At 36.1% G+C, this 72,089-nt stretch overlaps 2 protein-coding genes and 1 long non-coding RNA gene across 13 annotated transcripts; 2 read left to right on the forward strand and 1 right to left on the reverse strand.

The window, feature by feature from the left end:
• Positions 1–712: 712 nt before the first annotated feature.
• Positions 713–1,336, forward strand: LOC120073641 (uncharacterized). Its single transcript, XM_090312010.1, has one exon. It carries the CDS (start codon positions 713–715, stop codon positions 1,334–1,336), a length of 624 nt encoding a protein of 207 aa, XP_090168136.1.
• Positions 1,337–8,153: 6,817 nt separating this feature from the next.
• On the forward strand, positions 8,154–30,426 carry LOC120073356 (uncharacterized). Of its 11 annotated transcripts, none has more exons than XR_016528384.1 (9): positions 8,161–8,326; positions 9,385–9,514; positions 12,550–12,655; positions 23,564–23,746; positions 25,669–26,133; positions 26,367–26,453; positions 26,537–26,601; positions 28,846–29,168; positions 29,893–30,426. XR_016528384.1 is itself a non-coding variant. In XM_039026153.2 (8 exons), exons 2-7 carry the CDS (start codon positions 9,467–9,469, stop codon positions 26,596–26,598), a joined length of 951 nt encoding a protein of 316 aa, XP_038882081.1. In that variant the 5' UTR covers positions 8,154–8,326; positions 9,385–9,466; the 3' UTR covers positions 26,599–26,601; positions 29,893–30,426. The 11 variants fall into 11 exon arrangements, 3 of the variants coding, with proteins under 3 accessions (XP_038882081.1, XP_038882082.1, XP_090167860.1); XR_005480741.2 differs by having other exon boundaries at positions 28,846–28,898; XR_016528386.1 differs by having other exon boundaries at positions 8,167–8,326; positions 9,388–9,514.
• A 7,812-nt stretch (positions 30,427–38,238) lies between these two features.
• Positions 38,239–39,727, reverse strand: LOC150037454 (uncharacterized). Its single transcript, XR_016528651.1, has 2 exons — positions 39,457–39,727; positions 38,239–38,541 (listed from the first exon to the last, which is right to left on the reverse strand). It is a non-coding gene; the product is annotated as an uncharacterized LOC150037454 (long non-coding RNA).
• Between the last annotated feature and the right edge of the window lie 32,362 nt (positions 39,728–72,089).

The raw sequence follows: 72,089 nt of genomic DNA on the forward strand, positions 1-72,089 counted from the left end.
AATGTGGATACGTTGTTCATTTTTTTCCTCGAGCGGTTGTCGCATGTGGTGACCTATTTTCCTGCAAAACAAAGACTTGGACATTCCATTTTGCCATCGCAACGGGGTTAACGGGTGTGCTTACGACACTTTACAACTTTCGCGTTTCTAAGCCAATTTCTATACGGTCGATGCAACTTTTCCTTCTTTTTGCCACATAATCTAAATAAAACTTTATAAATAACTTGTATTTCTACAAGTTATCAACTATGGTCCTTCAGAGGTGTATAGACCTGTAGTGGTTGTTACTGAGAGATCAGCAGGATTGAATTCCATGTCTTCATGTCGTAGAGGGGAATTGATTATGCCTGGCACCTCTTCATCCGAGACAGAAGTTGAAGTTGGTCAATTTTTTTTTAGTAAGAGTGATTGAAAAATGAGATTGTCTATTCTGTGCATAAACAATAATTTTGAATATAAGGTAAGGAAGTCAACTAAGTCTTTGTTTACTGTTAAATGTATAGAGGATAATTGTAAATGGAGCTTTCGTGCAGTTAAAATTCCTGGGTGTGACATATTTAAGATCACGAAGTATATGCAATCCCACACATGTTCTATTGGAATTTTAAATCATGACCATAGACAAGAAACGACTACGGTAGTTGATGAACTAATCAAAGACAAGTTTACAAGCATAGGACGTGTTTATAAACCTTGTCACATCATCGAGGATATGAGAAAAGAGTACGGCGTAAACATAAGTTACGATAAGGCGTGGCGTGCAAGGGAAACCACTTATGCTCTCGTCAGGGGTACTCTGGAAGAGTCGTACGCTGTTTTACATGCATATGGTGAAGCGTTAAAGATGGAGAATCCAGCTACAAGGTTTGAAATCGAACTTGAAAATGATGTCCATTTCAAGTACATGCTTATGGCATTAGGACCTTGTATTAGAGGTTTTTCAAGTTGTCGACCTGTGATAATTGTTAATGGATCGCATTTGAAAGGAAAATACAAAGGGACCATGTTGGTCGGCGTCTCCATGGATGGCAACAACCAAGTTTACCCACTAGCATATGACATAGGGGACAATGAAACTGATCGAGCTTGGAAGTGGTTTATGTCAAACTTGAAGTGTGTCATTGGAGAACCCCCTAACTTGGTGTTTGTGCCCGATCGAGCGGTATCTATTGGCAATGCCATTCATGCAGTTTTTTCCATAGCATTTCATGGATTGTGCATCTACCGCCTAAAAAATAATATTCTTTCCAACTTTAAGGACAGTACGATTGTTGGAATGTTCAAGGATGCAGCCAGGGCATTTTGCATGTCAGAGTTCCAAGCACACTGGGACTAACTACGTACTTTTTGAAATGGTGCAATATCGAAATATTTGAAGGATATTGGTCTTGAAAGGTGGGCGCATGTTTACCAAACAAAATGAAGATACGATAACATGACGTCCAATAGTGCAGAGTGTTTCAATTCATTGACTAAAGAATATCGACAGCTACCCATAATGTGCTTGTTGGAACACGTTCGAGGCCTCATCCAGTCATGGTTTTATGAATAGAGAAATTATTGGGCATCTCGAACGAAATCACACTCGGACTATTGTGAAAACCGATTAGCAACTGAGTGTGACAAAAGTAGACGATATCGAGTTGAGCCGATTGATTGTTATAGGATCCATGTGCAGGACAATCGATTAGATGGTATTGTGAACCTCCATACAAAGGAATGCACATGCAAGGAATTTGACTCACTCGGTATCCTATGTTCGCATGCGATTGTGGCTGCGTGAGAATGAAACATCCCCATCCATGGTTTGTGCAGTCCATTCTATAGCATTGACTCCCTCATGGCTGCTTATGCAGAGCCTGTAAATCCATTTGATCACATATCTGAATGGAAGAGACCTTCGGGATATGTGGAAAAGCATATTGCACCTTCTAGAAGAGTGGTACAGGTCAGGCGACGAAGAGTACAAAGAATACCATCAAGAGGAGAACAACGCAGACAAATAAAATATGGTAGGTGTGGGAACTACGGGCATAATCGACAAAACTGCAGTGAACTACTGATGTTTGGGCGACCTATTGATTCTAATACAAATGATTCAAATGTCGGTCCATTGTAATTGTCTATGGGCCACTTGTCTATTCACGAATCCTCATTACTGTAACTATGTGCCACTTTAATCCTCAAAACTGTAATTTTCTATGTGCCACTTGTCTATTCACAAATCTCTTCAAATATTAATTAAATTGTTGGCTATTCGTGAACCATTCGGGAAACGTCTCGCTCTCGCGAATCTCGCTCTCACTAATCTCGTCATCGCTAATCTCACCATCGCTAATCTCGCTATCACTTGTAATCCCTTTTAAAATGTCTCGCTTATAAGTTTGATTACTAGAGTTTGTCTATTCATGAATCTCTTCAGATATCTCGTTCTCCCTTTTATAAGTGTAATTAAATTGTTGGCTATTCGTGAACCATTCTAGAAACGTCTCGCTCTCGCGAATCTCACTCTCGCCCATCTCGCTCTCGCTAATCTCACTCTCGCTAATCTCACTCTCGCCCATCTCGTTCTCACTAATCTCGCTCTCGCTCACCTCGCTCTCCCTTTTATAAGTGTAATTAATGATTATCGTTTACTTCTTCTAAGCGATCGTGTTGCGGAGCCCTGTGATCGTGTAGTAGTTGGTAAGCGATCATGTTGTAATCTGTAAGCGACCGTGTAATAAATTATAAGCGATCGTGTAGGGGTTTGTAAGCAATCGCAGAATATTTTGTAAGCCCATCTCGTGTATCTCGCTCTCCCTTTTATAAGTGTAATTAATGATTATCGTTTACTTCTTTTAAGTGATCATGTAGCGGAGCCCTGTGATCGTGTAGTAGTTGGTAAGCAATCGTGTTGTAATCTGTAAGCGATCGTGTAATAAAGTATAAGGGATCGTGTAGGAGTTTGTAAGCGATCGCAGAGTATTTTGTAAGCCCATCTCATGTATCTCACTCTCCATTTTATAAGTGTAATTAATGATTATCGTTTACTTCTTCTAAGCGATCGTGTAGCAGAGCCCTGTGATTGTGTGGTAGTTGGTAAGCGATCGTGTTGTAATCTGTAAGTGATCGTGTAATAAATTATAAGCGATCGTGTAGGGGTTTGTAAGCGATCGCGGAGTATTTTGTAAACCCATCTCGCATATCTCGCTCTCCCTTTTATAAGTGTAATTAATGATTATCGTTTACTACTTCTAAGCAATCATGTAACAAAGGCTTGTGATCGTGTAGTAGTTGGTAAGTGATCATGTTGTAATCTGTAAGCGATCGTGTAATAAAGTATAAGTGATCATGTAGAAGTTTGTAAGCGATCGCGGAGTATTTTTTAAGCCCATCTCACGTATCTCGCTCTCGCGTATCTCACTCTCCCTTTTATAAGTGTAATTAATGATTATTGTTTACTTCTTTTAAGCGATCGTGTAGTAGAGACCTGTGATCGTGCAGTAGTTGGTAAGCAATTGTGTTGTAATATGTAAACGATCGCGGGGTGTTTGTGGGCGATCGTCTAGTGTTACTAAGTGAACGTGTAGAGGCTATAAACGATCGTCTAGTTTGTCTATTCATGAATCCTTTCAGATTTCGCTTATCTCGCTCTTCCTTTTATAAGTTTAATTTAACTTGTTGGCTATTCATGAATGAATCTTCTATATTCATGGTAGTTCTACACTAACAATTTAAATAACATGTTAGTAAAATTACATCAATAATATACATAATATACATAATATACATGTACGTTAATAATATAGAGTGTTCGTCCACAATTGACATGCCAATTGCATCCTAAAGTCAGTCATCGTATCCTGAGTTATTACAAATGGGGCACTACCAGTCACTAAATGTTCTAAGAATTTTACAACAAATATTCTACAATCTAATGACCCGTGTTGTGTATTCATAAAGGTAGGTCGGGATATCCTCCAATAAGACGTTTCGATGTCCAGCTTCCAACATTTCAAGTCACAGTAGTGAAGAAGCGATGGTAGGGTGTAAGTCAACGGTTCAAGGAAAGACTTTAGCTTCTTCTTTGATGTCATGGACGATAGTGAATCAAATACGAACAATCGGCCTCTATTTAGATCGAATGCTATCAACATCCAATGCTGATAAATGTTTGTTGTCATGTATACGAAGTCCACATCTAACCACTTGACATGAAATTTACCCATGACATAATCCGGTAACGTCTCATCTGCCCATGCTATGGCAGCATCCAAGGTCGACTTATTCTTAATATGTTTGTAGACCCCATCTCGAGAATTTAGGTGACTCTACACGAAGAAAAGAAATATTAAAACACATAATAGTCAACCAACGTATTCCTATTCAAAAGTACAGTAAATGGTTACCGTTATTCCAATTGGCAGGATGGTGAAGCAAGCCATACACATGTCTGGTCGCCTATAGAATTTATCTTTCATGAACTCAAATAGGATATTTAGGGTCTGCATCTAGAACAAGATATACGTTAGGAGAGGGTTTATAACTGTATGTACTTGGTAAAAAGGACAAGGATCGTAAACTTACGTCACACTCAGCCCATGAACTTGGTTCAGTCAACTCCTAGAAAAAGGTTTTGGATAATGGCCAAACTGCATTTTCTCGAACCTCGTTGTCCGTATTCTTATTGACAATCCAGTTCACCATTTCTTTCAATATAGCAGCTGGAACCTCATGCTCCAAGGAGTATTGGATCGTTGCTTTAAACTGTATCGTAGGTACCCCAAGGAGAGGGTACTTAATATTTGGACGATCCAAAGGATGTTGAACCTTAATTTCCTTCTCTTTTGTTATTTTCTTTTTTTGGTTCAACGGAAGGTGTGTACTTATCAATGACCTTCCTCTTACGTGTTGTTTTTCTACTCTCGACCATAACCTACAGAAATATAACAAAATGCTGAACATGTTGAATAACAAATATGAAGAAAGAAATTTTCGAATCACATAATGATCATACATGTGAATCGAGATGTAGGGTGTTAGAAGAGGTCGTGATATCAAGTTGTACAGATGAATTGAGAGGTGAAGGTGGGATCGGTGACTTAGGTGGAGGTGGGGTAGGTGACTTAGGTGGAGGTGGTGTAGGTGACTTAGGTGGAGGTGGGCTAGGTGACCTACGTACAGTCGGGATGAGGGACATAGTGGCATCATGGCCTGTCTGTAGAGTAGGAGACCTCGTCGCCTCAAACACCATGGAACCCTTCACAGACTGTAATAGAGACAAAATAGTTGACAATTGTGGTTTCATGTCTCTCATGTCCATCTCTAGGTTCGATATACAGGCATCCAAGCTCGATATTGAGCTGTCAATGCTTCGCAGGTACGCATATACACCAGGATCAACATTACCTCCCTTCTTATGGCCCGAAACCTCCGGGACAGAACACTCTTCCTCAGACTCAGGACGTACGTTACCCACCAGCACATCATGAAACATATCCTCGCTAAAGGTGTAAGTAGGCTGGTGGATGTTTTGGTCCTCATCAGATTCGTCATCCTTCACTCCACCTTCTGAATTACCCTGTTGTTCACCTTCCCCACCTTCTAAACTACTGCCACTATTTGAACTACTAGAGCTCCTTGAACTCTCGATGTCGGAGTGTGCTTGTCTTACGACCCATCTATCAATTGGGGTGTCCCAAAACTTCTTCTTAGCATCGGACATGACAAGACCCTATTTGACTTTTGTCTGCATTAAGGAACCCAATAAGATGGTTAGTGTACATTTAACTACCGAATAAACATACTGTGGCTACATAGATTACACTTACATTTTCAGACTAAAAAATGTCTTTCTCGAGTGCTTTAAATGACACCGAGTGGGAGCATGACCACCGTAATATACGAGGAATGGCTACCTTGCTCTTTCGAGTGGCAACGTTCCCTGATATTGACGAAAGGATCTCATACGTCCACACCTAAATCCAAACAACTCAAATTTATAACTATGTTAATGTTAAACCAAAGATAAAGTTAAGTTAAGGAACATCTACCTGGAATGCTTGGGGAAATCCATGGAGTGAGTACTTCACAATATAATTTTTATTTCTCCCCACCTTCTCCTTGTATAAACCAACCTTGTCGTTAAGTGTGGTCTTCAAGGCGTCGAGTGTCCTCTGCCAAATAATTGTATTCCAATCAAGATTGTTGTAGTAGTCTATGTCTTCAACATCGTCAAATAGAGTATGATCTACAACATTCTTTTGCTTGTTTTTACCCATCATTGCAACCTCTGTGTTACTAGGGTAATTTTCACAGCATCATCGTCATTTTCAAATACCAATTTTTTGTATTCTTCTTCAAACAAATTCAAGTGGAATGCGTCTGAGGTCGACTGACTACCAAAGTACCTCGTAAAAGTTCTTGTGAGGACTCCTCACTCCGTCCAACTCACGTAGGAGACTGCCATAAACCATTGATCAATAAAAAGTCATCCTTCAAAAATGTGACGACCTTTCCTCTGACAAAGAAACTAATTGAGTCAATTCCTCACTTCTTCACTTCCCTCAATAATATATGGTGGATTAGTGGGCTATTGAATACAAGTTCAATGTTTAAAATGCGACCAAAAACTTTTTTCTTGAACTTTTCTAACTGCCTTCCGGTAAGCTTCTGCTTTACAATCTTGTTGGGATTGGCAACATGGGCCAAACAAGTTACTTACCCGGGAAACCTATCAACTTCACGAATTTTAAAAGATTTTGACATCTTAAATTACTCCTGCATTGTATGAACATTCAATTTATCAGTTAACAGGTTCGTACTAAAAAATCACTAACAAAACATACTGTTAAAGTCTCGCTAATCTCGCTAATCTCGCTCTCGCCCATCTCACTTTCGCTCATCTTGATCTAGCCCATCTCGCTTTCACTCGTCTCGCTCTAGCCCATCTCGTTTTCGCTCGAATCGCTCTATCCCATCTCGCTCTCACAAAACTCGTCCACTATCATGTCTGACTCTAACTACATCTTCTTCATCCTCAACCAATGCAGAACACATCGAAACCCAAAATAAAAAACAGACGAGACCGATTAAACCCCAAAACCAGTTATGAACGTGACGACCGATCAAACGAAACCAACCTAAATAGACACAACACAACATGGAAGACAAAAATTAAATTCACTAACCCAGTAGAGAACTTCGATTACGGCAGTAGATGGACGATAGTTTTGTAGAGCGAGATTGAACGACACTTGCACGATAATTTTGAGCGGAGTGGGATGACCATTGAGTTTGAGCACACTCGTATAGACTAGATGGGCATTTTTGTAATCTCATCCCGTGATGAGGTGAGTAGAGGGTCAATTGACATTATTTTTTAAAAATGGGTCATTTGACATTTTGGACCCAAAAATTAGGTCATCCGTACAAATTTCCCAAAAGGCTTGTATCTTCAAGTAATGTTCAATTTCAAGAGTTAGGGAGTCTTCTGATTGTTGGAAGAATTCTCTTTAACCTCTTTGGAGTCTAAACTTTTTGAATCCTTCAAATGAAGGAGAACTCTCATGTGGGCTTTATGGACTTAGGCTTGGTTGGTCCATTGACTTGGTCCTTGGGCTCAAATTATTGGATTTAGGCATGGTTGGTCTTTGGGCCAAATTAAGCCTAATTTTAGGTTAAATTGGACCTAAGCTGAAATATTAGCACTTAATTTGACCAAAATAATTAATTTGATCCAACGATCAAGATGAAAATACGTGGCATCATGAGGATCTATCCGTTTTTGTCTTCAATTTCAATTCGGGATATATTTTGACTTTTAGTTAGTCTTAAATCTAATAATTTGTGTTTTTGTAATTATGTGACAATTTATGATTGATCCAAAATTTTTCATTCAACATATGTTGCATTTCTTTGTATAAAAATTATTTATTTAATCAATTTAAGTAAAACTCAACTTTGAGGGACTAGAGTCAAGATTTTTTGAAAGTATGGAGATTAAAATTGGCCATGAAAATATATAGACTAAAGTTAAACAAACTTTAAAATATAAGGACCGTAATGATATTTTAACCCGATAAAAAGGAAACAAACAAATAAACAAAAAATAAATAAAATACAGTTTAACGAAATTACAAAATTACCACTGGTATAAGTACTATGAAGCCGGAAAAAATTCTTGCACAGTTGTTGGTCGGACGATGTTCTCTCTCTTTCCCATTCCACGATGTAAAGCGAAAATTCCTGCTTTCACCTCCCTCTCTCTCTCTCTAGACTGATAAAATTTCCCATTTTGTCGCAGTGAAGATCTCCACTTCTCTTGGAATCGGCTTAGTAGGTGGTAAGATCCATGAATTTTGCTTCTATTCTCTCTACTTTCCCTTTTCCCGGTTTGGTGTTTCGATTCTTTGAATTTTGATTCTCTTCACTTCATATATGCTTTTGAGATTGGTGAGAGAGAAGAAACAGAAAGCTTGCTAGTGGTGGGTTTTTAATTGTTTTTCATTTTGTTCCGAAGATCGTCTTGTTTGTTTGGGAATTGAGATTGAATGAATTTGACTCCTTGTCGCACGATCTTTCCGTTGGTGTTCCTTAGTTTGTAATGTGTTATTGTTCGGTGTGATTGATTTTGAATTGTTAGCTGGATTGGTGTTGAGGGCTGATTGTTACTTTAAATGTTAAAATTAGGTTATAATTTTTAATGTTTATGTGGTTTGTTTGAGCTGTTGTTCTGACCTGACCTAGTTTCCGTCGCTTTCTTGCTACTTGTTTTGTTTTAAGTTGCATATCTATTTGGGATTGGGATCTTTATTTGTAAAAATAAAAGTCTGCTTTCATTTTCACCTTAGGATACTGATTATGATTTGAGTAGGATGCAGCTTTGGTACAATTTATTTCAATTCACTTCTTTGACTTAAGTGTTTTACCCGCAGATCAGTCTTTTTTTGTACTTGAGGATGTTTTTTACTACTAAATCAATAGCTATCATTGTGATTTAAAGGGGTCTTCTAAATTCACATGGTATCTCCATTTAAAGTATAAATGGTGTTGGTGAGTAATTCGAACTGCGTGCAAGTTGCCACAATCTTTTTCTGGTGCCGAATTGCTTTAATTGTGATTTTCAATCGTGTGCTCAGTGCTCTAGTCAATTTTCTTGCATTTGGTATATGGAATACAAGTAGTTTTATGTTTTCTAATAAAAACTAAAAGAGAGGGCTTAAAATTGGAATGGTGGTTTTTCCTCCCTCATTGGGAAACAAGACTTCCATAAAAAGGGTCGAAACAGAAAAGTTCCTACAAATAAAGCTTTCTTGGCTGACTTCCTTATGATGTATATATTGTTCTATTTCTTATTTGTTTGCCGTTAGATTCATAGTTTTTTTTTTTTTGGTTGTTCAGTAGATGCTGGGGTGGAATAATCAAGGCGGTTAAGCTTTGCCAGTTGATTGTAATTCAATTCGTATGCTTTGGACTTGGAAATATGTCAACTGGAACTGTGAGAAGGATCTCACGTCAAGATATTCAACTGGTAAGCTGGTTTCTAAATTGCTCATTATTCTGCATTTTTTCCTTGCAACCCAATAGATCCTAGAGAACTGGATATGAGTTGTAGGAATGGATGCTAACAAAGTTTTAGACCTTCATAAATAGTTTAGCCGTTACCCAGAGGAACTTACTTGTGAGATCGGATGACATAGCAGTTAAAGAAAAAAAAAGAGATCGAATGGCATGAATTTATAGGCCAATGAAACAAATTCCTTAATTTACTTTTTGGATTAAGGAGTTTGGATTTTTGGAACCTTGTCTTGGTTAAAGTTCAAAAGAGATCGTCTTCTTGGAAAAGAGTCTCTCTCTCTCTCTCTCTATCTATCTATATATCTAAAGGAGGAAAACTTACACATCCATTTCGTGTTGGGAGAGGGATTCCTGACTACTACTTGTTGATTTCTAGGATTCTGGTCATGGTAACTTCATCGAGGAAGTGTCGAGGAATTTCTTCTTGGGAGGTTTTGTTTATTTATTTATTTATTTTTATATATATTGAAACGATGACTTTCATTGAGAAAAAAAATGAAAGAATACAAGGGCATACAAAAAACCAAGCCCACAAGAACCCCACTAAAGAAAGGGTTTCCACGGAGAAAATGCCTAGAGAGTAATTACAAAAGGACTTTGAAATTGAAGTCCAAAGAGAAACATGAAATCTCACCAAAGACCAAACTTCAGTATGGCCCCTCTCCACTTTCCTGAACACTTTATTGTTCCTTTCCCCTCAAAGATCCCACAATAAAGCACACACCCCAACAGACCAAAGAAATCAACCTTTCTCACGGAAAGGCGGATGGAGAAGGAACTCCCCAATCGTCAATCGAACATCACTCTGACGAGCAATCGAGATATCAAACTCCTACAAAAGACGATTCTAGATGGATCTCGCGAATTGACACTCCCAAAGAAGGTGATCCAGACTTTTCTTCACCTTTCGACATATAATGCAACAGAAAGGACTCATTAACGAAGACTTCTTTCTCGAAATTCTATCCAAAGTTTACACGACCAAGCAGAACCTGCCAGGCAACGAACTTAACCTTCTTTGGAATCTTAATCCTCCACAAGACGTCAAAGGTCGACTCAACAGAGGGGGAAGGATCCAACAAAATCCTGAAAAACGACTTACAAGAGAAACCGACAAGCGAGTCAGGACTCCACACAATACATCCCTCCTCCCGATCTTGAAATAAAAACCCTCAATCAATGAAAGAAGAGAAGCCACCTCAGTCGTTTCTCTATTAGTCAAAGACTACGAAACCCAAAGGAGAAAGAGATAGAATTTTCTGACCAAACCAAGAAGTCTGAAACAAAGCAATTTTTAAAAGAAGACAAATGATACAACCTAGGAAACGCAGCTGAGAGGGGTCTATCCCCCATCCAGTGGTCCTCCCAAAAATACGTCTCCTTACCATCTCCCACGACATAGAAGATAAGATGAGATTGAGAGGGAATAGAGAAATGTCTTTCTAGGGATTTTTGTGTGTGCCTTTGACAAAAGGCCTTCGATATCGAAATCCAGAGGAAACCTTCCTGTGTTATGCTTTCACGTTTATTTATGTTTTGAACAAAAGGTTACATTCCATGGCCTTGGTTTTGTCGACCCCCGATCCTTCCTTTTGGGTCTTCTATCCATTGTGTGAGACTTCTAGGTGTGTCCAGGTAGAAGGGATGTTTGGTTGTCGTCTACTGATCCTTCTAAAGGGTTCTCGTGGCCCCTTCTCCCTCACTCGAAGCCTCTATTTTCTCCTCACTGGTAGGTTAAAATTTCAAAGAAGATTAAGATTTTTGCAGCAGGCAGGTTTTGCACAGGAGAGTGAATACCTTGGAGCATGTCCGAAGGTATTCTTCCTTTGTTTTGTTTATGCAGTGATGCATTCTTTGCAGGAGGCATGAGGAGGACCTCAATCATTTGTTGTGGGATTGCAGTTTGCTCAGTTTCTTTGGGATTGTTGGAGAACCTCACTTGGCTTGTGTGGTGCTCAGGGTAGGGTTTGTTGTTAGTTTTCGGAGGAGGTGCTTTTGGCCACTCCCTAAGGGAAAAATCTTATGGCAAGGTAGCTTTCTTGCTATGTTGTTGGATATTTGATTGGAAAAGGAATAATAGAATACTTGAAGAGTTTGAGAGATCGGGTGAGGTAGTTTGTGAGATGTCTAGGTTTAATGGCTCCCTTTGGGCCTTGGTCAGCAGGTCTTTTTGTTACTATGATATTAGTCTTGTCTTTTGGATTGGAGTCATTTCCTATAACTGTTTTGGAGTCCTTTTGTTAAGACTGTTTTTTCTTTGTTTTTTAGCATGCTCTTGTATTATTTCATTTTTCTTCAGGAAAGCTTGGTTTGTGTACGAGATATACACACACACACGCAGATATACATATACATACATACATATATATATATATATATATATATATATATATATATCGGATTGAGTTGTGGGTGTTTCATATGAGATATTTTTGTTTCTGTACATTCCAGTATGGCTACTCAGCGAAACATTTTGTCAGCCATGTATGTAATGAAGCTTGAATAATTCTTTTATTAGGCAAGTTGTTCGTGTCTGTGAGTTATGATATTGACATTCCAAAGCTCTCATATTTTTTTGGAAAACTTGAGGATTAGATCTTTAGTTTATCTAAAAGAATATTGGTTCATGGACATGCCAAAATAATATTAGAGAAATGGAAAAACTTAGAAAGAAAAATATCATGATTGTTCATAAAGCCTATTGCAGACATTTTGATTTTGGAATCTCCTCACCATAAAGGATATGGAATTATTTGGTTTTAATGTATCACACCATTAGCGTAATGTAATGTCCTTTTTGATTTCTCATATGTTAGTAATTTTATCTTTTTAATTTACTCTACTTGTTTAAAATGCAAAAGTCTTGGTGCAAAAACTTTGGATTTATGTAGAGCATTAACTTTTATCACTCTAATGAATGGTGTGCCTTCGAATGTGCATTACTTTCAGGTGACTAATCTCATCCAGTTATTTATGTTTATATTTTAGGTGCGAAGTCTTATAGAGCGATGCCTTCAGCTTGATATGAGCCGAAAAGAAGTTGTGGAAGCACTTTTGAATCATGAAAAAATTGACCCCAGCTTCACAGAACATGGTAATCATGTGTTTAATGTTTTTATTTTCTGATATATTAATGTTTACTTGGCTTCCCCCCCCCCCCCCCCAAAAAAAAGAGACTATTTGTTTGCTGGTTTGCTTTATTGCTGATAGATGTATGATCTCTATCATAGGTTTTGTTTTTTTATTTTTATTTACTTAGTAGAATAATATGCCAGTTTGTTTTTCTCCCTCTCAAAAATCTCTCTTAAGCCAAAACACATTGATCTGACATTCTGACTGCAATAAGGACCCGTGGTATAAAAATTAAAATCCTACGCTCATGTGTACATTTCATTTGCATGATCGTATAAGGAGTTTTGAATAAGTATTATGTTTGCTTGTTGCTAAATCACTTTTGCATCCAAATGCATAAGCTAATGGGTTATAGTAAATTTAATATTTTATCAATATTTAACATTCCTTTTCATTTGTAGGCTTGAAAATTTAGACAAGGCCCATCAAATGGTTATTATTATTAAATGTAAAGAAAATAAAATGAGTTTGAACATAGGATCTCCTGATATTGACCTTGACCATTTTTGGGCCTAAGCCCTCTTGTTTTTAGTTTTTTGCATTTAGTTCAACATCATGTGATGTTGGAGGAAATTTAAACCTTTGACTTTTTAGTCAATGATATAATGCCTTAACCAATTGAGCTATGCTCAGGTTTGGCTTTCATCGCTTCGGTTTTGGTTTCACCTAAAATACCTCTAATTTTGAGATGGTTGTTCTTACTTGTACTCATATCTTCTCCATGTCTAAATAATGTGGGAATTTGGTCACTCTTAACAATTCTCGCTTCAAACAAAATATCATCTAGTCTTTCTTTAAATAAGCTTCTATTTGTGTAACTTTACTACAGTGAGAATTTGCTCTTATCTAGACCAATTTCTCTTCTCTAGAGCATGGCACCTATCCAATTCAACTCAACTACGGATCATTATGTCAATGTCTTTGAGGCTCACCATTTCTATGTTGGTACTCGAGGAATCGATTGACATGGTTGAGTTTGGGAAAGGACTTGAATAACATGTTAAAACTACCTTTGAATCCAAAAATTTAAGATGATGGGTTATGATACATTTAATAATTTATCAATGCTTTAACCATAGTCATCCATATTTAATAATAGGGAAGAGCATAACTGATGCTAGTCGAAAGGAGGGTGTCGAATCCTTCTTCGACCCTTCAAATAAAATTTATAAATACCGATCAAGAACTTCTACTACTAGGTAGTATTAGTAGCAAGACCGGGTCGAACCACTGGGAGCCTAGATATAATCTCCCCTAGGGGTGTTCAAGAAACCCGATGACCCGAAAAAACCGATCAACCCAACCCAACCCGTTTGGTTTGGGTTGGGTTCAAATAAATGAAAATTTTATGGGTTGGGTTGGTTCATGGGTCACCTAAAATAACCCAAACCAACTCGAACTTATTATTAACTTTGAAATATATTTTTTTTGTTTATGTACAATTAGATATACATATATTTATTTTAGTTTTATTTAATTTTATCAATTTTGGATAATTTATTCTTCAACAACTCTTAGAAATATTTTTTTTTGTACTTTGAAAAAAGGTTATACATTATATAAATTGAAATTGAGTTGTTAATCTTAAAAATAGTTATTGAAATAGAAGAGAAAGAAAAGGACACAAGGAGTTTACGTGGAAAATCTTAATTCGGGGAAGAAAAACCACGATAGAAAATGACTTATTATTTTAATGTCATACATACAATAGACCCCAACCTCAGATATAAATAGAATGAGGTGAAACCCTAATTTAGCAAATATAGTATAAATTACAAAAATGCCCTTAGGGCTAATTCAACGTATTTCAACACTCCCCCTCAAGTTGGGGCGTAGATATCGGCAAGACCCAACTTGCTAATACAAGTTTCAAACGTCTGTCTCGATAACCCTTTCGTAAGAACATCTGCAACCTGTTGGACTGAAGGTACATAGGGAATACAGATAGCTCCGCGGTCTAACTTTTCTTTAATAAAGTGCCTGTCAATTTCCACATGTTTGGTTCTATCATGTTACACGGGATTATTAGCAATACTGATGGCAGCCTTATTATCACAATACAACTTCATGGGCCCCAGACTACTCTCGTGAAGATCTGATAAAACTTTCTGCAACTAGGTTTCTTCACACACTCCCAGACTCATAGCTCTATACTTTGCCTCAGCACTACTTCTGGCCACTACACCCTGTTTTTTACTCCGCCAAGTTACCAAATTTCCCCATACAAAGGTACAGTACCCTGAGATTGACTTTCTATCAGTCATGGATCCGGCCCAATCTAAGTTAGTATATGCCTCGATGCTCCGTGTGTCATGTTTTCTGAACACCAAGCCCTTCCCAGGGGTGGACTTTAGGTATCTCAAAATTCAAGTCACAGCTTCCATGTGCTCCTCATATGGACTCTGCATGAACTGACTTACCACACTCACAACATAGGAGATGTCGAGCCTAGTATGAGATAAGTAAATCAGTTTTTCTACCAAGCGTTGATACCTCTCCTTATTCACAGGAATTCCTTTTGAAATGCTTTTTAGTTTGTTATTGGCCTCAATAGGAGTGTCAATGGGTTTGCATCCAGTCATTCTTGTTTCCTTCAACAATTCTAGAGTGTATTTCCATTGAGATACAGATATTCCTGCTTTTGATTTTGCCACTTCCATCCCGAGAAAATACCTCAAACTACTAAGATCCTTGATTTCAAATTCACCTGCCATCTTTTGTTTTAGCTTAGCAATTTCTGCCGTGTCATCTCTTGATAGGATGATGTCATCAACATACACTACCAACACAGCAATCTTCCCTAAGGGTGATTTTTTTGTAAACAAGGTATGATCAGAATGCCCCTGAACAAACCCTTGGGACTTAACAAACACGGTGAACTTGTCAAACCATGCCCTAGGGGACTGCTTCAACCCATATAAAAACTTCTTGAGTTTGCAAACATGATTCCCAAACTTAGCTTCGAAACCTGGAGGTGGACTCATGTAAACTTCCTCTTCTAACTCACCATTTAGGAAGGCATTTTTTACCTCTAGGTGATGTAGGGGCCAATCTTTATTTACGGCGACAGACAGAAGAACACGAATCGTGTTTAACTTAGCCACTGGGGAAAAAGTTTCTGAATAATCAATCCCATACGTCTGAGTGAACCCTTTAGCAACTAACCTGGCTTTATATCTCTCGAGTGTTTCGTCAGACTTATACTTCACTGTGAACACCCATTTGCAACCAACTGTTTTGTGACCTCTAGGGAGAGCTACTAACTCCCAAGTCTTATTTGCCTCGAGAGCTTTCATTTCCTCCATTACTGCTGCTTTCCACTCGGGAACTTCCATGGCCGCATGTACACTGGTAGGTATTGCTAGAGCATCCAGCTGAGTAGTGAAAGCCTTAAAACCAGGAGATAAGTTACTATGCAAAGGGTACTTTGGACATGACCTGGTTTCCTTTCTCAGAGCAATTGGCATATCTAGAGTGGTATCATAGTTGTCAGTTTTCGTCTGTCCCTCTTCAGTATCAGACTTCTGAGACAATTTTGCATCTTCTTGAGGATCTTTCAGCACCTCATTACCTCTTGAAGTTTCAACCTTCTCTGAGCTCGTCTCATCATTTTCTATGTTCCCAGACTTCTCTTCAAGAATCTCCTCTGAAACAACAGGATCTTGAATTTGAGCTGGTTTCGACGCTTGGACACTTTCCGATGGAACACCAGGGGTTTCCTGAATTTCCTTTCTAAGATTCTAGGGCACTTGTCTAGTAAGAAGGACTGACACAATAATAGTAGGAGCAGAGTTAGGTTCAAGACTAGGTAGATTGGGTTCAGGAATATTAGGACTAGGCTCAAGTTCAGGAATATTAGGACTAGGCTTAAGATTGAAGCTAATAGGTACGAAGTACGTGGAACTGTTAGTCTCTTCATTCGTGGTCTCCCCTTGAAGATGACTAATGGGAAAGAACGGTTTATCTTCAAGGAACGTGACATCCGTAGTGACAATATTTTCTGGAAGATGGGTGAAAGCATTTATAGCCTCGCTGATGAAGGGGATACCCGACAAACACACATTTTTGAGCTCGTGGAGCAAACTTAGTCCGGTGTGGACCATGAGTATGAACAAAAGCTGTACACCCAAACACACAAAGAGGAACCTCAGGAATGAGACGGGTAGACTGATAGAACTCTTTGAAGCACTCAAGAGGAGTTTGAAACTTTAGAACTCATGAAGGCATTCTATTAATGAGATGAGCTACGGTAAGAACCGCATCTCCCCACAGGTACGAAGGGAGAGACGCTTGAATCATCAAGGAACGAGCAACTTCAATGAGATGGTGATTTTTTCGTTTAGCCACCCCATTTTGTTGTGGAGTATATGCACACGAGTTTTGATGGATGATTCCCTTTGACGCTAGGAATTCCTGGAAGGTGTGATTGACAAACTCACGGCCATTGTCACTCCGAAGAATGACAATCTTTGTGTTGAACTGTGTTAATATAGTGGTATAGAACTGTTTGAAGGTAGATAGAACCTCGGACTTATCAGCAAGGAGATATACCCATGTAAGTCGGGTATGGTCATCGATGAAAGTTACAAACCACTGTTTACCAGACAGGGTAGAGATGCTTGAGGGACCCCAAACATCACTGTGGACCAGGTGGAAAGGCTGGATAGGTTTATAGGGCTGAGAAACAAAAGACACACAAGGTTGTTTAGCATGTATACAAACATCACAAGATAATGAAGAAATATTCACATTATGGAATAAATGAGGAAACAAATATCGCATATATTGAAAACTAGGATGTCCAAGACGAAAATGCCATAATAAATAATTTGTTTCAGACATAGTAAAAGAAGATAAAAGACTAGTCCTAAACAAGCTCCTGGAGGAAGCATTTTCAAAAAGGAAATAGAGGCCTCTGTCATATCGGGCAGTGCCAATCATCATCCCCGAGCTCAAGTCCTGAAACAAAGCAGTATCTGGTGAGAAGACAACTCTACAGTTAAAATCTTTTATTATTTTACTTATTGATAATAAGTTGTAAGAAATTTTGGGCATATATAGGACATTTTGCAGAGTTAATCCCTGAAATGGTGACAGTCTGCCTTTTCCAGCAACAGGAGCGAAGGACCCATCCGCAATTCGAATCCTCTCATTTCCAGCGCTTGGATAGTATGAGAGAAACCGGTCGGATGAGCCAGTCAAGTGATCGGTCGCTCCTGAATCTAGAATCCATAACTCATTCCCTTCAACAAGGAAACTAAAAGATTGAGGGTTACTTGATTGAGCAATTGTTCCGATCCCTATGGTACCTGAATCACCAGGATTGGTCACTGGAGGCTGTGTCGAGGTTGTGCGGCCCCCTCAACTGATTCACCCACTAGAGCACGACCAGATTTCGACTCGTTATTCGGAAGGCGACGTTTACCATTCGGAGGGCGACCATGCAATTTCCAGCACTGATCCTTCGTATGCCACTGTTTTTTGCAATGCTCACATACTGGAGGTGTTTTACTATTCTGCTTGTCACCATCAGATCCAGTGGACTTCACCCCAAAGGCAGCTGACTCTACAGTGGTAACACCCGGCCCATTTATTGCACTTGATCTATCTTCTTCCAATCTAACCTCTGAATTGACCTCCATGAGAGACGGTATTGGTTTCTGCCCTAGTATTCGACTCCGAACTGTATCAAATTTGGGGTGCAACCCTGCAAGAAAATAATACACACGCTCAACCTCTTCTATCTTGGAGTATTGAATTCCATCTTGCGGGCAGTTCCAGATGATCTCTCGATATAGATCCATTTCTTGCCAAAACGACATCTTGCTGAAGTATGACGTTACATCCATGCTCCCTTGTTTGCATTCGTGAACCTGTTTACGTAGAGTATACAGGCGGGATGCTTTCTGACGCCTCGAATATAACCGTTAGACTGCATCCCAAGTATCTCGGGCAGTGGCTGAATAGAGTAAAGGTTTCCCAATTTGTGGTTCCATGCTACTGATTAACATTGAGCGGAGTAAAGAATCCTCTGCCTTCCAGACACGCTCTTGAGGATCCCCAGGATTCTGTCTTGGTATCTCTCCAGTCAAATATCCAAACTTATGGCGTCCCTCAAGAACGATTTTAATTGTTTGGGACCAAGAGAAGTAATTTTGCCCATTCAGCTTCTCTCCCGTGATCATTCCTGCAGAATTTCCTATAGTTCCAGATAAAAGATTAGTAGTAGGAAGAGTAGGAAACATTGATACCGAATTTTCTGAATACATCGGGGAAGAATCATGGCCATTCAATCTGGGCTCCAAGGGTGGCCATCTGTTGCTGGAGACTAACCAATTGTTGTTGGAGTTCCCCATGAGATTCAGATCTAGAATTTTTCTGTCCAAAGATCATGGGATTTTCTTCAACGGAATCACCCATTCGAAACTGAGGTTGAACTGGATACACATGAGGAAGAGGCTGTCCACCATGGTACTGTGAAGAAGCTACTGCCGGAAGTCCACCGGTGGAAAAATGTGGCAGCCCGTGATTGGCGTTGCTCCCAGACGGCTGCGACAGTGGGTAACGGATAGAAGGCTCGGCGATCGGCCGCGAGGTTGAAGAAAACGCGCCGATCTGACCCGACTCGGCAGCTGGAGCAAACCCACGACCGTCTGGAGCAAATCCGATCCTGTGCGAAATCGAGTGTGGGCCGGTCGTGTGTGAAGTCGAGGGACCGAGTGCGTGCGCCGTAGAAGAATCGATCGCGTGCGAAGCCGAGGGACCTTCATCGATGATGTTTGGCTGGAACGGCTGGGTCTGCTGAGTCTGGGAGCTGATTGGCGCGCTGGCTGGAGTGAGTCCACCACCTGTTGTTCGGCTCGCCGGCTGGAACTGTTCGGCTATGCCGCCTGGGATGATGGTTCGGAGATATTGGTCAACTACTGCTTGAATCACAGCCTCATTAGTCAGTGTACCTTCACCTATCAAGTTTGATGACTGAGTTTCTTCTATCAGGGCTAGGGTTTCATCACCTTGCTCTAATACCATATTGAAATAGAAGAGAAAGAAAACGACACAAGGAATTTACGTGGAAAACCGTAATTCAGGGAGAAAAACAACGATAGAAAAGGACTTCTTATTTTAATGTCATACATACAATAGACCCCAACCTCAGATATAAATAGAATGAGGTGAAACCCTAATTTAGCAAATATAGTATAAATTACAAAAATGCCCTTAGGGCTAATTCAACGTATTTCAACAATAGTTAAATCAATTTTTTACGTATTGATATTTTACTTCCTTTTATAAAAAAAAATTAAATTAATGACCCGAGTAACTCGAACCAACCCAATCCAAATGTTTCATGGTTGGGTTGGGTTGGGTTCATTTCTTAATGAGGGTTATTTGGGTAAAAGAAATTTACAACCCGAACAATTGGGTTGGGTCTAAAAAGTTCTTCAATCCAACCCACGAACACCCCTAATCTCCCCAATGTAAATTTGTCTATGGAAAAGCAGTTTGGGGGGGGGGGGGGGGTGGGGGGGGGAGGAAGGGGTTGACAAGATAAAAATGCAGAAAATTAAAGTGTGGAATGTAAGATAGATTGGTGAGAGAAAGAGGGATAGCATGAGATTACCTTCGCCAATTAAGAGACCGTTGGGCTATTTATAGATTACTTCATCAATTTATCATAGGAATTAGGTTATTTAATTAATTGTCTAATCGATTGATCCGGTAGTGTCGTTTAGACTCTCTTAAGAAAATCGACTCGTAATGCGATGCCAATTTCTAAATTAACTAAATAATAGTCGTGCATTACCTACAAGTTAATTGCATCAAGCTCTTGGATTGATTAGGACATTAGATTAAACTAGCTAAGTCAAACTTAACGTTTTTCTATTCCTTAGGTCCCACTATCTATTCGTTATTGGTGACCTTGGTTACGTTAGAGATCGAACCATAACTATAACTCAACCTATTTACTACTCAAATTATCTATGCCATCATTACAGTTACAGATAATCTCAACATGCATGGCGCGGGTGAACAAACATACAAGTATATGTGATTAAGTCGTTAATTTAATCTATTTAGTATGCTCATCGTAGAAATTCAAGCAAGGAGTCACGGATGCCTACCTTTCTAGCCCCATTCATATTCCGCCGGTTTCTCCTCATCCCTCTTACATCTATGACCACATGGGTGGAAATTGGTATGATTATGAACATTCATCATTAGTTGGTCCTTTTATGGGCTCCACACTTGATGGTACTGGTCCCTTGGTTTAGATATCTCGGTCTTTGCATAAAGGTGATCCCAACAAAGAGCAACCCAACCGATCTTCAGCAAAGAAAAAAGAGAGTCGAGAGAATTACGGAATCTAGAAAGCTCTATTTTGTATGAAAAAAAGGCTCAACCTTTGCTTAAAGAAGGGTCTATATCAGTGTGACAAAAATGGTTTTTGGGCTTTAAGTTTCTGTTATGGTGGAACCCTTTCGTCTCAAGTGGCTTCTAGATGCTCTGAGCTTTTGTGTTGATGTTCATCCGCTATGATCATGTGCTTCTTTCGTTTTTTGAACTATCTTCACTGTTTTTATCACTTCCTTTCTGGATTGGGTTGTATCTTTTTGCTCCTCATACATCCTGTTTGTATCTATCCATTATGTGTTCTGCTTTTATTTTGGATTTGGGTATTTTCCCTATTGGTTTATCCCCATTCTACTCTTTGGATATTTCATTCATCAATGAAATGTTTCTTGTAAAAAAAAGAAAAATCAAGCAAGGAGTAGAAAACAAGAAGAATCAGAAAAATCCACGAACATTCCATAAAAATCTTATTATATCCATAACTAAAGTGCTCATTTGGGGCCTAGTCGATCATCTAGAATCAAATCCTGATGCCAAAATCTTCATTACAAGCCAAAATACAAAGAATTTTCATGGGTTTTGGCCAAAACCGAGCTTAGAGCTCTCAAAATCGGCCACCAACTCTCCTTCCTAACCCTAGAATGAAAAGAAGATATATGGTCCATCGAGGGCACCGTGACGCTACTAAGAGTGCTGCGACTCATGCATTTTCCGCAGGTGAGTCTGCTGGGGGTTTGCGACGATGTTGTGGCTCCAAAGGGTAGTGCTGCGATGTTGCTTGTTTTACGTGCTTCTGACTTTGAGCGCAACACTGCGACGCTCTGTTAAGCTCTTGAACCGTCCATAATGCTCCAAAATGCATGTAGTGTTCAAATTCCTACAAATATAGACATTTAAATTGATTAATCATTCTAAACAAGCAATATTAGAGGCATTAAGATAACTCATTTAGGGAGTTATCAATAATAATTGTGAAAACGATAGTTAATTAGTTGATTGTTGAGTTAGTACAACACATGAACTGCAAGATAGCATGATGTGCCATGACTTTGTTATAGTCTAGTAAAAAATGTCTAGCAGATCTAGAGGTTTTATTTTATTTTTATTTTAGTTTTAAAAACTGAGCTTTCATTGAAAAAAAATGGAAGAATGTTCAAGGCATACAAAAAAACAAGTGCACTAAAGGAATCCAGGACTCCAATCCAAAAGGATAAAACATAGCTGGCTCGATTTATGGATGGATGCCCATAAAGAGGCACTGAACCTTGCCAAAAAAAATAAAAATAAAGGCGAAGTAACAAGTTTTCCACGAATCTTCTCCCCTCATCACAAAAGGGAAAGTTCATGAGAATATTCTGAATCATAGACCTACAGTCCTTGTTACAAATTAAGGTACATTTAAATTTGATGGATGCAGAGGAAAATGATTGATTAGGCATTTAGGAATTGATGATAGAGCAACCTGTCAGTAATCTATATTGGCTATAGAAATGATCATGGACGAACAAGATTAACTAGGAAACTGAGATAGTAAGTAGCTCACCATTGCAGCATGATTTATTTATTTTTACAAAGATGCACAAACATTTTATTGGTATTTGGATGTTACAAACGAAAGATTCCCTTTTAGGGATACATCTTGGAAGCCCCCAAAGCAGAAAACATCTAAAACTTAGTCCAATATGTAATAAGATTACAAGGAAGCTTCCCTCACATAGAATACTCTCATAAAACGAGTGATTGCAAAAATCATTCGGAAGGGCAATCTAACAAGCTGTACGAAACTTTATTTTGAACACAAATCAAACACACATCACCACCACTATTACACACATTTAACCCATATTGATCTCGAGATTCCAAAATGCGACATGTTGGAACGGCTAAATTCTACTCAACCAAACAAACAGCAAGCTACTGCTATGCCGTATGGTACTTCATCATATTATCAAAACTTTCTTTTTCCCAAAAAATTGTTGATTTCTTCCAAAATCAAAGCCCCAAACCACATACTTAACAATATTAAGCCACAAATCTCTTGCTTTCCTAAATCATGGCCAAGTAGGTTGAAGATATTGTTTTTAGCCCTGAAATCAAAAGTGCAAGAGCGTAGGAAGCTTTGAAACGAAGTTTCCAAAAATTTCTTGCCGTACAAATAATGGAAGAACAAGTGATGGATACCTTCAACCCCTCAAATCAAAATTAATGGTAATTTGGATCAAGGACCAATAGTTGCTTCGTTGTCAGTGAAAGGATGGTTTTCCAGACACATGAAAAAAAAGACAAATAGAAAAACATACAATAAGTCTCAAGTGGATTGAATTAAAAATTATCCATAAATTTTTGATCCACGGTTGACAAGTGGATATAAATTACTATACATAATGTTTCCATGTCATAAGACTCATATGATCCATACCATTGAGATAGAACTGCAGGTTGTAAACACTTATGCTACCTCCTTTTATGTTTACTTCATCTATTGTAGTCAAAACCTTTTGTTTTGCTTCTCTTCCAGTTTGGCAGAAGCTTGAAGAGGAGAATCAGGAATTCTTTAATGCATATTATCTGAGACTGATGGTGAAAAGCCAGATTATTGAATTCAACCGGTTGCTTGAACAGCAAGCACGAATGATGCACCAAATACACCCATGTGCAGTGACTGCGTTATCTAGTTCTAATGGATCCCACGTCCAACCTAGTAAGGCTGCTTTTCTCCTAGTCGGAAGCTTAATCTTTATTTGTTACTTGTTGCATTGCTATATCTTGGATGTTATTACATGTTAGTTACAACGTATCTGATCTCTTAAGAATAAGAGAGGTCCTGCTCTCATTTTTTTTTTAAAAAAAAAGATGAAGAGAGAGAGGCTAAATATTTCATCCTTGTGGTTTCCGGATTTCACAATTAACAAGGCATATTGAAAGAGGAAGAGTAGCACCTCATGTCATTTTCTGCGAAGACACTTTCCTTTCATACTGATGCTTTCAACCATATTGAAACATCAATTTTCTTGTAATTGAGCATTAGTGACTGCCATCTTGGTATTAACAGCGTGGCTGAAGTGAAGGCAATTACTTGATGTCAATTTAAGCCAAATGAATATGTATTATTGGAATTCGTGCCATATGCTTTTGCCAATCCGTGAGGGTGTCAGTAAAGCCTGATTCTGTCTAATGCAGTTTTGGCCATCTTTGGATAGACAACAGGAGGATTTTCTGAGTGTCGGAAAGGGATTGCAATTTGGTTAAGATAAATGTCTTTTTGTTTCATTCAGTCAGGGCTCTCTTGTTAGGAACTTAGAAGTTCCTTTTATAATATTTAATCCGTGTTTTGTCCAAATTGAAGGGGTTGGTCACTCTCTTGGCTTTTGTAGGCTTTCATCATCAATGACCTTACTTGAACAAGATCTGTTCTATAGACGGTACATCTGGGTCCTTGAGTTCTAAACAAAATGTAGGCTTTCATCATCATCTTCATCATTTTCCTTTTTGAAAACATATTCCTTTTATTAGAAAAAAATAGCTAGCTAAGGTCCCACCTCCAAAATCCTCCCAAAATTTTATGTTGTTCCCTGCCCCATGCTTAAGTTTTTGGCAATTTCAAGCCACTTTCTCCATTTAGTAATAGAATTCCATGCTTGTTGGCATCTGAAAACCACCTTCCGTCCTCTCCATTCTTGCTATGTATAATTCTAGGCTTTTAGCAATTTTCCTTTCATTTAGTCAACAAAGTTATTCAATTTTTATGAAAAAAGAAAATTAAAAGGCAATTAGGCATCCAGGGCAGGCAGTTGAGCATCCAGAGGTGCCATGCCCACAGATAAGACATTTCAACTAAATGTATTTGGTAGTTTCCAGTTAGCTTTATAGTATTTATGCATATCAATTATACTTGATTGATTTAGATTTCTATTTTTATTATTGTGTGGATTTACGAGGATATCATCAGTGTTCTATTTACCTGTATCGTTTCTATAATTTCTGCATTGTCTTAGTCACTTCAAAACTTTATTTGTTACATATTATAATCCTTAATATTCAAAAAACCTTTTTCTCTAACGAACTTGATCCCGATTCAGAAAAAGGTACAATCAGGTTCACTTAGAAACCACATATGATACTGAATAGTTTTTCATTATCAACTACAAAGTTGTACTAGAGATAACATATTTAATAAAGATCCATATCTTAATTTGGCATAAATTTATTTTTTTTTCTCCACTATGATGGCTATTTTGCAATTATCTCTTCCTAAACCAGTTCTAAAGGTGGAAGAACTTTTCTTCACAAGATATTTGTTCATCTTTGTTTTGGTAATATTATAGATCGTATTTTGGAGATTCAAATAGAAGAAAAGGAGGTGGAAAGTAATCTTGTGATGTTAGGGTTAATGCTATGCATCTTACAAAATGATTCATGAAATTGTTATTAATAAAAAACGCCACATTTTCAATATGTGATTCGTATTGATGCAGGTTTTCTATTATGGGGGGATGTATGAGTTTTTATATATTAATTGGTGCTTGAAGGAGTTGTTTTGCTAATTATAAACCTTTCCCATCATTGTATAACATTTATAATGTACTTGTGTCACTAACAAGTCAATGTACTTTGTTTGAACAGTACACCAGAGCTGCTACGCACCAGAGCATTCAGGACCTACTTTGAAACAAGATGACATAGACCACCCTGTTGGTGTCAGCTTAGGCAATGCTTATTCTAATGGTACCCAACCTGTACTCTCAACTATGCACACTGCTGTGGATATGTCTTCTCATGCCAGGAATGATGTTGCACCTCAGAGCTCAAATGTGGGTCTGTTTCAAGGAATGAATGGAGGGATGATCAAAGTAGAAACTGGATATTCAAACAGTTCTCCCTACATGCTTGGAACAGAGAGCAATGTCCTTGATGCTCGTCAATCAATTGGGAACACGTCAGTTGCATCTTTTGCTAGTGTTGATTCCAACACACCATCCTTCAATGAATCACTTCTTGATCCGGATCCCTCCTCATTTGGGTTCATTAATCAAATTACGAGGAATTTTAGTCTCTCAGATCTGACAGCGGACTTTTCCCAGGGTTCAGGTATTTTTCTTCACTGCTTATGTTAAATTAATTTAGAATGTATCAGTCTCTTAATTTTAAGTTCAAGAGATGTTCAAGAAGATTCCTAAAGAAAAAAAATAAAACTTTCCCCCTTTTGTTAAGCTTCGCCCTTCTTTATGTAAAAAATATAATGGGAGAGACTATAGAGAGTGGAGTGGAGCAGGACCATATAGATGTATTATCAGTTATATAATATGACTTTGAACTGCCAGATATGCTAGAGACCTATGCCAGATGTCCGTTTTTACCAACAGAGGCTGATAACATCCTTGATACTTGTGAGAATGGAGATCGTCTTGGTAATGAGTTTTCTGTATCTGTTGATCCTTGCTTGTAATATTCGACAGGTGGTTATTGACTTAAAATTTCTTCGCATTTAAAGATGGTAAAAGGTTGGACAATGTATCAGAAAGCTTGAGTTACGAAGATTTCAGACACAATTAGCTGGTAAGTTATCTGTATTTAAGTGATCATTTTAAATGTACGCTTTTCTTTGACCGTTCTTCGTAGAAGAACTAAGACCAACTATACACACACAGATGTATAGGGTATATCCTTTTCCTTTTATGTTGGTCCACTCCACTGAAATTGTGGGAGGTTCCCATCGATTCTCCAATGTGATGAAATCATGAAAGCACTTTTGCTTGGAATCCAATTACTTTTCATAAGAATAGGCTTCCTTGTGGAGGAGACGCTCATTGAGATGGATTGCTTGTGGGCTCACTGGAGTTTTTTGCTATCACAAAGAAGAATATAGGATTGACTTTTGATATCCAACAATCCTTTGGTTTCTAATTTTCTCGTCAAAGCTCTCGACACCTGATTTTATAGGACTTCACTTTAGGTTACCAACTCGTGAGAGCTTTAAGTTGCCAACTCATAAGAGCTTCAAAAAGTAATCATCAACATATGTAGGTAAAATGTAAAGATGTACCAAGCAAGTTTAAGATGAAGGACAAACCACTATAAGCACACATTGAAGAAGAATGCGTGACTGCTTGCCTAGCAGTTCTTACATATATGCTTCAAATATATGAGTTTCCAGCGGTAGGAGTAGGATTTTAGGAAGTTGGATGAGAATTTGAATGCATGGCTCAAATGGAACTTGATGCTTAAACGTATTTATGGGCATTCGTATCTACTTTGTTTTTTGTAGTCTTACTACTATTATCTATTTGCTGGGGAAATACTAGCCATAGTTACACATTCGATCTTTAGTCCGTATATGTCTGGAACTGGTGTAAACCAAATGAAAGTTTTTATTCAAATGATCGGGCTCTCTATTTATAGAGAATTAAGTGTGGGATAGGGTGACAAATTTTGAATTTACCCCTGAATCTTATTACATCATATTCTATCCCTAAAAAAAATACTCGTCCTCGAGTTTTAAAATGAAAATGAAGGTAAAAGTAAAAAAGTAAGCCACTTGAACGGAAATATCTTTGAATCACCAAAGTTAACAAATATCCAAATCTCATTAGTCATGCAACCTTGCAAAAACCTCAGACCAACATCCAAATCCATTGCTAGTAAAATTTCAAAGATTTCAAATTGGCATCGGGGTTGGGTTTGATTTGGGTCAAAATTTGTGGATCATGGGCTTAAATACCCAAATGTCCATTAAGAGGGTTGTGGGCTTTTAGGGTTAGTTCAGAAAAAGAAATCCATGTGAAAAAATTTGGGAAAAAATCCACCTCTTCCTTTGTCTTCTTTTGTTTTGCGTATGTCTGCACAGGGGTTGTCCATCGTGTAAACCAGCTTTCGATGATTTTCTTCATGAACCATGAAGTCTCCTTCGTCTTCCATCTTTATTGAAGTTTTTATTTCGGCCAAGTTTGCTTCACCGGTGAAAATCCCAAAATTTTCCGATTCCACTTCACCGGCGAAAACCCCAAAAATTTCCGATTCAAGATATTTCATCTCTCGTGTTGTTTTGTAGTCAACCGGAACTAGATCTTTAAACTTTTTTGAATTAGAATGCCCATGGGTTTCCTTTTCTTTTGCCTCTGTTGTACCTTCTTCTTCAACATCACCATCTCCGATTTCATAAATCGATCATTCCTACTCATTTGGTTCGTGTTGGTCCCCGCCCTGGGTTTGACCGGGGATGGGGGTCAAACTGGAGATTCTAATCGGGTCCCCGATCGGGGACGGGGTGGGGACAAGGAGGGTATCCCCGCCCCGTCCCCAATTAACCTTTTTTATTTTTTTAATATATATATATTACCAATAAATATATTTATATATATATATATATGGAGATGGGTCCCCGTAGGTACCCATTTCCTCGGTGGGGATGGGGGAAATACCCCCTGCGGGGACAAGGATGGGGAGTCCCCTCCAGCCCCGTCCTGGCCCTGTTGTTAACCTTAGCAACGGATAGGGTTAACAACATGTTTTCTTCTGTGCTTAAGGTTTTGTGCAGGTTCCATGATTTTTCCTTAATTTTTTTTCTTCTTCCAAAATGAGCTCTCCCTCGCACATTCTACCTTCTGTACTAGGCTCATTGTCTTCAATTGTTGGCACACTGTTTTCGTGGTATCTTTGGTAAACTTGCATTCTTGGTCGTTCTTGGATAGCCACCAGCAAATCTTGGATGTTTTTTGGAGGAATTTTTTGTTGCACATTCAGATTCTGTCTTTCTTGAGGTTAAATGATGATTCTTGGTTGATTTTCTTTGATTCGTTGCAGTGGTAAATCGAGATTTTTTTCTCTGTGATCGAGTGCCGAGGACATGCGTTCAAGTAAGCCATAAATACCATCGATTGAGCTTTGAATTGACCGCTTGCATCAAGTCGAAGTCTTCGGTGATAGGACAGTTGGTTGTTCCGCCTCTTTGAGGGTTGTCACGGGGCTATTGCCGATAGGCCTTTTTCCCGCCATAGGGTCCAAGGTTCTTGGAGCTCTGATACCACTTGGTGTAAACCAAATGAGAGTTTTTATTCAAATGATCAAAATCCTATCAATACAAGAGAGGGGGTTCTCTATTTATAGAGAATTAAGTGTGAGATAGGGTAACTAATTCTAAATTTACTAAATTACTCAAAATCTTATACATCAGGAACTTAATGAAACATATGCGTTTTAAGTATTTTTATTTCAATTTAATCATGAAGTCGAGGTCGAAGACTTTAGGATTAAATTGAAATGAAAATAGTCCACCGATAGGCATATTCAAAACTTTTAAAAACTAGATATATTTGTTATAAAACTGAATATTGTGTCTAATAGGACCCTCTTATAGGTCCATGAATTTTTTAAAATGAATACGTTAAGGACCTATTAAACACAAAATTGTAAATTTAAAGACTTGTTGGGTACAAAATTATATATTATTTTTTAAATTTCAGAGACCAAATGGATACAAACCTAAAAGTTCAAAGACTGAACTTGTAATTTAACCAAATAAAAATATGAAATAAAAATATGAAATAAAAATAAAACCATGAAGTCATTATTAACAATCAGTCTGTGTTAGTCTAGTGCATATGGGGGCCAAAACTTATCCATGCTTGCTTTTTGGTAATAATTTATCGTGTACCAAGAACTAACTTCATATAAGCTATTAGTTTCACAACCTAAATGAAATTGAAGATGGATATCAAAGATGAGGTAATTAACAGAGGTAAAGATTGAAGTTTACCCCTAATCAACCAAGTTAATCTGTATAATCATGGCTCTTATGAAATGCCACTTTAAATGTTGGAAATTAACATGATTTTCTTTTGTTCATTGCAGTGCAGCAGAGATGTACATTATGTAATGCATTTATACAGAGATTTGGAGCATGGAAGCTGCTTATTGATGAACTTTTTAAGCAGTTGTATATGATATAATGCACACGGGTTTTCTGTCAACCTGATAATTGATGCATCAACTATCATCATTTTGTTGCTATACTTGTGCAGATGATTGTACATAGGATTGTAGGGCTGGAGAGGCATTCAGATCAGCGCTGAAACTTACTGACCGATTACCATAGCAGGTTAACATGGAGAATGGGAAATAATATATCACAGTGATTCTGAAAACATTTTTAGCTTTCCAAGTGATTGAATTCTCTTAAACTAACCTTTAATGTTTGATGTTTTGCTTGATGATTGCAATATGGGAAGTGATTGTGTAATGATCTGATGATTATATTGAGTGTAGATTGTAAGACTGAAATACAGAATGTTGGTTGGGTTGAACTTTGTGATTGACTGCCATTGAAGGTGGCTTCACCATATTGTCTTTAATTAAAGAAGCCTCTTGAGGTGAGTTATAAGCAAATTGTCAAATTCTGTTTGTTATGGGTGAAAAATGTGTGGCTATGGGTCGGTCTGTTGATAGTCATTTGATTTTTGGGTTTTAGTTTTTAAAAATTAAGTCTATAAACATGTTTTTTCACTTTTAAAATTTTACTTTGTTATTTGCCTTTTACCAATGTTTTCGAAAACCAAGTCGAAGTTTTAAAAACTAAAAAAGGTAGTTTCAATTCATAGTATTGTTTCAATATTAAAAAATTTTGAAAACTAAAAATGCAGGTCATATTTAGTAACTATTTGGTTTTTAGATTTTAATTTTTGAAAATTAAGCTTATTAACACTCTTTTCATTTTTAAATTTCTTGCTTTTCGTTATACTCTTTATCAATATTTTTAAAGATCAAACCATAATTTTTAAATTAAAAAAAATTGTTTTTGAAAAATTGTTTCGTTTTTGAATTTAGCTAAGAATATAATTCTTATACTTTTCTAAGAAAAGAATATGACTCTGGTAAGATATTGGAAGGAAATTAGATTAATTTTAAAAAAATAAAAAACAAAAAATGAAATGATTATCAAATGGGTGTAGTTTTTGAAATTTGGAATTTGTTTAAGAATTTTGACTTTTTTACTTAAGAAATATGTTAAATGGAATGAAAAAGAAATAGGTTTAATTTTCAAAATAAAAAATTAAGGCCTCGTTTGATAATAAATTTGTTTTTTTGTTGTTTTTGAAAATGAAGTTTATGAATATTATTCATATCTCCATTTGTTATCTACTTTTCACTAATAGTTTAAAATATTAAGCCAAAGTTTGAGAATTAAAAAAAGTAGTTTTAAAAAAAGTAGTTTTTGTTTTTGGAATTTGGCTAAGAATTGAACTATTGTACTTGAGAAAAATGCAAATTATTATAAGAAATGTAGATGAAATAAGTTTAATTTTTAGAAACAAAAATAAAAAAACTAAATGATTACCAAATGGTGCTTAAATAGTTACCCAAACGGATTATAACTATTGACCAAGAAAAACTGATTATGTATTTATGGATATCAAATGCCGAGGGATCATTAACTTGACTCGTACCTATTCAGAATCTAATACCATGAGAAATTTTGAGTACCGATCAGAATCTAACACCATAAAGAAATTGAGCAAAAAGTTGTTGAATTGTCCTATTTCTTGCATTTTACAGTTGAAGTTATTTTAAAAATGATGTCTAGAATGAATGCTTGTCTTAGTTTGTAGCAAGAGAGTAAGGTTGAAGATATCTATTGATATATCGATATATCTGTAAATCGAAGGGTTTGACATCGATATTGAATATCTATAGATATCTCTAATATCTTTTGTAAATGCTCGTAAAAAATATAAAAAGATATCATCTATTTAGTCTAATATGAATAAAAATACTAATTGCAATATTCATAACTTAGTTTGAGAATAAGAACAACCTAAGCTCCGTTTGGTAACTATTTGATTTTTTATTTTTAGTTTTTGAAAATTAAGTCTAAAAACACCCTTCTCACCCCTAAATTTCTTGCTTTCTTGTTTACTTGTCCCCCATGTTTTCAAAAACCAAAAAAAAAAAAATTAAAAAAAAGTTAGTTTTTAAAAACTTGTTTTTTTTTTTTAGAACTTAGCTAATAATTCAACTTTTGTACTCAAGAAAAATGAAAACCATCATAAGAAAATGTGAGGAAATAGGTTTAATTTTCAAAAATAAAAAATTTAAAACGAAATAGTTACTAAACGGGACCTTAATCATTAATTAATTAAATTTTTTTTTATAAATTTTGTGATATCTTGATATCGATATCGACATCGATATTTTAATCCTGCAAGAGAGAAGAATGTTCAAGCAAATCAGGCATGAACTAAAACTTCAATTGGATTCTCACTGAAATTCTCCGGTATTGTTTGAAGGGAAGGAAAAAGATGATGATTTAGGATTTGTATAAACACAGGACAAATTGGTTAATGGGCAGAAAATAGTTTGGGAGAAACTCCAAATAGCAATTAGCTACATTGTCAACAATATGATTTAGTTAGTAGTCATCGACAACTTAGAGATATCTATTTAACCTACGAGATTAAAGTTCATGGAGTAGAAAATTCTCGATTAAACAAAAAATGAGTGAGGGAACGAGGAGAAAATCTTCCTCGTTGAGGGGACGAGGATTATATTCACTGCCCCAATTATATATTTAATATAATAGCCATTGGAACTTAATTATAAGAATAGTTTCCTAATCTGGTTAAGATTTCGTTTCCAAATCCACTTCAGATTTCCTTTAAGGTTTTCTGGATTGGGCGAATCAACTACCTCAAACCATGTGGGGTTTGGCTCTGGTTGATATACCTTTGTAGATATATCAAATATGAAGTGTATCATCTAGAATGATACTTGATGTTTTCAATATTGACATTTTAATTGTATGTTAGTACTAATTCAAAATAAATTACAAGTAGATGATTAGTGTATCAATGGTATATTATAATAAGCTGAAAATACAATACTCTGTATTTGGTGTATCAGTAATTTATTGTTTCTCATTCAAATTTTATCAGTACAAAAAATTTGGTTTTTCTCGATGGAAAAAATCATCTGAAGAAGTCCAAAAACCGTCAGGAAAGGTTTTCACAACGGTTTTTCTACCATTAGCATTATCATCAAGATAACCTTATTAGAAAAACCTTCTCCTGACCAAAAAAACCTTGTCGTCGAGAAAAAAAAGATTTTGCAACGAAATAAGGAGGGAGGATTTATGTCGATGCCGAAGGAGCTCGTCGGCATAAAGTACGTCTCCCGACGCTTAAAATCATTTTTAATCGTTGGGAGAAGTTCTTTTCTGCTAATGGTTCCTTTTAGCATCGACGGAAGTTTACTTCTTCCGACACCAAATAGTCGTTTTTACTGTCGGAAAAGATTAACTTTCCCAATAGTGCCCTATTTTGAGGTCGGGAAAATTTTTTCTTTTCCTACCGATGGCTACCTATTCTAGCGTTGGGAAAAAAGTTAAAAAATTCGTAGATTTACACTTTCCCGGCGGTTGAACAGTCTTAATCAACATACAAAACAAACCAATTTAATCTAAAGCTTATCTAAAATTTTAATTTGGTTTATTTTGTATCTAAAATATGAAATACAAAATAATAACATTTAAATCGAACACTTATCGAAGATTTTCATTAGCATTCACAAACCAAACCAGTGTCAGAAAAATTTCAACAAGAACAACTGATTAATTAAACATATTTACCTTCGACTAATCAATTATGATATGTTTTATAATTCTGGTTTCTATCAAGTTATTCTATATTTCAAAATCTAAGTCACTTTCCAATTAAAGTTCTTAAAAGTAGTTTTGAAAAAAAAAAAAAAAAAACCAAATCAGTTTTGTTCAAACAAAACAAGAAAAGAGCTTTGATTTTCTGAGTTTTAGAAACTAAAAAACTTGATGGGTTTGGTCAATAATGACATTATAATAACTACCAATATATTCTTCTACTAAACCTGTGCAAGAAAACTTATTAACAAAGTAAGAAAATGCAACTTGAAACAAAGTTTTCTCACATCCCCAGCACAAAAATCTCCACAAACAAACCCAAAAACACCATTTCTTAGCAGATCATGCAGAAGGGAAACAGAAGTAAAAAACAAAGACTAAGCACAGAACATTGAAACAAAAATTCCAACAAAGGAAAGAAAAATACCTTAAAGAAATGTGAAGCATTATATAGAAATGGAACTTAATTTTGATGACATTTTCCCTAGCAGACTACAGATTTAATACTACAGAAAGCTCAAAGACTAAATAATTACTTCAATAGAGCATTCAAGAACAATCAAATATAGAAATTTTTAAAATAAAAAGAAAATTACGTTTCAAGAATGTTTTGTCAATGAGAGAGAGGGAATTGAAGAAAAATATGTTTCAGCGGTGGCAGCGGCATGGGTTCTCAACAGCACAGGGGCATGGGTTCTCGATCGACTAGCACGTTCTTCGTTTGCAGGAGGGAAAAGATTTTCTTTGGACGGCAAAAGTTGAAAAAAGAATGAGATAAATTAGGATTTTAAATCACCATATCCCGACGCTTTAAACTGTGTCGGGAAAAGTGTAGTCTCCTAATGGTAGTTTAAACTACCATCAGCAGAGCCTTGAAGAAAATTTACCGAAGTTTTTTAAAATTCTGACAACTCCCCTCTAAGGACTGTTCTCCCGATGCCTAAACCATAGTGTTCGGAGAGGTCCAACATTTCTTTCCCACATTTTTTAGCTAACAATCTAGGAAATGACGTTGGGAACGCCTTTTTTTCTTGACGCCATTGAAACTACCATCAGGATATCTTATTTTTCCTAACGTTGAAAAAATGGTCGTGAAACATTGATTTTCCCAACGTTTTTTTTTTCGTCAAGAAAAACCAAATATCTTGTAGTGTATTTAAACTGTAATATAGATGTATCGATAGTATAACAGTAATCATTAAAAATTCATTTCATATATATTTTTAGTGTATTAATAGTATATCACTCATGATTTAAATTCATTTTAAGCATTATATTGATATATCAGTAGTATACATCTCATCCAAAATTCAATTTCAAATATATATCTTATTAGTGCATTAATAGTTATATAGTTAGGAAATTATTCAAAATTCATTTAAAGTGCATATTAATTTATCAATACTATATCAATGCTCATAAAAAAACTAATTTCTTGTATACTATTAGTGTATAAGTAGTATATCAACATTTCTTCTAAATAAAATTTTATAATATAACATTGGCGTATTATTATTGTATCAACATTAGCTCAAAATTCATTTCAAATATAAAACGTTGATATATCATTAATATATTAGTACTTCTTAAAAGTACATTTGTTCAAGTATATCAATTATATATCAACAAATTCAAAATTCAATTTCAAGTGTAATATTGATGTACTAATAGTTTATCAACACTCGTCCAAAATGGTTACTAACATATCAGATTGAACCATTATAATTAAGCTGATTATAATGTATTAGAAAATTAATATTCTATAACAAACAAATAAGGATTGAAATTAAGTTCATGAATAATAGTAAATGAACAAACACAAATATGATTTATGAATGATAAATTTAGTATATCTATTACATAACTTATATACTTTATGTTTGGTATATTAGTCAATTGATATACCAAATATAAAGTATATTAGATGACCGATATACCAACTATAAAGTATATGAGATAAACTACCGATACACATGCTGATACACCAATAAGAATAAACTTGGAGTAATAAAAACGGAAATCTGCTTTTATGTTTTTTTGCTATATTTGCAAAATTTAGAAAACCATTGCTGAACTTGAAAATTTAAGAATGTTTTTTTTTTTCTATTATTGCAAGTGTTCCTAACAAATATCCTCATCAAACAACAAAATTAGTTCTAGTCCCCTATCAAAATCCATATCTGGAATTAGAAAGTGTATCTATTCCACTTTAATTGCATTTATATCTCCCTTCAACAAGTCCTCTATTTCAAGGATGGAAAGCATATCAGTGCTACACTTTTCAACTTCACATATTGTCGCGGAAAATTTTTACAAATAGAAAAAATGTCAAACTATTTACAAAAATAGTAAAAAAAATACTGATAGATATTGATAGACTTCTATCAATGTCTATTACATAATATCAATGATAGACTTCTTTCTATCGCTGATAGATACTGATAAACTTCTATTAGCCTAAATTTTACTATTTTGTGTAAATAATTTTTCTTGTTTTTCTATTTTTAAAAAATTTCCTATAATGTTTAACCATTATAAACAAATTGACCAACACTATGTATAAACATTGGGAATATGCATTCCCCCTTTTGCACATAGATTACATATTGTCAAATAAACAAACCTAATAAATGTGTGTGTCATTAAAGAACTCATCCAACTAGAGGTTCTATAGTTGTTTGGGTTTTAAAAGAAGGTTCTCTAGTACTCCTCTTATTATTATTATTATTATCACATCAGCTAACAAAATTAGTTTACCCTAAAGAAAGTTAAATGGTCGTTTAGTCCTTATTGATGGGAAAGGGTCCAATTTTAACTAACCTAAAATTGATCTTTGATCTTCAAATTGTTCAAACTTGAAACAAATCCAAGTAAAATATCTTAGAGGTCAGAGATTCGATCTTTGTTTTATTATTTTTTTTTTGTTGGCCGTCACCTCCTTTATTTCAAATGTTTTGTGGATGTTGTGGCACTCAAATGAAAAAGATATTTGAGGACAATGTAAAGGAGAAAGATATGATGTACCAATTTTCATGGAGGCAACCAACCAGTGGGATACTATGAGATTATTCAACCAAGCACATTATTCTAGGAAGTGACATCAAATAGACTTTTGGAGTGTGGAAGAAGAGATGTAAGGTTTCAAGAGATATGCCTAATCATCTTTATCAAAATCACGTGCAGATAATTATTACAACTACGATACCATACAACTAATCACTAATCACTTCATATGACAATTGATCTTTTTATAGTCATTCTTTCTTAAAATTTACCAAACACTAATCATTTCATATGATAGTTGATCTTCTTAAAATTAGTTTCTAGCAATTACTTTAAAAGCTCCAACATTTTTAGATCATTTGACATGGACTTATAATTGCATATATCTTATGACAATTTATTTTCCATAGAGTTCATATGATAAGAAATTTTTGAGCATCGGATCTAAGAACCATGTGGAACAACAAAACTAAAAGAACTCAATCCCAACAACCCCAAAATCAAATTTGATCTCTACCCAACCTTAAGATAGGCTAGATTATAGATTACTTAGATGATTATACAAATTAGGGATCACATAAAATTTGTGGCTTCCATCAATCTTTGATTTTCAAATTGTTCCACAAGTAAGATTGATCAAGTCAAACTTGAATAATTCTAAACATGGAACTTTAAACTTTATAGAATTTCAAAGAAACTTAGCACTGGGCTAAAAGAAAGCTCTAAGGCTCTTTTACTATATATTTCCATGTCTTCTTTGTAAATAAAAATTATGAGATATTAATATAGCCTCAAAACGAAACCAAGGCTTTCTATGAGGCATTTCAAGAGTTGTAACGTTCCAAATTTATAATCATAATCAACCATTATATAAATGTAATCTAAAGCAAATAAAAAGACTTAAAACTAAAGATACATTGAATAGACATTATGTATATGAAATTTTGTCTTTTGGTAAATGAATCATATAAATTTAAGTCTTTGTAATCTCCCATGTGTAAATGAATCTTCGTAATTTGAAGGGAGTTTCCTAAATTTGATGCTTGACCCATACAAATTAAAGATTGAAATGCACTTGAGTTTATTTTAATTGTAACTTTAATAAGTAAGGACAAAAATGGGGTTGAGACAAAAATAATGATAAAAATGGAATTGGGGAAGACATGTACCCGGTCCACGATTTCATCTCCACATGGTTGTCATGATCAAGTTATTGGTAGACAAGATGCTAGGTCTCACCATAATAATCGTGTACCTGGCACATGTGTACGATTTTCATCGTGTACGTGGTACATGTGTATGATAAGAGAATCATGTACTGAGTACATGTTTAACCTGTTAAAATGTGGATGAGGTCCATGAGTTCATGGTCCTTGATAATTTAAATACTTGTGGCTTAGACTTAGAATAATTGGTTGTCTTCAATGAGAATTTCCTTAGCATCAAGGTAAAATATGGAAAAGTTACCTTCCTTGCATTTTCTTAGGTGCAAGACTAAGATCTACGTGATTTCAATCATTAATCCAGTGAGAATGAAGGAAATTAGGTGAAAAACAAAGGAGTTAATAGTCTTGCATTGAAATGACTACATACCAACAAGGGATATCGATGCAGCAAAATACGTGTGAGCTACACCAAACACATAGAAGGGGACTACCGACAATTGCAAAGAGCAATGTGAAAAAGTTGTCTGATACGTCTTTTATAGTCCTGAATGATAGAGAATGTTCCTTGCTTCCACCTATATAAGCAGTGGCCCTGATAGAAAGAAGAGGAGATAATACCATATACACCGGAAATGAGAGACCTCCAGGAGAATTCTTCAGAGCTCGAGATTATCTTCCTTCCATCTATCACATGCAGCAACCGCATGATAGAAGAAGGATTTGTAAGCTCAAGTCGACGAGAAGCAAGATATTGTCACTGACAACTTGTTCTATCATTCTTTAGTCATCACCCTCTTTTTATCTTCATTTTAACTTGTCACTTAAACCTCTTGTAGTACTGTTTTATTCATTAATATATCAAGAACTTCATCTCCTTCATCTTCTCCACTTTTATTTCTTCTTTAATCATGATTAGCTAAATCTCTAGTGGGTTGGGTGAGTATATCATCATTCCGGTGAACATAACTTATATGTAGGTTCATTTCGCTTAATGTGTGTGGGTGTGTTCTTGATCTTTGTTCAATTTAGCTAATCAAATCAAGTAGTGATAGTTAACTGTTCGAGAGGGTAAGTGATTGTGGATTTCATTAAGAAAAAGAGATAGTATCTTTAGAGATAAAGACAACCCTTCATTCAAATAACCTAACGCATGCATCGTAGAAATATGACAAATGTGGCTTATTCACTAAGAAGTTAAACTTGTGTTTATGGTTAACAACATGAACTGAAACCTTAATATATGTTCAAAAGATTGATGGTATTCATCTCAACCCCATTTTTCTCAAGTTTCTTACATCCATATTTTGCCTATTCTATCGTGCATTTTAATCAAACTCCCTTTCCACTGCATTTTATATTTTCTGTAATTTTTATTTCACAATCATATATGAATCTTGAGTTTACAATCTGTTAAAATCAAAGTGAGGCATCATAACTAGGTTAGTTTGGAACAAAAATCCTCGTCTTCGATCTTGGTTTTCGCAAAGAAATCACTATTTGAAAGTTTACACGGGTCTTTAAGAGAAAACTTGTATTTTAATCAAAGTAATCCATATAACTATGAGCAATATATGAGAGACAATAGTCCCCAAATCTCACCTCCTCCCTTCAGATCTGTTTCACCCATCCACCCATCCGTTGCTGAGGTGCTCGCTACCCACTGCCGCCAACTGCCTTGGACGCCGCTGGTGATAGTTGATCTAAAGGTTTTTTGTTTTTGTTTTACAATATATGATATTGTGCGTGAATAGATCTATAGATATAGAATGTCTTTTTGTGTGTGGATGAACAGATATATCTATAGAGTTAGAGTTTTTTTTTTTTTTTTTTTTTTTTTTTTTTTTTTTTTTTTTTTTTTAATCTAGATTTTTATGAGACTTTTCGTAGTTTTGTACTTATTTTAGATTATCTTGGATTTAGTTAGTTTTTGTGTGATATTTTTGGATGAAGTGATTTTATTTTGGACTACTAGCCTTCTTAGTGATGGTTTGAATTGACGTTAGAATAACTTTTAAACTGATTTTGAGTTGTTGTTTGGATGGAAAATTTTTGGATGACCCACTAATACTACTACAAGTATGAGCTTATCAATTTTATACTATAGCACTACAAGTTGAGTAAAAGATTTCTGATCATCAAGTTGGATGTCCACTTAGTGTTAGGATCTACTAGCATGCAATGGAAGTAAACAGAATTAATAAGCACTCTAATTAGTTTAAATATAAATTTAAGAAGAGGGTTTCTTAGCAACATACCTTTGATGAATTCTCCCAATTTCAAGCTGCTCTTCACGTGATTCCAACTTCAATTCAATAGTGAACTACCAAGAGATCTTCTCTATTATTCTCAGCCTTGAATTTGAGTGGTGGAACTCAAATTGGAGTGAATTTGTGAAGGAAAAAATGGGTTTTTAGATGATGAACAAGCTTTCTGTAGAAAACCTATTTTCAATAGCAAGCCTCCCGTTCCTTAGTCAAATTGGAGTGTTTTTATCCACTCTTTTCATGCAAGCACTTAAGAAGATAACTCAAGGCCACCTCAATTCATTAATTCAAGGTGTTCATGTTTTACAAGATAGTAGAGGGGCCTTATAGACCTACAAATAATGAGCTTCAATGATTTAAGATTAATTGGCTAAAACTCTTTAGACCAAATTAATCAGTATTCGTTAACTATCAAGTCACACCACTATAGCTTGATAGTTGCAACCATATCAGTAAGTCGACCCTTCACAGATTGTTCGTAATAATGGTTGGGTCAATATGCTGTTTTACCCCTGATATTACATCTTGCTTCTTAAGTTCCACTGATCCTCTAATGAACAATTGGTTTGTGATCCAATCACTAAATCAGATCCGTCTCGGGCCAATGAGAGGGTGAGACCCCTTGTTCAAGACCTGAATTCAGTACTTAAGAGAACAACCTTTCTCCTATCCCTAAATCGGGTAGGCGTGAATTTCTTATTGCACCCTATGTCCCCAGCTATCTACCTGGTCTTACCCCTGAAATGGGAGGCTTATTGAGCCGGCGCTATTGAGCCAACCCTCACCTATGCAAATCTAAGGATAATCTCGAATAAACAAGAGTTCATAGGAAGCTCAGGATTAAGATCGAGTTACCTAAGTTATCTAGGCGAAATAGTCAGTCTTTAAATAGTAAAAAACACTATAAAGTAAGAGTGACTTATTTCTTGGTCCGATCTTATGCAAACTCATCGTATAGGACGCCCCCATTTCTCATGTCAATACATGAATGAATCAGGATCACTTTGTTTGTAGCATCTTATAACAAATTGTAACAACTACAGAGTGGGTCGCATCCGATAGTGTTACCAGAATAAGACACCCAACATTATTCATATACTATAGATCATTTTGACTATTTACTCGAACCTGATCCACTTTTATGTCTCCACATAAAGTTCAATTATTCATATAACAACCATGGTTCTTAGTTTAGTGGATTTAGATTTTATAAGTGCAATTTATAGATTCAATAACAACTTTATTGAAATAATGTCGAATAATATCTTTATTCCTAATAGAATTTGTTTAACTTTACAAACTGCGAGTTTTAGGACATACAACCTAACACTTAATACCATATATTATTTTCTTTATATCTTTACTTCATTGTACTTTTATGTAATAAAAAGTTTTAATTATGTTATATGCATGTGTAGACGGAGCAGTATCTTAGTTGCATTTGAACATCTAGCAAACATGATAATAATATACCATATAACATTTAATCGGCTAATGCACAATCGGATATGAGCACATATCTTTCATATAAAAATAAATATTAATTTTTTTGGGGTTTTAATTATTCATTTACAAAATTTTAGATCATTTGGACGTTGCACAAACTAGAGATTTTGACATTATTGCCTAATTATTATCATAATGGTTAAGACATTTGGCTGATATTAGGGGAAATGATACATAAGAACTTAATACACTAGCAAACTGATTACATCTCAACTAAAAATAGTACATACTGTTGGGGTTGATGCCCTAAACTCTCGTAAGGTTCTGTAGTTTGTAAACATTTGTATTGAACAAACGCTTGCGATGTAATAATATGAGATATTTTCTTCACTGTTGTCTATGAAACATGAGATGTTTTATTTGCTTTACCACAAACCAGCCGTTGTAACTTAAGCATATATGTGGAGAAATACAAGTGGATCATGCCTTAAGTGATAACCAAAATGGTCTGTAGTATATAGATATAGGAGGGAAACCTTATTCTGGTGACGCTACGGATGCAGCCCGCTTTATAGATAGTTACAAGTGTTGTAGTGTGCTACAGATGGTTTGATCCTGATCATTCATGTGGAGACATGCGAACGGGGGTGTCCTATACAAAGGGGTTTGTATAAGACCGGACCACGAAATGTATAGTCTCGTTATATAACATCGTTCTTCATTTCACTAGTATGACCATAGGTAACATGACCTTAATCCTGAGTGACTTGGGAACTCCTACCTTTGAGGGCGGTCCTTTGATTTACATGGGTGCAAGTGGCCAAATTGTCGACTCAAACCTACTACTTTAAGGATTTGTCTAATTGGGGAGCTGGGAACTCAGCTACACAAGATGGAATTCACTCCTTCTCCGAAGCAAGGGTAAGTAGATAGATTGCTCCCTCAAGGGCTGATTCCGGGACTTGAACGATGTGGCACCACACACCTTCTTAATGCTCGAGAGGTGTCCATTCAAAGTAGGACTATGATGTATTGTTCATTAGAGGGATCAGTGGTACTTAAGAAGTTAGATGTAATTACAGGGGCAAAACGGTAAATTGGCCTAGCTGTACTTACGAGCATCTATGAAGGGTTATCATATTGTTGGCTGGTTATATTCGATGGACACAGAAATATATCTGTGGTGAGAAGAGTGCAATTGTCAGTCTTTAGTGGAATGCCTGACAGTTAATGGATGGTGGATCTTGTGGCTAAAGAGTTTAGTCAACTATTCACATACCGTTGGAGCTTCAAGCTACAGGTCCATAAGGTCCCCTTGGTAGCTCAATGGATTCAAGTTGAGAATCAGTTTTTGGATCAGTTTGAAGTGTTCAAATTGATAATAGGGTGTTTGATTATATATGATCTGATTAAACTGGTTCAATTATATATGATATAGTTGACATGATGTATGAGATACATTAATTGGAGGAAAATGATATAAATATGATTTATATCAAGTAAAGGAGAAAATGACTATGGTTTAAATGTTGCATATGATGTGATATTAAAACTATAGGTTATAAATATAATATGATAAGTAAGTTATTATATTTATTTATAATTAAAACAATTATGAGATAATTGTTGGTGGTTTCTCTTTAACCGTGCGTGAAAGTGGGAGGTTTTATTTAGTTTTCATAACTGAAGGATAAGATGAAAAGATTTCTCATTTTGGAAGTGAATTGTTGCATCGCATCATTTGAGTACACTGCCTATCGTTTAGCTCATGAGAGACTACACGACAGCTCAAAGTGTTTGTCTAAACGATCGTGTACACCCACATTTGTCTAAACGATCGTGCTGTCTTTTACTAAGCGATCGCGCACCTAAGCGAGCTTTACTAAACGATCATGTAAACGATCAAACTAGTTTTCCTAAATGATCATGTACCTTTACTAAACTATCAAGCACAAGTCTATACGATAGACATATTACTCTCCCACTTGCTTGGTCGTTGAGTGCGATCGTTGTTTCCCCCTTCCCTCTACCAAATCCAACAGAGCCCACACCTCCTGGATTCTCACTCTAAGAATACCAAGGTCACTGAATGGTGGTGTCCAAAGAGGTTACTTGATTGTAGAGAAAATTGTTCGTGGAAAAGTTTGTTCGTGACCAGATGATTGGGTAGACGAACTAAGCGATAGTAAGAGGTGCTATTCCATTCTTCATGAGAGCGAGAGAAAAATAGAAGAAGAGTTATTCAAATGTGAATCTCTCGTTTCTTTGTATTTAATTTATGAAAGCATGTCGTAATTTGTTCTGAAATGTATAACTTGTCTGTATGTTTGTGAATGCTTGTAATTCATCACAATAAATTTAGAACGATCTTGCTTCCGCTCATATATTCTCTTTGATAAGAGTTCCTTCAATTGGTATCAGAGCCAGGTTCTGATATTCCAAATTCAATGATGCATAGAATTATTGGTGGGTGAAGCATGTCTGCATTCTGTTTAAGTGTTAAATAAGTTTGTGGATGTGGATTAATATAGTTTTTTGGGATGGTTGCCTCTGGTTATTTAATTCTTTTACATTTAAAAGTTAATTGTAAGGGCCCCTGTGTTTTTGGGCATATTAACTTGCTATCGAGTCTGTAATTCAAAGTGTTTGAGTTAGTGAGTCGCTCGTGATGTAGCTTTAAGGCAAGGAGTTGCTCTGTACTTTGAGGAAGAAGAAGACCAAGCATTGGTCAGATCTTGTAAACGATGGGGTAAGCGATTGTTGAGTACGGGATACTCGGCAACAAGGTGAACGCGCTAGTACTAAACGATCTTGTAGCTCAGCAAGCTTCATCGCTTAGTCACTGACTACACGATCGTGTAGCAAAAGTTACTTAAGCGTTTGCTCTATGATCGTCTAGACGATCGTGCTTCACAACAATGTCGTCATCTAAGCGATTGTTTAGACTTGCGCGTTTAATATTAGTTTGCTAAATGATCGAGTAGCCTCATGCTTCAACGCATTGTAAATGGTACTCGATCGTTGCTAAGGATCGTGAGTCCTCGGTCAGTTTACTAAACGATCAGGACAATCAAACCTTTGCAGTGACAAACAATGTATGATATTCAAACTTAAATATAAGCCTTGTGGTGTAACAAAACTTAAATATGGAAATAACCAAAAAACTTGAGAAAAAAAAACCCAAAACCTTTGCAGATTCAAAATATAGTTGAGGCATCTTTTGATAAGCGTTGTCTTGAAGACAATCACTCGCTCTACACAGGCTGTAAGCAAATTACATCGACGTCTCTACAGAATATGAAGAATATCCGATAGAACTGCAACCTCGAACTACTCAGATCAGGCAGAACTCTTGGATACTTGCTTTTAACTCGACTCAAGATCAAAAGAAAGAAAGAAAGAATGATAGAACTCTTCAATTTTGAATGGAATGATACAAATGAAGAATTAAGTTGCTATCTATAGGCTAGTGACTTAATAACTCTCTAAAATACAAAATAAAATTAGATAAATACAACACTTAAAAGATTTGTCAAATGTAACTCAATTGAGTTATTACTTGACAAAAATCAAACATAATTCATTCAAATCGAAGAAACTACAAATTTAACTTTCATACATGTTAAATTTATACATGAATCATCATCTTACTTCGAAATTTCAATCCAATTTGAAAGTTTCTAACAATGAGTTTAATCTATACAATAAAACCTATTTTTATGTTTTAAATATTCACCAAAGTTTCACTTTTTTTTCACTTAAATATCCAACAATTGACAGTGAGCTCTCTTTATGCTTTCATATTATAAAGTGACATCAACCAAATTGGGTGTTAAGACTGCGACAAACGGTATCATTGTTGTGTTATATACAAACCCCAAACTACACGAAATGAACTTAAGAGATAAGCATGATCAAGTTTGGAGATGACTTCATGCGGACTACATATCGTTGTGGCGTTCACGTTGTGATCATTGTATACGAGGAGATATAATAGATGTGTCAGCTGTATCAGATGATTATTGTAACATCCCAAATTTTTCAGGTAATTATAATTTAATTATCTTGAATTATTTGGGTGATAATTTGAATTTTGAGGCCAAACTTGAAATATGGGGTTAAGATAATTCAATTTAGGTTGATAAAGATTTGAAAATTTGGCTTCAATTCAATTGATGAAAATTTAATTTGGGTAATTTAGAAATTTAAATCTAACTTGGGGGTCTTGGAGATGTTTGGAGGAATTGATTTAATTTGGTGGATTTAAGAAGGAAATAGGAAAAAAAGGTGTTTATATATACATGCATATATATTTATAAATTTAGAAAAGTTATTAGGGCTTTGGTGTTATATATATACACACACATATATATCAGTGTCTCGAGAAGCGTGCTAGTAAAGGAAAAAATATCATCTTCTTCATGCGTGCCCTATTCTTCTCTCTGATCTCCCTCTCTCATTTGGTTGTCCAGCCCTAAACCCACGAATGCTAGCTACCACCAGCCTCCACCGTCGTTCGTGAGTCACCACCATTGATCAAGGAAGTTGTCGTCACCGTCCATTGCAGATCTCGTCATTCTCGTCCATTCGCTCTCGCATGCACCTGTCCGCTGCAAAGTTTGATTGTCTCCATCACAGTGAGCCCAATAATGAAGGGATTGGTAATCCCCGCAACGGAAGCAATTTGACGCATTAATCCCTAAATTTCATTTTACAGAATACAGAAAATTCAGAGTGACGAAAATCATGGAAAAACATAAATCTAAGCATGCTTTCTACAGTACAAATTAGAGAGGAAGGGATTAAGAAATCATTTACCCATTGAAGACCAATTCTTTGTGCTTCTTTCCAATTTGCTCGTCTTCTCCCAATCCCACGAACACCGCAACCGGACACCACCACGATGTCTCCCCGTTATTCTCAGGGACGGGAACTGTGCAGAGTTGTGGGCTTCCACATAAGTTTGGTAGGAGAGAAGGAGAAAAGAATTGAGAGGAAAAAAAAAACCTTCTCTGTAAACAACACAGAGAGAAGGAGAAGAACCAGAGAGAGAGTGGGAGGGAGAGAACTTTCTCTCTCCTCATTTTTTACGTGAGAGAAGGAGAGATTAAGAGGTGAGAGAGTTGTAACTCCCTCCCCTTTATTAAATTTGAAATAGTTAAATTCAAATTCTAAATTTGAATTTAATATATATATTAACCATTTGAATATATATTTAAACTATATGTTATATCACATATAACATATAACCTATAGTTAATATTATATCACATATAACATAAGTTCTCTCAAATAACCTAAGGTATTAATATGAATCAAATTCATTTTAATTTTAACCTATAGTTCACATTCATATAAATAATAATTGAATCATATTCAAATTATAACACCTCTCAATAAAATATATAAATTTAATATGAATCATATTCATATTAATTTTAACATAAAGCTCCCATATTAATCATATTCATATTATTAATATTTGAATTTTATTCAAACATTTATTTCTCTCATAAAACTATATAAATTTAATATGAATCATATTCACATTAAATTATAATATATAGCTTTTATATGAATCATATTCATATAATTAATATTTGAATCATATTCAAAAATTTATTTCTCTCATAAAAATGTATCAACATACATTATATTATATAATGTATCAATATACACTATTTAACTGTATCTTATACAGTTAATTCCTTTTAGTTAATTTGAACAATTCAAATTAAACCAAAATTAATTTGATTTCCATTAGTCCTCATGGAGCTAACGAGGGGACCTTATGGACCTAAGATTGACGCTCCAATAATACGAGATTAATTGATTAAATTCTTTTAATCAAATTAATCAACATTCATTAATTGCCAGTTACTCCACTAAAGATCGACAGTTGAACTCTTCGCACTATAAATATATTTCTGTGTCCATTGGATATAATCAATCAACAGTGCATTGACCCTTCACAAACCACACGTAAGTCATATGGGTCAAATTACCGTTTTACCCCTGTAGTTACATTTAACTCCTAACCACTGATCTCTCTAATGAACAATTAGTTATAGTCTAAATATGACCAGACCCCTCTCGGGCCAGAAGAGGGTGAGGTGCCTCATTGTTCAAGTCCCGGAATCAGCCTTAAGGGAGCAATTTATCTTCTTACCGTAACTATAGGGAAGGAGTGAATTCCTTCTTGTGTAGTTGTGTTTCCAGCTCCTTAATCAGACGAATCCCCAAAATGGTAGGCTTATTGAGTTGACGAATCTGGCCACTCTCACCAATACAAATCAAAATATTGCCCTCATAGGTAGGACTCCACAACTCACTTAGAATTAAGGTAAAGTCACCTATGGTCATCATGGTGAATTGCAAGTCTCTTCTAGCAACGACGTTATAAAGAGAGACTTAACATTTCGTGGTCCGGTCTTTATAAAAACTCTGTTGTATAAGATACCCTCACTCACATGTCCCCACAAAAATGATCAGGATCAGAACATCTATGGCACTTTACAATAATTGTAACAACTACAAAGCGGTTCGTATCAGTAGTGTTATCAGGATAAGGCACCCAACTTTATCCATATACTACAGATCATTTAGGTTATCACCTATGTTGGGGTTGATGCCCTAAATCTCGTAGGGTCCTGTAGTTTGTAAACACTTGTATGAACAAACAATTTTGTGATTTATAATATGAGATATTTTATTCACTTCAGTCTATGAAATATTTTAGTTGCATTAACCACAAACCAATAAACTAAGATCCCTGGTTATCGTTGTAACTTAAGCATGTATGTGGAGACATACAAGTGGATCGTGCTTTAAGTGATAACCTAAATGGTCTGTAATATATGGATAAAGGAGGGAAACCTTACCCTGGTGATACTATGGCTTGCTTTTTAGGGGTTACAAATGTTGTAAAGTACTACAAATAGTCTGATCCTGACCATTCGTGTATTAGACATGGGTTTAATTAAACTTTTTTTTCTAAATTAACCAAATTAAACTAATTAATATACTTTTTATAAATAATAAGAAAAATTCAAATATGCAATAAATAAGATGACAAAAAATGTGATAATTTAATTCTATCAAATTTTAGCAAATAAATAAAACAAACTAAAACATACAATAAATTGCTTAAATTAATTGAAAAAATAAAAAAGAAAGAGTTAGAGAAGAAGACACCGTAATTTTTATAGTGGTTCAGTCAAACTCGACCTACTCCACTTCTCAAGTGCCTCTTGGGAATTTGAATAAAATCTTTTTGACTCTTTCCACGGATTAGAGCCCAACCATTACACCACTGCTTCTTTTACGGGTTCAAGAGCAAACCTGATCCTTTTCACGGTTTAGGATCAAACCGTTACAAATGTTGAAATTTTTGAAGAACACAACACAACTCTCACTAGAGTGGATTTACAAGTTTAAGCACTCAACAAGTTTATCCTCACAATACAATAACACTCTCAAGAATAAGATGAAAAGAAAAAAAATTGGGAACTTAGAGAGAGCAACAATGAAACTTTTGAGTTTTGGAGGATTATGAAATGTAAAATTTGTTGGTTTAAAAATTGGAGAGGAAAATGGTTTATATAGAGATGGAAAATTTTTTAGAAACCGCAATTAATTTGGACCATTGGATTTTGGAAAAGAAAAATCAATGGTGGAGATTTTAAACTAAACTAGTAGTTAGATACAAACAAAATATAATATTAAATTCCTTTTCTTTTGAAATTCATTTTCTTTTTAAAATTAATCCAAAAAAAAAAAAAACATACCATGTGTCAAAAACTAGCCGTTAGACACAAACATAAAATAATATTAAATTCATTTTTCTTTTAATTCATTTTCTTTTTAAATTCATTTTTTTAAAATCAATCCAAAAATAAAAAACATACCATGTGTAAAAAAACTAGCCGTTAGACACAAACATAAAATAATATTAAATTTATTTTTCTTTTAAATTTCTTTTAAATTTCAATTTTTTTATTTTAAATCAATCCAAAAATAAAAAACATACCATGTGTAAAAAAACTAGCCGTTAGACACAAACATAAAATAATATTAAATTTATTTTTCTTTTAAATTTCTTTTAAATTTCAATTTTTTTATTTTAAATCAATCCAAAAATCAAAAGTCCATCATATGTTAATCTCTTAATGATCCACCATTCAACCAATATGCTGCCACATGTCTACATGCAAATGGTCTGGTTATGCCACGTCATCCACCACGGTATTTTCTCTATAGACTTGTTTCGGTCATATCGTCTTCGTTTTAGCTCCGATTTGAGTGATTCAAGAGGTGTTGGAATCGTTGTTCCGAGCTCTACGCTATGGACATATTAAAACACTAAGATTTTCAGTAATTAAAAATTGAGTTTGTTATCATCAAAACATTGATTAATTAATTAATTAAAATTAATTAATTTGAGATTAAGGGCCAAAAAGCCAACAATCTCCCCTTTTTGATGATGACAAACCATTCAAGAAAAATAGCTTGAAATACATGTAAACCATATGTAGCACATAATAAAATTCAACATATCACCATAAAGATCATTCTTGAAATTCACTCAAAAAAATAAATTCTCCCCCTAATTAATACAATCAAAATCATAACAAATTTATAGCATATTTTTCTTAAACTTCTCCCCCTTTGGAATCATCAAAAAGAATAATTAAGAAAAATTTAGAACTACATAAATGTTTCCCTTAAAAACATGAACATAAATTTAGCACAACTCCCCCTAAGAATATTAACACATGCTTTCCATATCTCCCCCTATCAAAATGCCTTCTAAAAGATTTAACAAGTAAAATTATAAAATCAAGAGGCATCACAACGAATAATACCGAGCTCAAGCCTATTTTTGCAAAAGTTTTCTTCATTCAAAGGCTTGGTAAAAATATCCGCTAATTGATTATTAGAGCCTACAAATTCAAGAGTAATATTATCATTTTGCACATGCTCTCTAATAAAGTGATGCCTAATATCAATATGCTTAGTCCTAGAATGATGTATAGGATTTTTAGTCAAATTAATAGCACTAGTATTATCACAAAATATAGGCACATTATCAAACTTTAATCCAAAATCACAAAGAGTTTGTTTCATCCAAAGAATTTGAGCACAACAACTAGCAACTGCAATATATTCCGCTTCGGTAGTGGATAAGGCAACCGAATTTTGCTTTTTACTAAACCAAGAAACTAAGGAACTACCAAGAAATTGACAAGTCCCACTAGTACTCTTACGGTCAAGTAAACTACCCGCAAAATCCGCATCGGAATATCCTACCAAATTAAATTCAACATTTCTAGGATACCATAAGCCTAAATCAATAGTACCAAGCAAATATTTAAAAATTCTTTTAACGGCATGTAAATGTGATTCCTTAGGACAAGATTGAAATCTAGCACAAAGACATACACTAAACATAATATCGGGTCTACTAGCGGTTAAATAAAGTAAAGATCCAATCATACCTCTATAAGTTTTTATATCCACACACTTACCTTTTTCATCCTTGTCAAGCTTAGTGGATGTGCTCATAGGAGTTTTTGCAATTTTACCTTCATTGAATTTGAACCTTTTGAGCAAATCCCTTGTGTATTTTTCTTGACTTATGAAAATACCATCCTTGAGTTGTTTTATTTGGAGTCCAAGGAAGAAGCTAAGTTCTCCCATCATACTCATCTCAAATTCACTATGCATACACTTAGAAAATTCTTCACACAAAGATGGATTAGTAGAACAAAAAATAATATCATCCACATATATTTTTACTAAAAGCATATAATTTTCTTTAGTCTTAATAAAAAGAGTAGTATTAATTTTACTCATTTTAAATCCATTCTCAAACAAGAAATTACTAAGTCTATCATACCAAGCTCTTGGAGCTTGTTTTAAGCCATAAAGAGTCTTTTTCAACTAATAGACATGATTAGGAAAATCAAAACTTTCAAACCCCGGAGTTTGTTCTACATAAACTTCCTCCATGATATAACCATTTAAAAAATGCACTTTTCACATCCATTTGATACAAAATGAAATTCTTATAAGAAGCAAAAACAAGCAACATTCTAATAGCTTCTAATCTAGCAACGGGTGCAAAAGTTTCTTCATAATCTATTCTTTCCTCTTGACAATAATCTTGAGCTACAAGTCTAGCTTTATTTCTAATGATATTTCTATTTTCATCCATTTTATTTCTAAAGACCCATTTAGTTCCAACTATAGAAGCATGAGAGGGCCTAGAGACTAACTCCCAAACTTTATTCCTTTCAAATTGATTTAATTCTTCTTGCATAGCTAAAATCCAAAATTCATCATTTTTGGCATCTTTAAAACTTTTTGGTTCAATTTGAGAAACAAAAGCAAGATTACTAAACATATTAAGAGAGGAACGAGTTTTCACACCTTGTTTGGGATCACCAAGAATTAATTCTTTGGGATGGGAAGGAGCATACCTCCACTCTTTAGGCATGGATGAAGAACCAACTTCGTTCTTTTCGATTAAGCTCACCTCTTGCTTACTTGAAACAATTTCCTTACCTTTGTCACTAACAAGTAAATCTCCAAAATTTCCTTCTAAAACATCACTATAAATAGGCTCATTAGAAATAACATTACAAGATTCATCAAATACTACATGCATAGATTCCTCAATTACTAAAGTTCTTTTATTGAAAACTCTATAAGCTTTACTAGTAGAGGAATAGCCAAGGAAAATACCAACATCCGTCTTAGAATCAAAATTTCCAAGTTTTTCTTTGTTATTCAAAATAAAACATTTGCAACCAAAAACTTTGAAATACCCAATATTTGGAATTTTCTTATGCCAAAGTTCATAAGGAGTTTTATCCAAAGAAGGTCTAATTAAAACTCTATTTAAAACATAACAAGTGGTGTTAACGGCTTCGACCCAAAAGTATGTAGGTAAACCATACTCATGCAACATTGATCTAGCAAATTCTTGCAAAGTACGATTTTTCCTTTCAACTGCACCGTTTTGTTGAGGAGTTCTTGGAGCGGAGAAATTATGAGAAAAACCATTTTCTTCACAAAGTTTCAAAAGCATTGCTATCAAATTCTCCTCCATGATCACTCCTAATTTTAGAAATTAAAAAAACATTTTTCATCTTGAACTCTTTTTGCTAAACTAGAAAAGCTTTTCAAAGCATCATCCTTATGTTTTAGCATCAAAACCCAAGTAAATCTTGAAAAATCATCAACTATCACAAAGGCATAATAGTTCCCTCCAAAACTAGCAATTCTAGAAGGGCCAAATAAGTCCATGTGTAATAGTTGAAGCGGTCTAGTTGTAGAGATTACATTTTTAGATTTGAAAGAGGACTTAGTTTGCTTACCCATTTGACAAGCATCACAAACTTTGTCTTTTTCAAATTTAAATTTGGGAAGAACTCTAACCAAAGAATTCTTGGAAATATTTGAAATTAAGTGCATGCTAGTATGTCCTAGTCTTCTATGCCATAACCAAGAATCATTATGCAAAGCCGATAAACATTTATCATTAATAGGACAATCATTCAAATCAATAGTTATTTTTATCAAACACAACTCTAAAGCCTTTATCACACAATTGACTAATACTAAGTAAATCATGCTTCAAACCATCGACCAAAAGTACATTTTCAATTAAAATAGAAGATTCATTACCTATACTACCTTTACCAATTATTATACCTTTCTTGTTGTCACCAAAGGTTACAAGACCTCCATCCTTTTTGGAGTGACAGACAAACTTGGATGGGTCTCCCGTCATGTGCCTCGAGCAACCACTATCCAAGTACCACTATCCAAGTACCACTTGTTTTTCTTAGAGGCTTTCAAACAAACCTCATCATTTTGTTCATCCTCTTGTCACTATGAGTCATGAAGCAAAAATTGGCCGCTTCTTCATTATCATTCCCACTTTCGCTTTCATCGCTATCATCCCAAGTAGCTTTCATTGCTTTCTTCTTGGATTTCTTGGATGATTTGAGAAAAGGACAATCGGTTCTAATATGACCCGATTGCTTGCATTCATAGCATATTACCTCATTCTTTTTGCTCTTTTCACCTTTTGACTCTTTTTGGTTGGAGAGATGCTTCTTGAATTGCTTCTTTCTCTTGATGAAGTTCTTATACTTACGTAAAAGATAGGCAACATCATCTTCATCTTGGAAGTCAACTTCTAAAGAGATGGTCTTTAAAGCTATACTCTTTTCTTTCTTTTTCTTCTCATCCTCCATGTTTTTCTCAATCTTTATCTCATGCGTCAACAACGAGCCCATGAGTTCATCAATGGAGAGAGATTTGAGATCCTTTGCCTCTTGAATGGCGGTGACTTTAGGCTCCCATTGTTTAGGCAAAGACCACAATAACTTCTTTATCTTCTCAAGATTTGAGTACTTTTTCCCAAGTCCTTCTAAAGCATTGACAATGTTAGTAAATCTAATAAACATATTAGAAATAGCTTCATTTTCATCAATTTTAAACATTTCATATTGATCAACTAACATGTCAATCTTTGTTTCTTTTACTTGACTAGTTTCTTCATGAGTAATTTCTAATTTATCCCATATCTCTTTAGCAGTTTTGCAAATAGACACTCTATTATACTCAATTTCATTCAAAGCACAAAATAAGGAATTAATAGCTTTGGCATTTAAAGAGCATGCTTTCTTTTCATTTATTGACCATTCTTCCTTAGGTTTTATAGTGCTAACACCATCAACATCTTTTGTTGGAATTTTAAAACCTTCCTCAACAATATCCCATAAATCATAATCAATAGAAAGCAAGAAAAATCTCATTCTATTTTTTCAATAACTATAATTAGTGCCATTAAAGAAAGGAGGCTTTGTAATAGATTGACTATCGGTAAAAGGGATAAAACCTAAAGTTGCCATAACTAAAAAACAATTAAGTTTCTCAAGAAATAAATATTTCAAGAAGAGCAACCCGCTCTGATACCAATTGTTGGATCGATATGGCAACCTTAGAGGGGGGTGAATAGGGTTTAATTAAACTTTTTTTTCTAAATTAACCCAATTAAACTAATTAATACACCTTTTATAAATAATAAGAAAAATTCAAATTATGTAACAAATAAGATGACAAAAAATGCGATAATTTAATTCTATCAAATTTTAGCAAATAAATAAGAACAAACTAAAACATATAATAAATTGCTTAAATTAATTACAAAAATAAAAAGGAAAGAGTTAGAGAAGAAGACACCGTAATTTTTATAGTGGTTCGGTCAAACTCGACATACTCCACTCCCCAAGCGCCTCTTAGGAATTCGAATAAAATCTTTCCGACTCTTTCCACGGATTAGAACCTAACCGTTACACCACTGCTCCTTTTACGGGTTCAAGAGCAAACCCGATCCTTTCCACGGTTTAGGATCAAACCGTTACAAATGTTGGAATTTTTGAAGAACACAATACAACTCTCACTAGAGTGGATTTACAAGTTTAAGCACTCAACAAATTTATCTTCCCAATACAATAACACTCTCTCAAGAATAAGATGAAAAGAAAAAAAATTGGGAACTTAGAGAGAGCAACAATGGAACTTTTGAGTTTTGAAGGATTATGAAATGTAAAATTTGTTGGTTTAAAAATTGGAGAGGAAGATGATTTATATAGAGATGGAAAATTTTTTAGAAACCACAATTAATTTGGACCATTGGATTTTGGAAAAGAAAAATCAATGATGGAGATTTTAAATTAAATTAGTCGTTAGATACAAACAAAATATAATATTAAATTCCTTTCTTTTGAAATTCATTTTCTTTTTAAAATTAATCCAAAAAATAAAAAAACATACCATGTGTCAAAAACTAACCGTTAGACACAAACATAAAATAATATTAAATTCATTTTCCTTTTAATCCATTTTCTTTTTAAATTCATTCTTTTTAAAGTCAATCCAAAAATAAAAAACATACCATGTGTAAAAAAACTAGCCGTTAGACACAAACATAAAATAATATTAAATTTATTTTCCTTTTAAATTTCTTTTAAATTTCAATTTTTTAATTTTAAATCAATCCAAAAATCAAAAGTCCATCATATGTTAATCTCTTAATGATCCATCATTCAACCAATATGCTGCCACATGTCTACATGCAAATGGTCTGGTATTTTCTCTATAGACTTGTTTCGGTCATATCGTCTTCGTTTTAACTCCGATTTGAGTGATTCAAGAGGTGTTGGAATCGTTGTTCAGAGCTCTATAATATGGACATATTAAAACACTAAGATTTTTAGTAATTAAAAATTGAGTTTGTTATCATCAAAACATTGATTAATTAATTAATTAAAATTAATTAATTTGAGATTAAGAGCCAAGAAGCCAACACATGCGAGCGAGGATGCTCTATACAAAGAAGTTTGTATAAGACCGGACCATGAAATGTTTAGTCTCGTTATATAAAGCCGTTCATGATAGAGACTTTCATTTCACTAGGATGACCACAGGGAAAATGACCTTAATCCTAAGTGATTTGTGAACTCCTGCCTATGAGGGTGGTCCTTTGATTTCATAGGTGCGATTGACCAAATCGTCAACTCAAACCTAACACTATGGGGATTCGTTTGATTGGAGAGCTGAGAACTCAGCTACACAAGACAGAATTCACTTCTTTCCCAAAGCAGGGGTAAGTAGATAAATTGCTCCTTTAAGGGTTTATTCCGGGGCTTGAACAATGTGACACCACACCTTCTCTTGACCCGAGAAGGGTTTTCTCATAGTGGGACTATGATTTATTATTCATTAGAGGGATTAGTGGTACTTAAGAAGTTAGATGTAACTACAGGGGCAAAATGGCAATTTGGCCCAACTGTACTTACGAGCAATTTATGAAGGATCATTGTACTGTTAATTGGTTATATCCAATGGACACAGAAATATATTTGTAGTGCGAAGAGTGCATCTTTCGGTCTTTAGTAGAGTGCCTGACAGTTAACGGATGGTGGATATCGTGATTAAAGAGTTTAGTCAGTTATTCACGTACCGTTGAAGCTTCAAGCTATAGGTCCATAAGGTCCCCTAGGTAGCTCAATGGATTCATGTTGAGAATCAGTTTTTGGTTTAGTTTGAAGTGTTCAAATTAACAAGAGAAAATTTGATTATATATGATATAATTAAATGAATTCAATTATATATGATATAATGGATTTGATGTATTTGATACATTATTTGATTGGAGGAATTAATATAAATATGATTTATATTAAATGCCATAAAGGAAAAAAAGGACTATAGTTTATATGTTGCATATGATATGATATTAAAACTATATGTTATAAATATAATATGAAAAATTAGTTATTATATTTATTTATAATAAATTATTTTTGGGATAATTGTTTTTCAGTTTCTCCAATAACCACCTTAGTGGGAGGTTCTAGTCAGTTTATGGCAACCAGTGGGATAAAGAAGAAAAAGTGTTTTCATTATTCTTTCCACGATGTGCGAAACAAGTTATGAGATAACTTATTGAGAGAGCAAACGATCGATCGAGTTTTTCTATACGATAGTTACTCGCTACTAAACGATCGAGTACTCAAGTCTATACGATAGATTTCTTCCTTCTGCCGCCTACTCGATCGCTTACTCGATTGTCTAGTTCCTACTTCCCTCTTCCTAAATCCATACAGAGCTCACACCTCCTAGATCCTCATACCGAGAATACCAAGATAACTGAGTGGTGGTGTCGAGTTCACTTCGAGGGTCGAGGATTGAGATATACTCGGTGGTGATCGAGTATTTGACAGTTCATGTTGTTTTCTGGGTTTGGATGTTGCGTTTGTGTTATTGGATGCATTAGTGTTGAATTGAGGAAATATTAGAAGAAAGAGTTCTACAAAGGTATGTTAACTCGATCCCTAGTTTATTCTTTGAAGCATGTTGTAATTTACTCTTGATGCATAACTGTTGTTGTTTGATTGTAAATGTTCTTGTTCTTTCACAATGAGATTTGGAACGATCTGCTTCTGCTCATTGGTTATCTAGATTTAGAGTTCTTTCAATTGGTATAAGAGCCAGGTTTTCTTGAAGGATCTCAAAACGAGAATTCCATGAGCGGGTTTAGATCGCTTCGATTTTCATAGTGACCGGAATATAAACGATATACATTCTAAATTAATAGTTATACATAATAAAACTCAACAACAACATGCTTAGTAAAGGATAAAACATAGAGAAGGGGTTCATTACCGAAGGAAGACGATCTTCGCACTTCTGAACCCAATGCAGCGGAAAACCTCCAACGATCTACCAGCACTCGGTGAGTCTAGCGTCTATTACTGCACGACCCGAACGTACACAAACAAGTAATCGGGGACAACACCACCATCAGGGAGACCCAAGTATCCTCGGCGTCAAAAACCCAGAGAGTGGGCTCTGGTGAGTTTGGTAGAAGACGGAGGAGAGAAAATCGTGTAGACTACAAGCATGCACGGAAGGAACTTTGCTATCCTATAGCGAGGACGCTTATCATATAGTAAAACTACACGATCGTTTAGGAAAAACTAGACAATCGTTTAGGAAACTGGTACACGATCGTTTAGGGAATGCACGAGTTAGACGATCGTTTAGACAACTGAGAATCTATCATATAGGCTCTCGGCAATCAATCTTTCACGATCTCTTTTTAGGGCGCAGGATTTTGATTGCACAAATTAATTACTTATCAATTGAAAACGATTTTCAACATTTAATCCTGCCGGTTAAATCAACGATCGTTTCCCACGTTCCCACGTTCAAACGTGAAAAATGGTTAATTATTAAATAATTAATCAATTAATTTATTTAATAAATATAACCATATTATATTTATATCCTATAGTTTGATATCATATATCTACTATAGTATTTTTCCTAAACTTGATATAAATCATATTTATATCTAATTTCCTCCAAAATAATGTATCTCATACATTTAGCCAATTATATCATATATAATTAGCCATTCCATTTATATCATATATAATTGTACTTCCTCTTGTCAATTTGAACATTTCAAATTAACCCAAACACTGGTGCTCGACTTTATCCAAGCTACCCAGGTGACCTAATGGACCTGTGGCTCTAAGCTCCAACGGTACGTGAATAGCTGACTAAACTCTTTAGTCACGAGACTCACCATCCGTTAACTATCAGTGATTCCACTAAAGACCAACAACTGAACTCTTCTTATCACAGATATATTTCTGTGTCCATTGGATATAACCTATCATGAGTATGATGACCCTTTACAGATGCTCGTAAGTATAGCTGGGCCAATTTACCGTTTCACCCCTGTAGTTACATCTCACTCCTTAAGTACCACTGATTCCTCTAATGAACAATACAACATAGTCCAACAATGTGTGAACACCTCTCGGGCCAAGAGAAGGTGTGTGGCACCACATCGTTAAAGCCCCGAAATCAACCCTTAAGGGAGCCACCTATCTACGTACCTCTGCCTCGGGGAATGAGTGAATTCCTTCTTGTGTAGCTGAATTTCCAGCTCCCAAATCAGACGTGTCCCCAAAATGGTAGGTTTGAATCGGCGACTTGGCCACTTGCACCCATACAAATCAAAGGACCGCCCTCAATGGCAGGAGTTCCCAACTCACTCAAGATTGAGGTCATGTTACCTATGGTCATCATAGTGAAGTGAAGTCTCTGTCATGAACGGTGTTATATAACGAGACATTAACACTTCGTGGTCAGGTCTTATACAAATTCTTTGTATAGGACGCCCCCGCTCGCATGTTCCTAACAGGAATGATCAGGATCAGATCATTTGTGGCAAGTCACAACACTTGTGACCATTCCACAAAGTGGGTCGCATCCGTAGCATTACCAGGATAAGGTTTCCCTCCTATATCCATATACTACAGACCATTTTGGTTATCACTCAAGACATGATCCACTTGTATGTCACCACATACATGCTTGAGTCACATACAGATAACCAGGGATTTGATGTTTATTGGTTTATGGTAAAGCAACTAAAACATGTAAATGAGCAAAACAACAAGATGTGAAGTAAATATCATATATTAACAATCACAGGTGTTTGTATGTGCTATTTACAAACTATAGGACACGAGACTTTAGGGCATCAACCCCAACAATCTCCCACTTATCCAAAAGCGAAGTGGGGTGTACAAAAATGACTCCATGCCTGAACGGCAGTAGGCCCCTCTTGGAGTCCTGCATCGAGTACTTGAGCAACATCTTGTCAATGTACGATGCCTGAGACAGTGCTAGGACTTTGTTCTTATAATCCTGAAAAATCTGGATCTCTAGAACAAACTGAGCCTCTCCCAAATCTTTCATTTGGAATTTGGTCGCTAGCCAGTTCTTAACTGCAGTCAGTAGACCTACATCATTCCCAATGAGTAGGATATCGTCTACATACAACACTAAGGAGACTACTGAAGCATTGATGATATTTTTGTAGACACAAGGTTCATCAACGTTTTGGTCAAAGCCATACGACTTAATCGCAGCATCAAATCGTATGTTCCAAGATCGAGACGCCTGTTTCAGTCCATAAATGGACCGATTCAGTTTGAAAACCTTTCGCTCTTGACCTTGGGCTATAAATCCCTCGGGCTGCACCATAAAAATGGTCTCCTCAAGATTGCCATTCAGAAAGGCCGTCTTGACGTCCATTTGCCAGATCTCATAATTATAATAAGCGGCAATTGACAGAAGGATGCAGATTGACTTTAACATGGCAACAGGTGAAAAAGTCTCCTCATAGTCGAACCTAACACTTCCCCTTTCCAGAGTTAGAAGTAGAAGGTGCAGACTTCATTCCCGAGGTCGAACCTCTATGGAACGTCCTTGAGGATGAAGCAACATTTGCCTCACCCTTCTGCCTCTCCTTACTTTTCAGTAAAGATTGGTATGTCTGCAACTCGTTGAGGAGAGTTGTAAAGTTATATTTCACTTTGTTAAGAATCACATTGCTAACAAAGTGCAGGAAGCTCTCTGGCAAAGAATGCAAGATTATGGTAACCTGGCTGCCCTCATCGATGGTAGACCCATTCAACTCCGCCACATTGAAGTGGACCATCATGTTTAGCACATGTTCATGAATAGAGGTGTCTTCTTGCATTTTAGAGTTGAATATATATTTTAGAGCCTCATACATAAGCTGTTCAGACGATTGTCCAAACATTCCCCGGAGGGACTCCATGATCTCACGAGCTGAGACCATAGGCTCATGCTTCTTGGCCAAGATGTCAGAAAGACTTGCCAAGATATAGGCTCAGGCCTTCTCATTCGCCCTTGTCCATTGCTCGTATGCCTCCCAAATTTCGAGCGGCATTTGGAGCTGGAATAGGAGGACAAGCCTTTGTAAGAGCGAACATGAGATACTCGATGATTAGGATCGTCATGATCATATGTTTCCATGTCGAAAAATTGTCGCCAGTCAATTTTTCGACGCTTAACAAAGATAATGTGGTTGTTGCCATTTGAAAAAATTGTTGAAAATACGAACAAATCTTGATTAGTTTTGCTAAACCACGTTTAAACCAATTTGTTTTGCAAAACAGTTTCAAGTAGCCTACGCTATAGACTTTTATTTTGCAATGATGCCCCAGTGAGTTAGGACAAACGATACCGGTGGGGTGATCAATATTCCTTTCACTGGGATGAGATATTCTCAACCATTAGGAAGAACCAACTCTTGGAACTAAACCTAATAACCACCATTTTTCGGTCCAGAATCGTTAACATTTAACTATTCCATGTAAGTTTAACCCCTTGTTTTCGGTGCCAGAGTCCCGCCCTAACGCACTTACTGTAGGGAAAAGACAGATTAAGACAAGAGACTAAGTTACGTTATCCTCTTACAGGAGGTCAAATAAAGAAATACGCAAAACTGCCATCCTTTAGGGGGACACTCCCATGGTGCCTCGAGGCGATGCGCAGTAACTTTATTCAACCTAACGAGGGAGACTGAGGTATATGAATGCCCGATCGTCTTCCAAAACGTTCAACCGCAAATACTCCTTCATCTTCACGATGCGATGGACAATGATCGCGTAGAACCTCTTTTGCACGATACGATCAACCCTTGATCGTCTCCTTCCTCGAAGAGCTGCAACCTTTGCCCAGAACTTCGACGAACAACTCAAGACTTCAAACCCTTTGAATACAGACTCGATTACGATTATATATATGCCCAAAAATGCAGGGGCTTTTACATACAACCAGAAATGTAAAAGGTATTTAAACAGACCGAGGCAATTCATCCCGAAACATCCATTAATCTGGCACATCCATAACAGTATTAACATTTAAAACAGCGTAGAAATGCACCCACGAAGAATGTAAATGTTATTTCGTTGCAACAAATGAAATCGGAGTATCAGTAACCTGGCTCTAATACCAATTGAAGGATCTCAAAACGAGAATTCCATGAGCAGGCTTAGATCACTCCGATTTTCACAGTGACCGAAATATAAACGATATACATTCTAAATTAACGGTTATGCATAATAAAACTCAACAACAACATGCTCAGTAAAGGATAAAACATAGAGAAGTGGTTCATTGCCAGAGGAAGACGATCTTCGCACTTCTGAACCCAATGCAGCGGAAAACCTCCAACGATCTACCAGCACCCAGCGAGTCTATCGTCTGTTACTGCATGACCCGAATGTACACAAACAAGTAATCGGCGACAACACCACTATTAGGGAGACCCAAGAATCCTCGGTGTCAAAAACCCAGAGAGTGGGCTCTGGTGAGTTTGGTAGAAGACGGAGGAGAGAAAATCGTGTAAAAGACAAGCGCGCACAGAAGGAACTTTGCTATCGTATAGCGGGGACGCTTATCGTATAGTAAAACTACACGATCATTTAGGAAAAACTGGACGATTGTTTAGGAAACTGGTACACGATCGTTTAGGGAACGCGCGAGTTAGACGATCGTTTAGACAACTGAGAATCTATCATATAGGCTCTCGGCGATCAATCTTTCACGATCTCTTTTTAGGGCGCAAGATTTTGATTGCACGAATTAATTACTTAGCAATTGAAAATGATTTTCAACATTTAATCCTGCCGGTTACATCAACGCTCGCTTCCCATGTTCCCACGTTCAAACGTGAAAAATAGTTAATTATTAAATAATTAATCAATTAATTTATTTAATAAATATAACCATATTATATTTATATCCTATAGTTTGATATCATATATCTACTATAGTATTTTTTCCTAAACTTGATATAAATCGTATTTATATCTAATTTCCTCCAAAATAATGTATCTCATACATTTAGCCAATTATATCATATATAATTAGCCATTCTAATTATATCATATATAATTTTACTTCCTCTTGTCAATTTGAACATTTCAAATTAACCCAAACACTGGTTCTCAACTTTATCCAAACTACTCAGGTGACCTAATGGACCTGTGGCTCGAAGCTCCAACGGTACATGAATAGCTGACTAAATTCTTTAGCCACGAGATTCACCACCTGTTAACTGTCAGTGATTCCACTAAAGACCAACAGCTGAATTCTTCTTACAACAGATATATTTCTGTGTCCATTGGATATAACCAATCATGAGTACGATGACCCGTCACAGATGCTCGTAAGTACAGCTGGGCCAATTTACCGTTTCACCCCTGTAGTTACATCTCATTCCTTAAGTACCACTGATTCCTCTAATGAACAATACAACATAGTCCAACTATGCGTGAACACTTCTCGGGCGAAGAGAAGGTGTGTGGCACTACATTGTTCAAGCTCTGAAATCAGCCCTTAAGAGAGCCACCTATCTACTTACTTCTGCCTCAGGGAAGGAGTGAATTTCTTCTTGTGGAGCTGAGTTCCCAGCTCTCAAATCAGACGTAACCCCAAAATGGTAGGTTTGAGTTGGCGACTTGGCCACTCGCACCCATACAAGTCAAAGGATCGCTCTCAATGGCAGGAGTTCCCAACTCAATCAGGATTGAGGTCATGTTACCTATGGTCATCCTAGTGAAGTGAAGTCTTTGTCATGAACGGTGTATATAACGAGACATTAACACTTCGTGGTCAGGTCTTATACAAACTCTTTTTATAGAACGCCCCCGCTCGCATGTCCCCAACACGAATGATCAGGATCAGATCATCTATGGCAAGTCACAACACTTGTGACCATTCCATAAAGCGGGCCGCATCCGTAGCATTACCAGGATAAGGTTTCCCTCCTATATCCATATACTACAGACCATTTTGGTTATCACTCAAGACATGATCCACTTGTATGTCACCACATACATACTTAAGTCACATACAGATAACCAGGGATTTGATGTTTATTGGTTTGTGGTAAAGCAACTTAAACAAATAAATGAGTAAAACAACAAGATGTGAAGTAAATATCATATATTAACAATCAAAAGTGTTCATATGTACTGTTTACAAACTACAGGACACGAGACATTAGGGCATCAACCCCAACAGTTCTGATATTCCAAATTCCATTGATGTATTGAATTACATTTGCAGTCTTGGTGGGTTTTAAGCATATCTACAATGCGTTTAAGTGTTAGATGTAGCCGTGGATGTTGGTTGATGGGTGTTTTGGGATGATTATCTCTGTTTTAAAGCTTTCTTTACATTTCTAAGTTAATTTGTAAGGGCCGCTTTGCTTTTGGGCATAATTAATTTGCTATCGAGTCTATATTTAAGTTTTGGTCTTGTTTGAGTCATTCGTGATGAAGCTTCAATGCATGGAGATGCTATTCACTTCAAGGAATAAGACCAAAGGTTGGTCACATCGTATAGCCCAGGCTAAACGATCATTTAGATTTGGTTATGTGATCGTGTAGAAAAGTTCTACTCGATTGTGTAGTATTTGCTAAATGATTGTATGGCTAATGCTACGCGATCGAGTAAAGAGTTTACTCGATCGTGTTGCATTGGCTACTCGATCGTGTAGACACTGGGGTAAACGATCGTTGAGTATGTGATACTTGATGCATGGTAGGCGTGTGCACTAAACGATCGAGTAGGCCAGCATGCTCATCGTATAGTCACTGGCTACTCAATCACTCGGTATGAGATACTCGTCGCTTTCTCCTCGATCGTTTAAATGATCATGCTTCATCGCATAATTGTCGTCTACTCGATCGTTTAGGCTTGCGTTACACGATGTGCGTTGCATGATCACGTGGCCTTCATGTTTCATCGCATAGTCAAAGGCACTCAATCCATGCTATATGATCATTTATACTCGATCGGTGTTACTCGACGATCACAAGAAGTTACTATACGATCAAGGAACGAGGCTTTGCCCGGGCGGTTCAAGACTCGGTTCACCTGTTTGAACCGGTTGACTCGATGGTTTATGTAATAGATAGCTTTTCTTTTCCAATTTTTTAGGCTAATTATCCCGATCCATCAATTATTTTTATGAATGTACATGTGATGCCATAGTGTATGTCATATAGTTTTAAAATCCACCATAGGTTATGCATTTATTCATGCATCATCTTTATATGATAAGTGTTATAATATAGTAGTTTGCATGATTAAATTACATTTAAAGCATGCTCATGCATCATATAATAAAGAGTTATAATATATGCATGCATTTAAGCATATTCATGCATCATCTTTATATTATAAGTGTTATAGTATAAGGGTGAATGAGAGCAAGTATGCTTAGTTCATTACAAGTTATATAAGTGTTATATATAGTAATGAATAAACATTGCATGAAGGATCACACTTAGGTTAATTTATAAATGTTATAAATACCTAGTCTAGCTTAGTAATGTGGTTGGTTTTAGTTGTTTCATTTCTGTAAGAGTTATAATTAATGAAATTAGAACTAAAGAAAGACATGCATGTAAACTTAGGCTTTAATCATGTTTTAAAAGAGTTTTAAAATTTGATTGAGATAGACCTAAGATCACGGTTCTAATGAGATGAGAAACCTAAGTTTGATCTTTTATTTTGGTTTAATATGATTAAATTAACTAATAAAAGATTAAATATGTACCAAATCTATCTATCAGGGACCTTTTGTCTAAGGCGGGTTATGGTTAGGCTGGGGTATTTAAGCTGACGAAAACGGAACACCCCTACTTGATAACCTACCTGCAAAGGTGAATTAGATAGATTTGCTGCATGCATGCAAATTTGATGATAGTTTGTTAAAGTGTTTAATAAGACTTGAATCAAACTTGTTTAATTATCAAAAGTAAGAGTTGTTTTTTAGCAAATTAAACACCCATTTAGTTAAAATAAGTAGTCAGATTTACTAAGTTAATGAATCCCTAGGTAGAACATTCAGTGGGAGGTACTTGGGGTATATGATACTTCATTTAAACCTCTACACGTGTCTCCCTAAAAATTCACATCGTGAGATCTATCCTCGACCTAGAGGCACCATGGGAGTGTCTGCCTATAGGATGATGTTTGGGTAGGTCAATACCAAGGTGAATAGAGAGAATGTTCATAGTAAGCGGGAGCGGGACGTGTGACAATGTATCCATCGGTCTCTCTCTTTAGGTTGGATAATGTTTTTGTGCATCGCCTCGAGGCACCCTAGGAGTGTCCCCCTAAAGGATGGTTGTATTTGCACAACTCTTTATCTGATCTCCTGAAAAGGATAGAGTTGCTTTAGTCTCTTGTCCTAATATGCTTTTTCCTTACAGTGGAAGCGTTAGTGCGGCATTCTAGGGCCTAAAATGAGGGTTACACTTACGCTAAATTGTTATGGTTATTAACATATTCTAAACCGAACAATGGTAATTGTTAGAGTCAGTTACAAGGAGCTGTTTCTATCTAATGGTTGAGAATGTCTCATCTTAGTGAAGGGGCACTTGATCACCCCATCGGTTACTTTTGGCCTGCCTCACTGGAGCATCATTGCAAAATAGATGTCACTTAGGGTACAATAGAACTATTTTGTTAGAACCTAAAATTGGTGTTAAAAGTGGTAATACAAGTAGACTTATTAACTTTTTTCTTGTTTTCAGCAACTTTTTTAATGGAAACCGCTACTTTAGCTTTATTAGCCACCGACAAATTGTCTGACGATAACTACGCTAGTTGGAAAAACACGATAAACACGATACTTATCATCGATGACCTCAGGTTTGTCCTTATGGAGGAGTGTTCTTCTATTCCACCTCAAAACGCCGCTCGAAAAGTTCAGAAGGCATATGATAAATAAACACGGGCTAACGAGAAGGCCCGAGCATATATCTTGGCTAGCCTGAATGACGCTTTGGCAAAGAAGCATGAGCCCATGGTCAATGCATGTGAGATCATGGAGTCCCTGAGGGGAATGTTTGGACAACCGTCCGTGCAACTCAGGCATAACGCTCTGAAGTTTATCACCAACTCCAAGATGAAGGAGGGTATACTTATTTGCAAACATGTTCTGAACATGATGATCCACTTTAATGTGGCGAAGATGAACGGGTCTCGCATCGATGAGGCCAGTCAGGTTAGCATAATTCTGAAGACCTTGCCAGAAGGCTTCCTACACTTCATAAGCAACGCTGTTCTGAAAAGGTTTGATTACACTCTTACAACTCTCCTCAACGAGTTACAGACATTTCAATCCTTGCTGAAAAGCAAGGAGAAGAAGGTTGGTGAGATAAATGTTGCTTCATCATCTAAGAAGTTCCACCGAGGTTTGACCTCAGGAACTAAGTATGCACCTTCTTATTCCGGCACCAGCAAGTGGAAGAAGAAGAAAGGTAGTAAGGGGAAAGGGAAGGCACCGACTAACCCACAACCTGCCGCTCCACAAGGTAGGCGACCAGCACTGGTTGACAAGGAAAAGTGTTTCTGGGCCACTACCCATACCAGGACGGGCACTGAAAACGGAACTGGCCACGTTATTTGAAGGAGAAGAAGAAAGCCAAACAAGGTAAATGTGATTTACTGGTTTTGGAGACTTGCTTAGTGGAAAATGATGATTCTGCCTGGATTATAGATTCTGGGCCACTAACCATGTTTGTTCTTTATTTCAAGGGGTTAGATCTTGGCGGCAGCTTGCGGCTGATGAGATGAAGATGCGAGTTGGCACCGAGCACATCGTCTTAGCTGTGGCAGTGGGAGGCCTACAGTTGACTTTACAGAATAGATTGATTATTTTGAATGATGTATATGTAGTTCCCGAGTTAAAGAGGAACTTGATTTCTGTAAAGTCGTTGCTTGAATATAAATAAACCCTTAACTTTTCGGTTAATAAAGTATTTATTTTGAAAGATGGTGTTGAAATATGTTCAGCTAATCTGGAAAATAATTTGTATGTGCTAAAGCCGTTAGCAATAAATTCCCTCAATAATATAGAAATGTTTAAAACTGTCATAACTCAAAACAAACGACTTAAAATTTCTTCTAAGGAAAATGCCCAACTTTGGCACCTTCTTTTGGGGCATATCAATCTCAATAGGATTGTGAGGTTGGTGAAGAATGGACTTTTAAACCAGTTAGAAGAAAATTATTTACCTGTGTATGAGTCATGCCTTGAAGGCAAAATGACTAAAAGACCTTTTACTAGAAAAGGTTATAGGGCCAAAGAGCCTCTAAAGTTAGTGCATTCAGACTTTTGTGATCCGATGAATGTGTGAGCCAATGGAGGCTACGAGTATTTCATCACTTCTGCTGATGATTATTCGAGGTATGGGTATGTTTATTTAATGCAACATAAGTCAAAATCCTTTGAAAAGTTCAAAGAGTTCAAAGCTGAAGTTGAAAATGCATTAAGTAAACGGATTAAAATACTTCGATCTGATCGAGATGGAGTGTTTTTGGATTTTGAGTTCCAGGACAATATGATAGAACATGGAATCGTTTCCTAACTCTCAGCACCTGGTACACCTTAGTAGAATGGTGTATCGGAGAGAAGAAACAGAACCCTGTTGGACATGGTTCGGTCGATGATGAGTTACGCTTCTTTACCGGACTCATTTTGGGGTTTCGCAGTAGACACTGCAGTATATACCCTGAACTGTGTTCCCTCAAAGAGTGTTACCAGAACACCTTTGGAATTTTGGAACGAGCGTAAAGCTAGTTTGCTTCACTTCCATATCTGGGGTTGGCCAGCATATGTGTTTGAGGCTAATCCTAAGAAATTGGAACCACGTTCAAGACGATGCCTATTTGTAGGCTACCCCAAAGGGACACGAGGAGTTACTTTTATGATCCTAAGGAAAACAAGTGTTTGTATCGACAAATGCTACTTTTCTTGAGGAGGATCATATAAGGGAGCACAGTCCAAGAAGTAAAGTCGTGTTGAGTGAGCTTTCACAATAAACTACTGAAACCTCAACAAGAGTTGTTGAAGAGCCTACTACATCAACAAGAGTTGTTGATGGAAGTTCATCTAATAGGTCAAATCCACCTCAAGAGTTGAGGAAACCTAGACATAGTGGGAGGGTTGCGAACCCACCTATTCGCTATATGGGTTTAACTGAAATCCTGGCTATGGTATCTGATGGCGAGGTTGAGGATATGTTGTTTTACAAGAAGGCAATGAAGGATGTTGACAGAGATGAATGGGTCAAAACTATCGATCTCGAGATGAAGTCTATGTACTTCAACTCAGTTTGGGATCTTGTAGATCAACCTGATGGGGTTAAACCTACAGGTTGCAAATGGATCTACAAGAGGAAATGGGGTGCTGATGGGAAGGTGCAAACCTTCAAGGCTAGACTTGTGGCAAAGAGTTATACCCAGGTAGAGGGAGTCGACTATGAGGAGACTTTCTCGCCTGTTGTCATGCTTAAGTCTATCCGCATCCTTCTATCCATTGCCTTATATTATGACTATGAGATATGGAAAATGGATGTCAAGACTGCTTTTCTGAATGGCAATCTTAAGGAGACCATTTATATGCTGCAACCCGAGGGATTCATAGCTCAAGTCAAGAGCATAAGGTTTGCAAGCTGAATCGGCCCATTTATGGACTGAAACAGGCATCTCGATCTTGGAACATAAGGTTTGATACTGCGATCAAATCTTATGGCTTTGACCAAAACGTTGATGAGCCTTGTGTCTACAAGAAGATCATCAACAGTTCAGTAGTTTCCCTAGAGTTGTATGTAGACGATATCCTATTCATTGGGAATTACGTAGGTTTACTGAGTTCAGTTAAGAACTGGCTAGCGACCCAATTCCAAATGAAAGATTTGGGAGAGGCTCTGTTTGTTCTTGGGATTTAGATCTTTCGGGATCGAAAAAACAAAATGCTAGCACTATCTCAGGCATCGTACATTGACAAGATGTTGATTAAGTACTTAATGCAGAACTCCAAAAGGGGCCTTTTGCCTTTTCGGCATGGAGTTACATTGTCTAAGGAACAGTGTCCTAAGACACCTCATGAGGTTGAGGAAATGAGTCGAGTCCCCTATGCATCTGCCGTTGGCAGTTTAATGTATGCAATGTTATGTACTAGACCTGACATCTGCTACGCTATGGGGATAGTCAGTAGATATCAATCTAATCCAGGACATGGTCACTGAACAGCCGTCAAGAACATCCTCAAGTATCTTCGAAGAATGAGGGACTACATGATTGTGTATGGTTCTAAGGATTTGGTCTTTACATGATACACGAACTCTGATTTTCAGACTGATAAGGATTCTCAGAAATCCACTTCAGGATCAGTGTTCACTCTTAACAGAGGGGTTGTAGTATGGTGAAGCACCAAGCAGGGGTGCATCGCTGACTCCACCATGGAGGCCGAGTATGTAGCGGCTTGTTAAGCTGCTAAGAAGGCCGTTTGGCTCAGGAAGTTCCTGACTGATCTTGAAGTTATTCCAGAGAGCCTCAGAGTCACAAGGGCGACAAGCACATAGAGCAGAAATACCATCTCATTTAAGAGATTGTGCATCGAGGGGACATGATTGTCACGAAGATAGCTTCAAAGCACAATGTTGTTGATCCGTTTAAGAAAGCTCTCATGGGTACAGTGTTTGAGGGTCACCTGCAGAGTATAGGTCTACGAGATTGACCACGGCTGGACTAGGGCATCTAAGAGATGTTGTATTGGGCCTTTGTGCCCTAGTTTATTGTTTTGTGTACTTTTAATATGATTATCTTGTACATCCCACTAGCTTTAGGACAAGTGGGAGATTGTTGGGGTTGATGCCCTAAATCTTATAAGGTTCTGTAGTTTGTAAACACCTGTATGAACAAACAGTTTTGTGATTTATAATATGAGATATTTTATTCACTTCAGTCTATAAAATATGAGATATTTTAGTTTCATTAACCACAAACCAATAAGCTAAGATCCCTGGTTATCATTGTAACTTAAGCATGTATGTGGAGACATATAAATGGATCGTGCTTTAAGTGATAACCTAAATAGTTTGTAGTATATGGATAAAGGAGGGAAACCTTATCCTGGTGACACTACGAGTGTGACCCGCTTTGTAGGTGTTACAAATGTTGTAAAGTGCTACAAATGGTCTGATCCTAACCATTCGTGTATTAGACATACGAGCAGGGATGCTCTATACAAAGGAGTTTGTATAAGACTGGACCATGAAATGTTTAGTCTCGTTATATAACGCCATTCATGATAGCGACTTTCACTTCACTAGGATGACCATAGGTAACATGACCTTAACCCTGAGTGAATTGTGAACTCCTGCCTATGAGGGCGGTCCTTTGATTTGCATGGATGCGAGTGGCCAGATCGATGACTAAAACCTACCACTTTGAGGATTCGTCTGATTGGGGAGCTGGGAACTCAAACCTTTCTCTTAGTCCGAGAAGGGTTTACTTATAGTGGGACTATGATGTATTATTCATTAGAGGGGAAAAACGACAATTTGACCCAACTGTACATACGAGCGATTTGTGAAGGGTCATCGTACTATTGATTGGTTATATCCGATGCACATAGAAATATTTTTGTAGTGTGAAGAGTGCAGCTGTCGGTCTTTAGTGGAGTGCCCAACAATTAACAGATGGTGGATATCGTGATTAAAGAGTTTAGTCAGTTATTCACGTACTATTGAAGCTTTAAGCTACAGATCCATAAGGTCCCCTTGGTAGCTTAATGGATTCATGTTGAGAATCAGTTTTTGGATTAGTTTGAAGTATTCAAATTAATTAGAGGGAATTTGATTATATATGATGTAATTAAATTAATTCAATTATATATGATATAATCGATTTGATGTATTTGATACATTATTTGATTGGAGGAATTAATATAAATATGATTTATATTAAATGCCATAAAGGAGAAAAAGAACTATGGTTTATTTATTGCATATGATGTGATATTAAAACTATTGGTTATAAATATAATATGATAAATTAGTTATTATATTTATTTATAATAAATTAATTATGGGATAATTGTTTTTTGGTTTCTCCAATAACCACCTTAATGGGTGGTTTTAGTTAGTTTATGGCAACCGGTGGGATGAAGAAGAAAAAGTGTTTCATTATTCTTTCTACGATGCGCAAAGTAAGTTATGAGATAACTTGTTGAGAGAGTAA

This window comes from Benincasa hispida, chromosome 3, assembly GCF_027475165.1.
Source record: "Benincasa hispida cultivar pf3 chromosome 3, pf3_genome.v1.1, whole genome shotgun sequence".
In the NCBI taxonomy this organism is placed as follows: domain Eukaryota; kingdom Viridiplantae; phylum Streptophyta; class Magnoliopsida; order Cucurbitales; family Cucurbitaceae; genus Benincasa; species Benincasa hispida.

What these genes read in the sequence shown, in the direction of transcription:
- LOC120073641 (XM_090312010.1), top strand. Translation starts at nt 713, where the DNA reads ATGAGAAAAGAGTACGGCGTAAACATAAGTTACGATAAGGCGTGGCGT.
- LOC120073356 (XM_039026153.2), top strand. Translation starts at nt 9,467, where the DNA reads ATGTCAACTGGAACTGTGAGAAGGATCTCACGTCAAGATATTCAACTG. An exon ending in CACGTCAAGATATTCAACTG is followed by an intron (nt 9,515 to 12,549) that starts GTAAGCTGGTTT and finishes TTTATATTTTAG; the next exon opens with GTGCGAAGTCTTATAGAGCG. An exon ending in CCCCAGCTTCACAGAACATG is followed by an intron (nt 12,656 to 23,563) that starts GTAATCATGTGT and finishes CTTCTCTTCCAG; the next exon opens with TTTGGCAGAAGCTTGAAGAG.